At 26.2% G+C, this 72089-nt stretch overlaps 3 protein-coding genes across 3 annotated transcripts; 2 read left to right on the top strand and 1 right to left on the bottom strand.

Annotated features, from left to right (window-relative positions):
* Window positions 1-8154: 8154 nt before the first annotated feature.
* On the bottom strand, window positions 8155-9982 carry LOC113559739 (zinc finger MYM-type protein 1-like). The gene is made up of 3 exons (XM_026965482.1): window positions 9923-9982; window positions 8352-9670; window positions 8155-8233 (listed from the first exon to the last, which is right to left on the bottom strand). Exons 1-3 carry the CDS (start codon window positions 9980-9982, stop codon window positions 8155-8157), a joined length of 1458 nt encoding a protein of 485 aa, XP_026821283.1.
* Window positions 9983-23384: 13402 nt separating this feature from the next.
* Window positions 23385-23909, top strand: LOC113560233. The gene has a single exon (XM_026965995.1). The coding sequence runs from the start codon at window positions 23385-23387 to the stop codon at window positions 23907-23909; it is 525 nt and encodes a 174-aa protein (XP_026821796.1).
* A 12116-nt stretch (window positions 23910-36025) lies between these two features.
* On the top strand, window positions 36026-65721 carry LOC113559779 (annulin). Its single transcript, XM_026965531.1, has 14 exons — window positions 36026-36536; window positions 47440-47670; window positions 56305-56441; window positions 56568-56697; window positions 57241-57470; window positions 57595-57769; window positions 58929-59067; window positions 59168-59437; window positions 59949-60028; window positions 60639-60783; window positions 61792-61934; window positions 62620-62789; window positions 62905-63041; window positions 65049-65721. Exons 1-14 carry the CDS (start codon window positions 36419-36421, stop codon window positions 65182-65184), a joined length of 2241 nt encoding a protein of 746 aa, XP_026821332.1. The 5' UTR covers window positions 36026-36418; the 3' UTR covers window positions 65185-65721.
* The last annotated feature ends 6368 nt before the right edge of the window (window positions 65722-72089 follow it).

Here is a 72089-nt window from a genome sequence, read left to right as displayed (position 1 = left end):
TTTCAACTTTTAACTGAAAACAATTTAATTGAATTAACTTGTTGCAGTTAATTATTTTTATTAACTTGCTCTACTTTGGATAATAATAATGGGTTATTAAAATAGCAATTATATATATATATATATATATTTAGTGATAGTATTGATGAAATGATAAAAAAGGAATGTAACCAAACTGCAGAATCATTATCAACTAATACTAGTGTAGTGTATCCTGTTTCCCAGCCAGAATAAAAATCCATGTCATTAAATTGTAATACAAAGCCTAAAGTCCAATCTACACTTAGAGTGTTACGGTCCCTAGACAAACAAACAGAAGAAAAATTTAAAAATGCTATAGCAACTTGGGTGTGTATGGATATGCAACCCTATAGGTCTGTTGAGAAGCCGGGTTTTGAACAACTTTTATTGGTTTGACAGCACATACAATTTCTAACGAGTGGAAATTAGAAACTTTTTGTTTAGCCTGTACTTCATTAGATATTGACCACACAGCCCAGAATCTTCAACGAGTTATTAAAAATATATTATGTAAATGGCAAATTGGCAATGAAAAAATTACAGCAATTACAACAGATTGCAGTGCAAATATTATAAAAGCAGTTAGTTATATGAATTTTAATTATGTTGCTTGCTTTGGTCATGCGTTAAATACAGGAGTGACTGGTGCATTTAATATTCGACCTGTAAAAATTTGTATTACAAATGCAACAAGAATACGTTTAATTTTTCATTATAGTAATAAAATGAAAAGATCCTTATTAGAAGCACAAAATCAGTTGAAACTTCCCACATTTATTGCACAATCGTCGTCAGAAACTAGGTGGTGGAGTGTTATGCCTTGCCTTTATTTATCAAGACTCAATTTTCAGCTCTTTTACACATTTTTACTATACCAAAGCATTATAATTTATTACCTACTCGTAATCATATAAACCGTTTATTAAAAGTGATTGGACCATTAAAAATATTAGGTGAATCGATGGCATCTAAAATAATATTACAATATCTGATTTATGGTCCATATATCAAAAGTTGAACTTAATGTATAAGCCAATTAGTCAAAGAAAATATGTTGATTGTAATGATGAATACTCGGATCCATTATTTCCGAATAGTGATGACAATGACTAAACCGAAATATTCACACAACCAAGCAATCAAGAAGATTCAGGTGGTGAAGATGATGAAGAAGACATTTCAGAAACAAATTCATTATTTCAAGCCCTCAAACATGTTGAACAATTAGTTGTTTCTGAAATTTTAGAAACATTGTCAAAAAGATATTCCATGTAATGAACATACCATGAAATTGTTACAAAAAGCTTCATTTTTAGGTCCTTGGTACAGAAATAATTATCTTGGAGACAAAAACCAAATAGATGTTATTCGTGACGAAATCAAAATAGAAATGGAGCTACTTTGTAATTCTGAATCTGTAAATAACCAAACCTTAAAAAATCACCAATAAACAGGTAAAAATTATTGAAAGGAGTTAACATTTTTAAAACATTAAAATTGAATGTTATATAAAAATAAATAATATTATGAAAAATTTAAATTTTACTTATAATTATATTTATTTTAACAAAATAGATATCAATAATTTTGTAATTAATTTAATTTTTGTATTATTATATTTGTTAACAGGCATAGCAGCATTTTTAGATACCTCAACTCCTTTCTCAGTGGCACATGAAGTTTCAAGTTCAGAATCTGAATCAGAAAAAATAAATGAAGAAATACAAGGATACTTGTAGATGCCTGTTGTAAATTTGTCTACAAATCCAACAAATTGGTGGGAAAAATTTGGTGCTGAAATCTCAAAACTTGAAACTCTGGCCAAAAAATATTTATGTAGACCTGGAACTAGCGTACTTTGTGAAAGACTCTTTAGTACTGGTAGCAATATTTGTACAGATAATCGTGCATCACTCACTCCAGGTCATCCAGAACAATTAATTTTTCTTTCAAACAAATCTCAGCTTTTTAAACCTTAAGTTAAATAGTTAATTAGTTTAAATTAAGAGGATGTTATACCCGCATGTGTTGTCTCTGTCTTACTAATGTAGATCATAGCAAATTTACGTTCAGTAGAATACATTTTGTGATATTAGCTTTAATATTAGAGTAAATTTACCTATTATCAAATTTAAAGACAAGAATATTATCAATGTTAATATTAATATTATTAATATGACATTTTCTAGATAATATTTTTTATTGGAATTTAAACATGAAAATAAGATCCACACTATAAATGCAAAAAAAAATTGTCAATTAATATTTATAATGGCGTGCAATTCCATTCAAAAACAGTATACTTTAAAATTGAGATTAATCATATATCTTGTCTAAAATTTAAATAAACCTATCAAAAACATAAGATTATATTATAATCATAAAAATCATTACAATTTAAAAATATTTTGGAAAAATAAAAATAGAGTATTAAATTTCATATTACTCTATATGTCACATCAAAATGCACTTCATTAAAAATGCACACCCTTATATTTTTGTTTTTCTATACATTTGGAGATTTGGTTATGCTATCTACCGTCACTATAGTTTGTACTCTAATATCTGATACGGAGCTTTTACTTAAAAATGTTCAAAATATTTGCATGAACATTAAATTAAAGTGTATACTGATATACAGTATAAATCTATCGTGGTTATCTGTGTATTAACCATTCTGTTTATAAGTTTATCAATAAATGATGATATAAATAATTATCAAATTTGTGGTCTTACTTTTGGAAACACCACCTATATAAATGGAAATTGAATTAATTATTTAATAATAATTATTAATAAAATATTAATATTAATATTAATGCTTATAAATTTAGCGTAAAATTGAATTTTAATGACAAATGTATGATAAAATTCAATAATTTAATTATTTATAAAAATTAGTTAATGTAAATGTCTTATAATCAATTAGGTCGAAATAATATAATATAATATCAATAGTATGTATTCAATATAACTCCAGAGAATGTATTCAAAAATGTTCATTCTTATATTATACAGTAAAATCCCATTACACCGAATTTCAGGGGACCGAATTTTTTTTCGCTATTACGGAAATTTCGTTGTAACTAAAATTCGAATAAGTTTTTTAAAAGCCCTGACTTTCGGCAGGGGACTTCTATAACTTTCTTTATAACGAGATTTTTCGTTGTATTGGCTATTGGTATTCATTGTAACGGGAATTTTCTGTATATATTTTCCCTAGTCATACTTGACATGACATTATTTAAATGGTATTATAAAATGCTTTACTATATATCTATAGTTAATATTTAAAGATTCATTGTAATAATTATAATAAATCTATTAAAACTATACCTAAAAAATTGAATCTTTTTTTATCTAAAAATTAATAAATAAAAATATTTGATTTTTAATTATAATCTAGTGATTTGTAATAAATACAAGCAATCAAGTTCAATATTCCTAATAAATAAATTCCTAGTTATTTTTTAAGAAATATTTATTATTAAAATATTATTATATACTATATCTAAACTTATAGTGCACATTAATTATAATGCTTTTCATTATAATACTGTATTCACATGACAGCTAGTTATATTAATTTATAAAAATATTAAGTAGCCACTACTTAAAGATTTAGTCTAGTGACGCAACCAGGATTGATTTTTGGTTAAAGTTAAAATACAATAAAAAGAAATCAATAACATATTACAAACCAATAGTTAAAAAAGTTTATTTTTTAAAAGAAGGGATTGAATCTATTTAATAAAGCCTCAAACAAATTTTTTTTTGACATTGTGCTACATATACTATAGAAAATCTACAATTTAAGACAATCCTAGTAGATAATTTTTTAATTATACGGTAATCATCGTATTTTATTCATAACCGACCTTTAAACCCAAAATGTATCAACATTAAAATAATAAACCATAAATAAGCCATAATCAATGATCACCTCCTTGTCTATATGATTAAATCTTTAAAGTTTATTTTGAATAATCCAATAGGTATTTTTCACAAATTATCCGTTCAATAAAATGCCAATTTTTTTATTCTACAGTTATATGATATAACAAGATTACTTAAATTAGTGAAAAAATATTGGCTCTTGAATTATTTTACTTATATAAATAGTTATAATTGTAAAGTATAAATTAAAATTTTAATTTAAAGCCGATTTTCAGGCTTACAGTTGTCCACTTATAATATAAGAAAATGTAATATTTTATTATTATAGTAGATACTAGTTAACGCCTTTTAAGGAAAATTATTCATATTTTTAATGCTGAATAGAAATATGAATTTTTTTAATTACAATATTATATTTCTTTTATTATAAGTATACACCAATAATCAACAGTGAAGCTGTTTCTCGTTCAAAAAGAAATTTAATAGGAAGTTAATCATGAGTTACACACACAAAAAAAAATAACAATTTTATGAAATTGGATATATTCAGATGAATTAAAAAAAAAATTTTTTCTAATTATATTTTTTTAGATATTGTAATTTAGAAAGTATTATAATAATATGATATCGGTATAGGTACATTTACTTTAAAAACTTGTGTTTACGGTTGTATAACAGTCTATTGATATACAACAATAGGGATTCAACTCATATATAAAGTAGGTCTCCGGAATCAACTCACTCCGTTTAAATTGATCTAATTCAAATGTATATAATCATACTTTTACTAACAGCGAACTGTGCAAAATTGTTCAGGATTCATTGGAATTTCTGTAGATGAATAAAAATAAACATTGTATTGATAAAATAACATATTATTATACAAATACACACAGATATTATAATACAATAACTAAAGTGAATACTATAAACAGTTTATTAAGAATATTCAATGAAGAATATTTTACTTTTTACTTACCGCCATCAACATCACATTGAATTGATTTGTTTTTTTTGAAAAATGAATATGTATTTTCTAAAACATATTGTTCATAAAATGAATCAATAATATTGTTAATTATAATATTTTTTTCCAATTTTTCAGGTTAACACAATATGCAAAATATCATTACAAGAAACGGCCTAAAAGATTTCATTACTATTGAAATAAACACACATTATTGACAAAAAAAAAAAAACGATTTATCAATTTTAAAGTCCGTTTTGTCAAAAAAACGTAATAATAATACGTGAATGTATTGCAAGGTCCTGTCAAACGAGTATACGGATTGCAAAGGAATGAAATTTCCGCCGAAGAAAAAGATTATTCTAAAAAATTCCGATCTCTACAGTTACTTATCCTTACTAATTTTTTACCTGTTCATTTTTATTCTACTTCAATAAGTTAGTGATAACCATCGATACTCATATCTTCTTCCATCATCAACAAACTTATCCTAGTCATCAATACATACAATAATTTGAAAATTAACGAAGTATATGTATTATGTATACATTACCATACATAAACTTATTTGATGATATAATATTCGTAATATACTTGCAATTGACTTAAGGTGAAAAGGATAAAAATTAAAATTTTTAGCACACCTGGAACGAAAAGCCATATTTTATATTAACGAAATACGTGAGAACTTACCCCCAAATTTGAACCGACTATTAACACTATTCGTATGAATTTTAAATGCTTCAACATTTTCTGCGATAGGTAGATAATTTTTATGACAATCATTTACACAAATTAATTATCGCATGATGCATGCAATGTAGGTAAATTACATACCATATTCCTTTGTAATACAGTAGTTTATAAATGCTCTCTGATCTATTCAAATAATATATCACACGTCAATGTTATTCTAAATTCAATTCTGCTTAGTGTATAGTGTATAATGTTGGTAAATTAGATACAACTATTATTTAATAGTTTTTACTTATTTTATTAGAAGAAAGATATTTTTTAACTCAATTGGCAATATTGGCTTAATAACCAACATACTTACCCGAAAACCCAGCTTCATTTAATTCCTCTGTTAGTTATAAAAAAAAAAATGTGTAATCAAACAAATAGTAAGCTATAAATATTTATAGATTGTAGTTAATTTTAACTCATGTAATTTTGTAATTTAATTACTACGTCGAAAAATAGTATGTAGGTTTTTAGTGGTTTTGTTTAAAAATCAAAACTAAAAAAAAGGTTTAACACCTTGAATAAATTTCAATTGATGTATAAAACGCAATTCGATTTGTCATGGCCATGTTCTATTAATAAAATATAACATAATATATTATTTAATAATTTTACGTCTCTTACCCCAGCAACGCAAATGATCTGTAAACAATTAATAAATTATATTTATAAGTAATTATTGTCATTCAATAACTGTCACCTATATAATATATAATAATTATACTTTATAGTATAATATATTAAAATATCAATACTTCTATTTTATATAACTATTAATTCAGTAACCTAAATAAGAGTCATATCCTTTTAAACATAATGACTATGGTTGAACAATTTACAGTTGTTGGGTAAAATATATCTTGTAGAGACATTTACAGAAAATGCTACGGTTCACAAATTGAAATATACGTGCCAATTGTCTGGATATTATTGGCCAACATTTATGTAATCAAGTTTTTGTAATATTTCAAAAAATAAGTTAAATACATTTTAACATGTGTAAAATACCATTTTGAATTTCTGAATATTATTGATTATTAATAAGTATATATATTTTATACCCACATTAGTATTGATTAATGATTATTTTGATTCAAATTACATTGTATTATAACTCATAACATTGTAACTTGACACCAATTCATATGAATAGTATTTATGCTTAAAAATAACTTCTGATATAACTTAGTTCAATCTTTTTATAATCGAAACAGTTGATAAAGGAAAATAACATTTTTATTTACAAATTTATCTTAAAAATATTAACTAACACTATCCACTACCATACCATATATTAGTATTAGTTAAAATATTCAATATAATTCTCATATTTCAATTTAAATTAAAAAAATTATTGTTAGTTATTACTTTCAATATCATTTCCAATACTGCTTTTAATAAATACCACAATTAATATTATTACGACTTTGTAAGTCAGTGGCGTAAATTGGGCTAAATTGTTAGGGTTGCAATCAGTTTCTAGGTTAGACAGACTTGTGGGGGGCTTTGCCCCCCACACCCCCCTAAAATATTTTATTTTATTCTAGATTTAACATTACAAGTACATAAATTCAACAAAACTATTTTAACCTTAAACACATATTGTATCTATTGGCAATTAGTATTATGAATATACGCTATAAATAGGGTATATAATTACTTACTGTCAATAAAATATTTATAATTTTCTTAAACAATATATGAGTACATTAAAAAAAAACAATTTTTTTATTTTATAAAATTTATATTTTAATAACAGCTGCCATTTATATTTTTTGTGTAATATAATACCTAATACAATATAATATATATATATACATTATAGGTAGATTTAAAATATTAGTTGGTTTTTTACTGAGGGAATAATATCATTTACTGCAGTAGTAATCGGCGGCCTCTACATTCTGCGGCAGCACTGAATTTTTCTATTACTAAATCTTTATCTATAAGAGATGATCTTTCACGTTCAATTTGCAAGATTCCAAGACTGTTTAATCTTGATTGTCCCATTGTGGTTCTTAAATATGTTTTTAACCTACGTAAACAAGAAAAACTTCTTTCGCATGATGCGGAGTTAGTTGGTATAGTAATAAATAATTGTATCAAACTTGTTAATGTTGGAAATCCAGCTTTATAATTTTCTGATGCAACGAAATTGATTTTTGATTGCACATTACTTTGATTATGTACAGCTTTATACATCCTATTTAAAATTTTTGTTTCTGCTTTAAGATTATCCTCATCAAAACCATACATTTTATTTATTTCTTTAAAAGAATTATTATTTGGAGTATCATTTAAGAGTATGTCTTGCATACAGTTTAAAATATATAAATTATTTTCTTCAAACCTTTCACTCATGTCATTTATAATATTATCCAGAACAGCAAAATATATATTTATTTTATAATGTTTATTTATGGTAGTATTTTCAACCTCCTTCAATCCACCGCCAAGTTTAGCTGGTATTTTTTGCTTTCTGGGAAGTATAGGAGAAGAAACATTATATTGTTTTCTTAAAATGTCTACTTCATTCCAAGTGTTATTAAAACTTTCTTCACACCGCATATTGCATAATTCTTGTATTGTTTCTTTTGCCATTGACTGTACATTACTATAAATTATTGAACTTGATTGTAAATACTTTGATAAAATATTAGTTAACAACAGTATCTTTTTAAGAAAGTATATACAAAATAAAAATTCAAAAGTATTTATTGACTTTAGTAATGCATTAGCATCAGATCCATAAACAGCATCATTTTCCGAAATATCTTCTAAAGTACTAACCACAGTTTGAAAATTGAATAAAACCGCCTTGAGGGCATCTAGTCGGCAACTCCACCTAGTATCACTGAGACTTTTTAAAGTTTTAGGTTCTTCACATGTACTTATATTTAAAACTGAATACATTTTTTCAAAAATCGCATGCCTCTTGGATGATGCACCAATAAAATTATGTAATGTATTTAATGTTCCAAATACATTTCTTACATAAGATACTTGTTTAGCCAAATCTATAAGGCATAAATTTAAAATATGTGCATTACAGTGAATGTACATTGCTAAATGATTTTCTTCTTTAATTCTTGCTTGTACCCCTTTATACGACCCTCTCATTGACGCTGCACCGTCGTAACACTGCCCTCTCAAGTTTTCTATTTTTAAACCATGAGATACAAGAGTTGATTTTATTAACATTGAAAGTGTTTCTCCATCTGTATTTTCTGTTTTATAAAAACCAAGAAAAACTTCTGCTGGAGATAAATCTTTTGTTGCGTATCTTATAATAATTGCGACTTGTTCATGTCGAGACAAATCTTGAGTTTCGTCAACTATTATACTGAAAATACCCGCAGCTATTACATTATCAATTATATTTTCAATAACAATATTAGCTAAATACTCAAGAAATGTATTTGTGTAATCACCACTGACATAACGAAATGTCTTTTCTTTTTCAATAAAATATCGTTGAATAATATCATTATCTTTAGCACGAAGTGTTAATAGTTCTAGAAAGTTTCCTTTGTTTGAAGAGTCTTCGTCTACTCTATGACCTCTGATAGCTATTCCTTGACGAGCACAAAAAAGTAAACTGTCTAAAATACATTTTAAATAGGCTCGATTATCAGCTACTATCTGCTGATGGTGTGTATTAACTTTGCTAATTATACTCCCAGATTTCTTAGAATTTTTATAACCAGCTAATTTGGCACTAGCTTCTTTGTGTCCAAATGATTTTTCATGCTGAGGAAAAGACTTGAAACTAGCTTTTGACCATTGCTTGAATCCAACACTAACAAAAGTTGGATCTGATGTTTTAGATGGAAAAACACGACAGTAAAAACAATATGCAGAGTTACTGCTAGGACTATATTCTATCCAAGGAAAAGAAGTATACCACTCTGTTCGAAATTTTCTTCCTAAATGCTGTGGAAATATAATGTTATTTGGTTGATACGGTCCAAACCCACTTGAAAATAAAATTAAAGCATTTGTATTCTTATGACCAGGATCTCGATTAAGATTGTCACTTATCTAGATAAATATATATACTTGAAATTAAAATAAATTTTAACAAATACCATATACAATTATTCAATTTATTAAAGAGTATAAAAATGAGTGAATATTGACTATTTTGTACAACATTTAAAATTCTACAAATTGAAATTATAATTATTTCAATACTTGTTTTATGTTTTGTGATTGCATGTACATACTATTTAAAATTCAAAACTTTTATCATTGGTTTAAAGATTAAAATTGAATGCAATATTTTATATTTACCAATAGTGTATTTGTAGTTTGATCTGACTTTGATGTACCTACATGGCTAGATAATAGCATTCTGAATTTGATTTATGTCCTTGGTATTTGGTAGAATATCCTAAAATGATCAATGAAATTAATACAAACATGATTTATATACATATTTATCACTTTTATACTACACAAAATAACCAATACATTTACTATTATTTATTTAACGTAAGTAACTAGTTACAGAATTTTCACTTTAAATTTATTAAGGTAAAGTGTTTACTGTTAACCAAAATATCCTTAAATATTAAATGATATTAAATTAATATAAATTTAATTTCAATAAATTGTAAATTAATACTAAAGATATGATATGAAATTAAGTATTAACTGTATTTACCATTTTTGATCTTTTTTCTGGGGAAAGGTGGTTTTCTTCAGGTAAGTTAACATTTTTCTCAGCATTAGTATTTTTCTAATAAGCAGGTACAACAATTTATTAGAATCAAAATAATAAAAAATTATATAGCAAAATAAATTTAATTTTCCCAATAATATAATATTACCTTAATAATTAATATAAAAATTAAATTACAGATCAAAAATAAACTGTTTTATTCATCAAAATTGTAGTTTTAATATAATATAAATCAGTAATATATTTTAATGGCTACTCTTAACTTAATGTATACTAAATATGTGTACTAAAGACTAAACAATTATATGAATTTAAAGTAAAAATAGACACTTACTTTTGACTTCGATACTTTTATAAGAAATTTGTCCATTGTAGTAAGTACTTAATTTTAAGTCGATCACGAATAAGAAATAACAAGTGTAAAAATTAAATTCATGAATAAAACAAACAAATAGTAATTTTAAACTATGAAACACGTTTTCATTATCAGCTACCATTGAGACTCGAGTCGGCCGATCACAATAAATATACATATTGGTATAATAATAGAAAATTATTAATAACAAAACTATAAATAAATGTGGAAAGGATATAGTATAATAATAATTCCAGTGCTTCAAGACAACGTTAAACATTGGTTCTCAAAATATAAATTAGTTAGTTTATTATTATATTGATATTTCAATTTTTTGATAATTGAAATCGTAATTTTTTGGAGTCGCAAAAAGATACTCTTGCGACCCTATGATATTTTCAGGGGTTGCAAGTGCGACCCCGTGCGACCCCCAGTTTACGCCACTGTTGTAAGTAATCATTGTTATTAATTAGATAGTTAAAAATAACGAGCGTAAACTTGCCGAGAATAAAACTTAATAGTTATCCGGATATGTAAAATCTAAAACATTGGTGTTTATTTGTTATCATCCAAGTTATTCAGGTACGGTGACCTACTATTAAAATAGTAAAATTATATCATTGTTTGTTCTCAGACCCATATGAACAAATAATTAATAAAGTACACGTACATAATATAATGGTTCAGTGAAATAGACACGAACTAGACCGCATTTAATTTGAGCATCGCACCTGCGCCATAATATCGTATATCGTTTGCGCACCATAGAAGCCTCCTACTATCGTTTGCGCGTTGTCCGGTTTACCTGCAGCAAATTATCACACATCAAATGTGCATCAATATTCTGAACAATAGAAATAAAAGGGTAAAAAAAATAATTTTTGATTGAAAATCCAATGATTGTCACAAATCATATATAATAATAATTATAATAAATAGATATAAAATCAAAAATCAATTGATTTAATGACGTATTACAATAATATTTACAATCGTACGTCATGACAGGTCTCCGTTTCGGAACAAACAAGAACAAACGAAGAACAATCGAAACTTTAATCACTATATACTTATTCTGTATCCAAATACAATATATATATATATATTTAAATTGGTTATTTAATTCAAACTAGTTTCATAAATGAAACATAACTGTAATAAATGTTTGTTATCAATAAGCGGAAATAGGACCAATAGGAACTAATGTGCAATGTATTAGGTAAAATAATGAATCATTAGTCGTAACGGTTATCATTCTATGAAAAGTACCAATGTAACGAGGTATTTGTATTCTTTACTTTTATGTACATGTAAAGATAGTAACGATTCCAGGAAAGGGCGAGAAAGTAGGCAAGTGTTAAAATCAATAATATACATTAATCAATTACTAAAATTTGTAATTATGTTTATCTGTTGTATATAATCGTGGCATTGTGATTTCTTTTATTGTTTTATGTGTTGCTTGCTGTTAATTGATCTTCAAGTCAAGTCGTTGGTGTTTATGGAATAGTTCTATTCTAATGTTAAATATTCATTATTTCGTTTTCAACAAAGAAACTTAGATTAAAAATATCTGAGGAACAGCGATTAAACAAACCAATTTTAAATGTAAGACAGCAAATAATAGATGACTTAAATGACAAAGAAGAGTCTCCTTACGTCCACATAGATCCATATTTTGACCATGTATATGAACAATAAGTTCATATACATTTATTTTTAATTAATTGTAAATTAAATAAAGACAATAATGTAATATAATAATATGTTACATCATATTTTCATAGTTTTTCAAACTGTATTATTCGATACTTCCAACAGTTTTTCATTGTAATCGATAAAATATGTTATTATAATATTTATAATATTTATAATTTACTGACTTTATTGAAGGAATATAGGGTATTCGTTTAGTATGTGACCTACCGATCGAAAATCGGGTTTAGTATGTGACCTACCAAAACTATTACCACAAAATAACGAAACTAATTTACAGTGGCGTATATAAAAGGGTTTTAGGGGTACAATAACCCCCACTCCCTAAAATGTATGGTTAGTACGGGCATTGATTTTGATAATTTGAGAATAGGAATTTTTTTTTTTTTTAATTCCCCCCTAAAATTAATTTCTATATACGCCTCTGTAATTTATGCCATAAATGTCATGGTGAAACAAAGATGTAGGTACACGAGGAAAACAAGATTGGCCACGGGTGAAATTCGAGAAATCAGCACTACGTATACTATGTTTCACATGTTCATGGGGGGTATAAAAAACTAAAATCCTACGAAAAATGCATAGAACATCAGCTGAAATGTTGCCACGTCATTTTATTGAGGCATGGTATCGATCTATTAACAGGCAAAATACAATTTTTTTTAAATTTTTAAGTGATGTACAAAAAGTGCATTGCCAAAAATAATTTAATATTTAAAATAAAATAATTCTATGACATTTTTTTTTATACAAATATTTAGTTGATTAATATTGAACGTAATCTGTAATAATTAGATAACCAAATTTTTGATTTTTAATTTGACTATTTATTATTTAATTTTCGGTCTGGTAGGTCACATACTAAACGAATATTGAACATAGTATGTAATAAGGAGTAGTGTTTAGGCATTTTATATTACATATTTACATATACATTTTTGCTGCGTCAATGTGTTGAGTAGTAAATAAACATTAATGTGTTTAATTTGTAAAATGTGTTATCTCTTATTTCACTATAAAATATGAATTTTCCTAAACTGGAACTAAGATAGTAATAAAAATAAACTACGCTGCAAAAGAATTTATCTGGAAAATATTTAATTTTTTTGCTATATACGCCAAGGGTGTCAAATTATTTGAACGTCACATGCCAAAAATTAAATTATTTTTTTTTGCTATGAAAAATATTATATCTTCATTATACGAGTATTCAATATTATAAGAAAACAAATTATCGTAATTTTATTGTTTAATGAATGTATTAATATAAAAAAAGGTTAGTTTAGGTTCATAATTTAATAACATTACTCTGTTAATTATTTCTTTTTTTAATGTGATTTTTTTTGTTAAATATTTAATGCCAATTCTTTGATATTTTGTTTATAAAAACATTTTAATTTTCGTGTGTCAGGGATTTAGACCAAAACCAAAGTATTCAGTGTATAATACCTTCAAAGAATCCAAACATTGAAGTATCTAATATATTAAACTCCACTCAGGGTGCTTTAATAATTGATTATTATAAGATACATAACAGTATAAATGACAATATAAGAACATTTTTAGTCGAAATAATAATTCAAGAGTAAATCACAAAAAAAATATTAATGTCTGTGTCATTGGCAGAAAAAATTGCTGACCAAATACACCAACTATTTCCCTCCGAATTGAAGGTTTGATTTGAATAAATATAGTACCTATTAAAATACTCGTATAACTAATAATTTAATTTATCATACCATTTTATAGGAAAATTATTTCATTAAAGACTATTCAAGACAACCCAAAGGGAAGTTATATTGCAAATACTATAATATAATGAGAACATTGAAATCAAGTGGGTTAATTTAAAAAAAAAAAATCAATAAATAAAATAACTAAAATTAGGAATTTTAGTTGCTGGACTAGTAATACTTTTGGTAAATATATTTTTAAAAATCATATATTGTATCATACATATTATACATAATACATTAATTAATTTAAAACAGAACCTGAAGAAGATGTACAATTAATTTTAAATCAAATTAAACAGGACAATTGTAGTCTTCCAGAACTTGAACGATATTGGAGTTCAACTGTCAATTATAGACTAAATGAAATTCAAAAGGCCACATCAACTCAGGAAATAATAAAATAATAGAGGAGTTATAAGTTACCAATGGGTTATAAATTAGTGAGTAAAAATATATTTTTTTAAATTAAATTTGAATCAACATTAAACAATAAGTTGTTTGAAACAATTATATGCTGCACATTACATGCAAATATTAAGTTTAAATAAACTTGATCTATATCATAAGTAGGTAAATAATACCAAAAAGGGTATATATATACAACTATAATCAATTGTGTGTTCATCTATCTATTTCGTTTTATTTATTACATCTGTTACTTGTTCCAACTACTAAGAAAGTAAGCAGGGATGATAAGGGAAAAAAGAATATTATTAAATTCTCAATAAAAGATTCCCAAAATACATTTGTGGTATTTGGCAGTACTGTTTCCCAAACAGAAGAATTAATATCTAATAAATATAGCCTCAATATGCCAATTCAGCCTTTTATTTTGATTGTTGGTACACCACTACAACCAAAAGAAATAATAGTATATTTTGATACAATAAAGTATAAAGTTTTCACTATACTAAGAGCTATAGATGTATGTTTCAAAATAATACATTTTTTAATTTAAAGTACCCAGTAGAATCATGTGCTGTATGGCTATTTATTCAAAAATATTTGTATAATATTAAAATCAAGTTCGATAAATCCCACCCTAATCTAAATCAATTGATATTTGATTTAGAAAATAATGTTGAATGTTACATAATTGTTGAGCTTTATTAGTTATTACTAGAACCTAATAAAAAAAATAAGAACCTAATAAAAAAAATAGAAATAAATAGTTAAATATATATTTTATAAGTTGAATAATAATTTATTTACTTACTTGTAATTAACTACTTTAACTATACAATATTAACATATATTTATAAACCTATGTTTATTTATTTTTTTTTTTTTGTAAATACATCATTAATTTTATTCAATATACCTATAGGTAATATATAAAAAAAAATAATATATGTATAAACATTTTTCATGTAATTTACATATAGTGTTATTTGTATTAGTCTACTTGTTGTATTTATGTTACTTAAAAAATATATGTTATCCTTAGGCTGTTGTGTGGTTTAAATCATATATAAATTTCTTACTTATTCGTTATGATATAATTTAATTTAATATACCTATTATTTATTTGATTTATTTGTTTATAAGTATTCATAGTAGTAGTGTAGTACATGGACATTTTAAACACTACACAGTAAAACAGTATAATGTAATTTATATGTATTTGTATTGTATACTTTATTTATCTAGACTTCATTATGTTATTTAAATATATTTAATACACTGTCTTACTTGTATAATTTATATGAATTTATATTGTATAGGTACATTATTTTCCTAAACTATTAAATTATTTTAATATGTATAATATATCTTTTTATTTTGGCTGTATTATTATATTTATATTTACATTTTGCTCACATTTATGTTAAATAATATTTGAAATTTTCTAAAAAATAAAAAAAAATTTTAATACCTTATATGTATTTGCAATTTGCATATTATATTTTATTTCAACCAATAATAAATTCAGTTAATATGATTAGAATAATTTATTGAAATTATAAATATATTTTGTTGAATGGGAACAGTTTTTTTTTATCAGTAACAAAAACATTTTATCGAAAGGATAAAATTAATAATCTTGACAACAAATTTCTTAAGATGTGTTAATCAAATAATTTATTGTATTAATTAATTATTTTATTGTATTGATTAGATATTTTATGAAAAAAATTTCACCATTACAGTATAATATAATCAAAATAATAATATAAGTTAAATCAAAATGATAAAATGTTTGTCATTTTTGAAGATCGTTAGGAACTGACATTTTAATTTTGTTGATTGGATAAATTTGTTTGTAAGCTGTATAGTGACAAATATTTTATTGATCCAATCCATATTTTTATCAATGTTACCAAGGTTTTTGTTCAGTGCCTGCTATATACTTTAAGAGCCTTACACACTACGCGTTTTGATGGGTCCTGGTAAAACACATCTGGTCTATCGGAAAAACAAATCACATTGGTTCTAATTCAGTGGCAATATTCTAAAGCAGGGGTCACCAACTAATTTCTAAGGGGTTCCTTTTTGAAACTTACTGGCCGCGGTCCTTGGAACTCCCTGCACTACTGCTATTGATGAAAATTTGTCAAGACGTTTTATCTAATAATATATTCAACGTTTACTAATTCTTGTTTTATTTTAAAATCAGACCAAAGAATATCTCAAAACGAACTATTTCCGTTATTATTTTTAAAATTTGCTATATTTATTCAAAAATTAAAATACGTATTTACGTAATATATGTTAAAATGGAGGTTTAGTATATTGTTTATATTCAAGACCTACTATGTCTATATATTACAAAAGTACAAATTAAGTTTATTTTAAATTATAATTTTATTATTTTAAGTTCACTGTAACTGTGCGTATTTAAACATGTAAATATATATATATATATATATATATATATAGTGATTAAAACAACTACAGTTAAAAAAAAAAATTTCAATTTCAAACTAATATTATTATATTTGCTTTAAAACTTTGAAAAATTTTTCACTCAGAAAACTTATTTCGTATAAAATAAATATGACTTCTCAAAGCCATATTATAAATTTGATCAAGAATGCTTAAGTAATGGTAAGGCAATTAAAATTTGTAAAAGATAGTATCTATAGGTTTATGATAAAACTACAACAATCATAATTGTCATTATTAAACCTAAAATTAGGTTATGTTATATTAAACTATGTATTAAATTTATTAAATACACAGTTCTGTCTTCATAACTCATTAAATTAATAAGCATGCCAATTCGCAAAAGTGTATAAATTCTTTTTTATAAAAAAATTTTATAGAAATACTATAAATGGTTAATGATTAATATTAAGTATTTAATTATATTAACAGGTTGCTGCTAAAAAGGCTAATAAGTTCTAATAACACAATTCGCCAACCATAGGATATTGCGTTTGCATATTACATATCAAAATAATATAATTATATTATTATTTTGATAAGAATATTCAAATTATTTAATAGTTACAAGAGGTTGATACTTGATATAATAAAATTATATTATTATTTTTATTTCATTAAACTTAAACTTATTAATAAATATCTTAGACACTGAGTTAATATTATGATTATAATAATGTAATTCATTTTAAACCATACAACTATAAATTATAAAAATAAAATACTTACATAAATAATGTTGCTAATGATTAGCCACAAAAAAATGTACATAATATAATATTGATGAATTTAGTAAGCAATTGAATAATAAAAATATTTATTTATATTTTAATAATAATATTATCACTAAATTATCTTGATGTGAAAGTTTTTCTAAATTTTTAAATAATATTTTGAATAAGAAGAAATATTAATAAATAATAATAAGATGTACAATTAAAATATTATCATAGTTAGATTTCTATACTAATATGTTTTATGATAATAATATTATTTTTAATAGAACGAAGAATTAGCACATAAAGCTTCCAGTAGTGAAGATAAGCCAAATGTGCACGATAGTAACAAAGATCTGGAATACTTGCCCATCAACTGTGATGATAGTGTACAAAATGAAACAAATAGTTTGACACCTGATGATATATTTCCAACTTTGATAGTCACACCCAATATATTGGTTGTAAGTTCATAATAATAAAACCTTTTTTTCAATAAATGTATTATGTTTTGTTTTATACAAGTAGAGAATACATTAGTAAGATGTCAGTTGATTAATAAAGATTATTTAACAAGGAAACGTATTAAGAATAATACTGAATGGAATGATGTAAAATCAAAAAGAAAATTGAATCTAGGAGAAGAGCATATCAACAGAGGAGGTAAAATTATAATGGCAAAGAAGATGGGACCACCATGTATGGAAAAGTGTCGAATGAAGTGCAGAGAAAAATTGAATGATGAAGATAGGAAAATAATTTTTGATTCATATTGGAGCTTAGGTAGCCATATGAGACAGCGAGACTTTATTTCAAGCAATATACAAATGATGAGTAGCACAACTTATGGTACTTCTGAGGGTACATCTCAACCTCATAGAAACTGTTCTTGTAAATATTATTTTACTATTAAATTAGAAACATTTAGAAACAGGAAGCTTCCTGTTTGAAAATCTTAAGAATTATCTAATTATGCAATGCAATAATATGTGTACAAGTGAAAAAAAATATGATATATTTTTTATTTAATTATTTTAATATATGATTTTATTAATTTTTCAGAATAATTATACCAGGAATCAGATACACTCACAAGTAAACTCAAATTTGGATATATTTGTTTAATTTACTTCTCAAAACAAATTTTTATCTATTTTGTGTAATATAAAATATGAATAAATAATAATTAATAACTAATAAAAATTATTATTTTAAAATTAAATCTCTTTCGCTCATCTAAGTATATTTTTAGTCATTTTTTAAGTTAATTTTAAAACTTGAGTTTTTAGGTAATTTTTGTGTATTTTTTAGGTCATTAAAATTCTAGCTCTACTTATAATATATATTTTTTAAGGATAAAAATAAGTATATTATGTTCCTAAAGTATTATGTTGTTCTATACGCTCTTCAACAATTAATTGATAAATTCCAACGTGTTCAATACCTACCAAATTTTTCTAAAATTTATATCAATACTACGTTGTGTTGTATTCGTGTAGATAATATTATTTTCGTTATTGTAATAAATAGACCAAAATGAAGGAGGACATAATTGTGATGATCGCGATACTAATCCATTTCTTAGTGTTTTTATTTTTTATTTTTCTATGAATATAGTTTTCTTAAAAATACGTTTTTATATACTAAGTAATAAGCTGATAAATTATTAAATTCATTTGGAGTTTCTTCTGGAGTTAAAAAATGATAAGAACGATAAGCAACGTAATTTTAAAAACAATACTCTTTATCGTTTCCGTATTGGGTTGCCCACTCGGTTGAATTTTCTGCCAAATGCTTTGACCTAAATGAAAAAAAAAAATATTTTTTTCACACTCGGGAAGTATATTAGCAAGTGCATTAATCGCAGCCTTTTCAAAGTAATTTATAATGCTTTTTGGTAAGAAATCATGACCATAAAAATTATCACAAATTGAATCTTCAAATAACCGCTCATAACACTTAACTTTAAGATGTCATTAAAACGTAAATAAGAGGTAAAATTTTGTTATTTATATTAGTTCCCACTGGAGCGTTTATCGTGTATAATTGTAAAAATAATATTTGAAACCATTTTGAATGTTTATCATAGTTTGTAAAAATATTTGTCCATACGTGTTGTCATTGTTATCTTAATAGTGTTAGTTGCCACTAAATCCCAATGAAGTAATTAGTTTTAAAATAAAGTATTTGCCAATATATTTTTTATTATTTATTTATTTTATATTTATTATTTTAAATATTTTTTAACGATGATAATCAGTCTATTAAATATATTTCAAATTATAGTTTCTTGATTTTAATTTAAAAAATTATTATTTTGTAGATTAACTGTTAGTTGAAGGATTAAAAGTTAAAAATTAAATTTATGAAAAATTATTGCTTAGTATATACTTTTAATTTGTATTGCCTATTCATGCCCCTTAAAACGGACATGTTGGGTTAAGGTGTATATAGTAAAAAATCGAAATATACGGAACACGGGGTCCACATTTTTACGCTTCAGCTTTGTACCAATTAGATTCGAAGTATGTATTAGTACCCATTATAGGTTAGATATGTGTTTAAATTATAAATTTTTCATTGAAACAAGAATAGATTAGCTGAATACTACTCAATACACAGTACACATCATGTGATGCACTCCAAAATTAATGTTAAATGCAAACATATAAATTATATGAAACATCATATTATTTAAAAAAAATTTTAATACAAGTTTATTTTATACGAAACATAGGCGTGCGCAGGGGGGATGCCGGGTATGCCATGGCATCCCCTGCGGGTTTGCGGAGTTAGCTTTTATTTTTTATTTTTTAGTTAGGAGTTCATAAACGTTTTTATAAACAGAAATCAGTTTAGTAATTTTTGACAGTTCAGGCTACGTATTTTACTTTTTTTTTTTATCAAGTACATTTCCATTGATAATAGAAGTTGGGATAATCTAACGATATCACCGCGACGCCAGTCACGTAACCGTCGTAACCATGAAGTAAGCTAACCAATAACCATAAAGCAGTCTGATAACTACATCGTTCGAGCGAAAACTATCAATATTATCAATTATCATAATTGTTATCACAACCGTTTTGTTTGAACCACGGATACAAAATATAAACTACTGACTACTGTCTAGACTCTAGATGAATAGAGTTGTTTAATTGTTTTATATTCGCCATCATTCGGCCATTCGGTGTTATTTTTCTTTTACAGTTTTAAATATTTCAAATTTCAATAATATTAATTATTTATACTTAATTGCGTTGTAAATTATAATATTAGAATACGAATATGAATAGAAACCAAAACAAAAAAATGAAAACTATGCATGATTTTTTCAAACCAAAATCATTAAAACTGTATTCTGGTAAGTTGATATTTTATATTGTGTGAGCTGTTTCTTTGTTTTAGTTTAAGCTTGTAAACTATGAACTAATATCTATAATTTAAATTAATTTAGTCAACATTGATCCAGATGATCCGGTACCATTTGCACAGAATAATAAAGTTATTGTTGAGCAACCCAAAACGGATCATGATAATTGGTCAAATACTGTTAATGTACCAGTACCACTAGGTATTTTAGTATTAATACAACATCAAACAATATTGCCTGTGATCTGTGTTGGATATTTGTGTTGAATATTTCAGTGTCATAATGTGATTGTATAAATGAAATATATTTTATAAATATGTTCATATTATAAATATTTAGTTAATAACTGTTGTATGAATTGTAATAATATTAATTAGTAGGTAATTATAATTAGCATTGAGTGTATTAATTGTATATTAAGTGTTCACTGTTAGATTGTTACATAAATATTTATTTGCATTAATAATTAATTCTAACATTTATGTCTAAACATTGTATAATAATAATAATTATTATAACGCTATGTGTACTAACAGTAATAACTAATAAATACATATTGTGAGTATTTTAATCTTTGAATTCACATTTACAATGTATTTTCTTCTAATCTAATTAGATTCACTATGTGACCCTGATGATCCTGTAAACCCAATACCATCTCTTCAGTTAGAACGAAAAGAGCGAATACTTAAAGGGGCATTCCAACCAAAATTAAAAATGTATCCCAGGACACAGTTTGGAAATAGAGCACGGAGTTTCCAAAGTTCCTGGTATGATGATTTTAGCTGGTTAGAATATAGTGTGAAACTTGACAGAGCATTTTGTTTCGTATGTCGGATGTTTAATACAGCTCCAGGGTTAAATGCCGGACAAGTAGACTTTGCTTTTTCACAAAAAGGTTTTAAAAATTGGAGTACTTCTACTATAAAATTTAAAAAACACCAAAATTCAATCTCCCATAATTTTAGCATGACAGCGTATCATAACTTTTCAAATTGTAAACCAATTGATGTTACCTTGGATGAATCTAGATTAGTATCTATTAGTGAAAGAGAAAAGCAGCGTTTGCACAATCGTAACATCATGCATCGATTGATAGATATTACTTTGTGTTTAGCTAAAAGTGGCAAACCATTTAGAGGGCACTTAGAAAAAAGTTCAGATGTGTGTAAGGGTTTATTTTTAGATATTGTGGACATTTAAAAAAAATATGATTTAACTTTGCAAAAACATTTGGAAAAAGGGCCGCAAAATGCTAAGTACTTGAACAACCATATACAAAATGATTTATTGACTTCTATCAACAATGTAATGAAACGAAGTATTGAAAAAAAAATAAACAATCGCCTCGTCACGATAATGGCCGACGAAACTAGTGACGTGGGACACCATGAACAGATGGCTGTGGCTGTACGCTACTTTGATGAAGATTTATGTAAGCCCGTTGAGCAATTTATTGGTATTCAACGTTTGACTGCAGTAGATGCTAATACAATATTTAATAGCTTAACAAACAAAATTGCGCAGTTAAATATCAATTGGACATCGGTTATAGCTGTATGTTTTGATGGAGCTTCAGCTATGAGTGGAAAATTTAATAGTGTACAGTCTAAAGTCAAAGAAATCAATCCATCTGCAATGTATGTTCACTGCTATGGCCATTGCCTAAATCTGGTATTGGTTGATAGCTTAGGGAATAAAAACCGGGTTGTTTTTGATTTTTTTGGATGTGTCCAGCTAATTTACAGTTTCATTGAAGGGAGTCCAGTGAGGCATGCTGTTTTTGAAAAAATTGTTAATGAAACAAATTCCAGATTGAAAACTCTCAAAACACTTTCAACAACTAGATGGGCATGTCGTGCGGAAGCTGTTACAGCTGTAGAAAAAAACTTTTCTTCTGTTATTCAGTGTCTTGAAGAAATTTCTGAAAACACTAAATATTCAGAGGTGAGGGCTAAAGCAAATGGTCTTATCTGTCAAATGAAAAATTTCAACTTTATTTTTGCATTATATATGTTAAAACCTATATTAATACAAATCCAAATTGTCAGTGCTCAATTACAAGCACCCAACTTGAATTTATTAGATGCAGTATCTATTGTAAATGCATTGAAAAAATCTATTAGTGAGTTAAGAAACGACGAAGATAACTATTCTAAACTTTATGAAAAAGTTCTTACTGTTTGTAATGGATTTAATATTGAGATACCACCTGTGAAAAATAGGAAGATTGCTACAAAAATTGATGATATGAAAACACAACATACCATCTTGGATAAAAAAAGTGAGATGAAATGTCATGTTTACTTCACTGTATTAGATGATTTGTTTAACGGTCTTGAAAATCGATTTAATCAGGAAACATTAAATTTAATTGGTGCAATTGGTCGTTTAGTAGAACTAAAAACTGAAGAATTTGACATTGAATTAATTTCACGGAAGTTTGTACTTAATAGTGACGAATTAGAAGGTGAATTAAGACTTCTACGTTCTTTGCCCGATTTTGTAGCAGGACCATCAAACAAAACAATTCATCAGTGGTTAGAAAAATTATCAATTAGTAAAAATTTTGTTAATGTAAATAAAGCGTTGAAACTTTTTACTACCATTCCTGTGACAAGTTGCTCTTGCGAAAGAGCTTTTTCCAAATTAAGTTTGGTAAAAACAAAATTAAGAAGCCGCATGTCGCAAGAAAGATTAGATGCAATGATGTTGATATTTGTAGAACAAGAACTAGCATCAGAAATAAATTATGACGAAGTAATTGATGAATTTAAACATTTGCATCCTTTTGACCGAAGATTAGAATTATAATAAAGTATTAATTAAATTAGTTATGAAATGCAAAGTTTAAATTATATTTTTACTTATATTGACTATAATATATATATAATATACTATAATATATATTTAATATTATTATTTTACTATTATACTATTATTTTGAGAACTTTGTAGTTATGTAAATGTAATACAATAAAAAAAAATTCTGATTTGTGTGTTTTTGAAGGGAGATAATAAAAATTGAGTTATTTTTAAATATATTGGCATCCCCTGCGCAAAAAGTCTGCGCACGCCTATGATACGAAACTATTAAGTATTAAATATTGCCCTTTAATAAATTTTATATTTAATAACGAATAACTAAATTAAATCTAATTAAAATACACTCAACCAATAATAATATAATAAAAAAATATATTGAATAAATTAAATAAATATAAAATCCTATATTGAAGCTATATTCAAGTGATTACTACCGATAATTTAAGTTAAAAAATTTAAAAAATATATACATAGGTAGGTATTTTAAATTTACTGATATCTATTGGATCAATTTATATTAAATCTATACAATGTATTTAAAAATAATAGGTTATTAAGAGTTTTCAAAATTCACATTAATGTGAGAAACCCGTTTTTAAGAGGCCTCGCAACGGTTATTATTTAAGGGATAACATGTAGGCTATTCATAATCTCGTCTTAGCCGCCCGTGTTAGTTGCAAATATTTATTAGTGTAAGTGAAATGCAATGCGAGTACCGACTAAAGTCACCGACAGTTGCCATTCTCGTACGCGCATGCACATGTCAAAAACTTGATAACAATACAAATTCACTAAACGAAATTTACGAAAACTTACTTATTGATTTCACAAAATTAAAGTTGTCCGATCATAATTCTGAAAAAATATTTAAATTCAGCAGAAAAATGTCTGTAGATCGTACAAAACATTCAGGTTTTAATTTTAATTTTAAATTTAATATTATGATTTGAAAAAATTCATATTTTCAAGTTTTTATTACCACTTTATTAGAATATAAGATTTAATTGTTACAAAGTATTTTGTACGATTTATAGACAATTTTCTGTCGAGTTCAGAATTTTTTTCAGAATCAAAATCGGACATCTTAAACTAATTTAAATTTTGTCAAAACTTGACGTCTTTTTAGTTCAAATTAATTTCCTAGTCCCCTTAAGTAAACTTCATGACAAATTTAAATTAGGTTTCAGTGGTGTATTAGATCTAGGATATGTTGTTAAAAATAAAATAATATAAGAATTATAATATTGTTTAAATACCTACAAATTTAAATTTAAATAATATAATTAAGTACTTTGAATGGAATATAGGACAAATAACCAATTTTGTAGTTTTAAATACTGATCGGAGTGATGCATATAATAAACTTGTAAAAGATACTTTTTATAAGTATTCTAGTACAGATTAAAATGTTACACAAATTTGTTTTTGTTTTATAAAATATAACTAAAATTTTCCAGAATTTTCATGTCTTATATTAATTTTATACATAAGATTTTAGACTCTATCATGAGATACGAGTATATTCTGTATACTCAGTATATAACTGTAAATTTCTCATCTGTTTTTTCTGTAATGTGTATGAATAGCTATTTCAAAACATATTGCAAGGCGAAGGTTTGTATGTATAAATAGGCATTCTAAACAATAAATTCTAATAATTAAATGGAATACAAATAATAATCAAACTCAAACACTAAAATACAAATTACCTATTACTTATTTTTATAATATTTATTATTGCATTAGTTTATTTTTAATCCAGCATAATAATTCACTACACATTATAGTCAAACACTCGCGCTAGTGCCATTGCTGAAATTCCACCTAGGCCAACTAAACAGCTGCCTAGCGGCTTTTACCTTCCCGGGATCCAGGCCGCCGGCCAAGTACCATAAAAGGGCCCTTCTTTAGTAACTGTATTGAGGCCCCGAGACCCTTAAGTTCAGAGTACTAGCTAATGCATTATTTTTTACTGTTTTCGTCCTACATAATATATATTTGTATATTTATCAATAGGTACTACTATGGTATTCTTATGATTTTCTCCATTTAATAAAAAATTTACTATGAATAATATCTTCAAAACAAAAGAATACAGTTTTATATATTTATGTGTAGGTACTTATTTATAATAAATTTAAATAATATAAATTTTCATCATTTTTGAGAAACGGTGGTGATGGTAAGTGTAGCTCCCCCCTTGACAAAATTGCCACTGCAAGACTGTGAATGTATTAACCCAAAAAGTTAAACCATTTCCGCTCAGAATCGTTTTTCATCGTATAAACAATGATTAATCAATGAATTCAATTTTAACACGGTGACCTACTCAATGACGAGGTTATCTTGATACAAAGTTATAGTATACAACAAACGGTTACCTAATTTTTAAATTATTAAGTTTTTCTATCTCCTAATTGTCCCAACTAAAGTCATCTGAAATTAGTGATAGGTACTTACTATGCTACTAACGAAAAATATATTTTTTTTTAATGACGGAAAAAAGATAACAAATTATATAATGATGATAAAATATTAATATTAATAGTATAGTATAGTACAATTAATATAATAGTACTTAGTGTTATACTATGTCCATAGGTAACATAAATAACAATTAACTTTATATTATATGTTTCACCTATATATCTTTAATCTTTTGCTAAACTTTAATAATCATTAATCATTGATCGACGATGCGAATAAATGTACATACTGTCTAGTGTTCAAATACTGTTGTGACGTCTATTATGTTACGTCTATTTGCAGGTTAAATTAATTAAAAATTCGATACTCATCAATGGGTACCGACATAATATTTCTAATAATTTTTTTTTATTCATTAAAACACACATTATTTTAAAATCTGTACAAAATGTATCGTTTCGTTCAAAATATAAAATTAACTAAGCTAATTTTCTATTAACAAAAATAATTTTTCAAAACATAGGACTATATGCAGCTATTCTGCTCCGTTATGCAAAGCGTTGTAATTATTGAATATGATTTACTTATAGTAAATATAAATAATAATAGTAGAATTAAATGTAAGTTTATGCACGTAAATAAAGAATGGTAATAATATATACAATTCAATGCTAATCTAAAAATTCAGTATTTTTGTGGTTTGCGTGCTACAAATAAATATATCATTATTAATTTTTGAAGTAAAATGTATAAATACTTTAATATTATTAAGTTATTAACAATTAATTGTAGCAGCAGTTTGGTACCCACAACTAATAATTAATAATTATAAAATTGTAATAAGTTTCACATTAAAATACTTAAGGTATTTCACATATCACATATCACATACGTTCCACCTATGTTGCATTTTTTTATTTGCATATTATAATTCATTATATTATGAATAAACTTTTATCAAATATTTTGACCTTCTACACTTCCGTTAGCAAAACAATCTATGCAATATTTCGCCGCCGACTATGTGAATACATAACTTGTCCCTGAATTATATGAAGAGGTGTACGGTATATTATGGTGACACGAGTCACTCCTGATGCAATTATACTAGATGCACTTTTTCGTACCACTCAGTTTAAATAATGCATTGTGCATTGAATAATCAATGGTAGGTAGTCCATTTTTGGTAAAGACCTTCCATGAATAGTGTCAATGGGTGTGTCATGTTGCACGTCAAAATCGAGAATAACTACTAATAATTACAGAATAGTTATAATTATAGATTGTATAACCTAAATATAAAAACAATATATAACAAACAGACAAAATTACAATATTATAAATTTCTATGAGAACAAATTTTGACCAACCTTGTATTATATTTAAAGAAAAAATTAAGGATTTTTCATCAACATTTATCTACATCGAAAAAACAGTAAACAAAGTTAAAAATGTCAAATGTTTATAAATAAGTATAACTGTGTATAAATAGCTCAATGCTCAAAATTAGTCTAAATATTTTGAAAATTTCACTGTGTAGAGTGGTAATATAATTCGCAGCAGTAAAATATTTCGAATTTTTGCAATTCATTTTTTTTTTAATCACAAAAAATTAATTCGTTTGAAGAAAAATAATTATTTTACATTTAAATATCCAATTTTAATTTAAAACGCGTATAAAAAGAAATGTGACAACATATTTTGATGATTTTGAATTGATGAATTGTAAGAAAAACTTATAAGAAACCTTGTATTAGTTGTATTTAAATTGAAAATATTATGCATTTTTAACTAAAAAATAATATTACTTTTTCGTGATATTTTGTATAATGTTTATTATTCTTAAAAAGTTCAAGTCTTACAGCAGAGTATGTCGTAAATATTCCCGTTTCCCGTTCATTTTTTGGTTATTTTTCCTTCTTCCTCCTCACCATAAATTAAAATAATAACTAAATAAAATTTGCTACCAGTAGTTTTTTTCTTCTAAAAAGTGCATCTAACAAAAAAAAACTCGTATCCTTATCACATTATTAATTCATCTAAAATGTAAAAATTCAATGTAATATTGATTATTTAAATTTTGGATTTTGATACTTTAGACGTAAACTATAAAAATTAACTAATTTAAACTTATAAAATAATAATTATTTTATTCCATTTTCAAATAAACCAATACTAGCTACACGCACAGCACACAAACACACTGTCTAATCTGTCGATCTAGTCGTTCGATTACACATCTGCGTAACACATTCAATAAAATAATTATATTAATATATAATTCATAGACTAGTATTGCCTATTTTCTACAATACATTTAAAATGGATTTGATATTCTATTCAAAGCGATCTTGAACTAGTTTTATCGGGTACCTAGTTAGTCATAAGTACTTATGGATCATTAATATTTATATAAAAGGTTTAATCGAACATGAATTTGAAAAGTTTACACATACTCATTGGTGAGTACTAATAATTTTAAATTTGTATTCGCCAAAAATATATAAATAGTTTACGATATGTATACTATACAACACGATTTTATCATTTGAAAAATTAAAATAACCAATATGTAAACAAAATCTAATTTATACATAGTTGTTATCGGATAATTTCAATAATAGTAAAATATTATTCTAATGATATCAAAGTGTTCAGTAGTAATACTAGAAATACATCATAACTCATAAAATATGATTTTTAGACTGTATTAGAATTATTTTAATTAAATTAATTATTTAAATGGCATTTTGCCAATATGTGAAACCCTAAATTAAATACGTCTTGTTAAAACATAAATAATGTTATCCGGTTCAAAGAATAATTCAAAAAATGGCTTCTACAGTTGAACAAAATCATACATGATTTGAAAAATGTTAGAAACATTATAAAAATATAAAAACAAAGATATTTATTATTATGTAATTAATTGATATCATTATTCTTTGTGGAAAAAATACAAAAACAATAAGAAATAACGATTTAGTTTTATTAAATGTAGTGTGAGTAAATTGATATATTTTCCGAAATATAGTTTTTTTTTTTTTTTGTATGCAATTTGTACTTCAACAGCATTATATAACAGTAGATATTGTTTTTAATAATTTTTTTAACAAAATTTTTTAGTTGATGTTATATAATATTAAGCAAGTACCTACGTCATTTTGACGTATTTATATATGCACGCTGAAAAAATATGTTTTCCCTTCTATTTATTTTATTTTCTGTTCACACTTACGTGCAAATTGATAAGTATCTACATTTATATTTTATGTTGCTGCAGCATTAAATAGATAATTAGTCATCGAGTTAAAAACTCATAATTCGATTTGTTTTTATCTGTTATGATAATACAAACACGGTGGCATATTGTAAGCAATAAATGGTAATAAAAAAGTTAACTACAAGCCTACATACTTACACTATACATAGTTAAAATAGAAACCCTGGTAACCTAGTGTACATTGAATGATATTTTCAAAAAGTTCAAAAAGTGCAGTAGTGTATTACGTGATATATTAAGTATATATGTGTTTTGAATTGTGGCCAACGTCCGGCTTATATTTTGATAAAAGTCCAAAAGAAAAGAAAAATGATTCATAGGCGTCTACTGTTGAAATGCAATATAACTGAAAGCTGTCATCACTGTCGACACGTATGTTTGTAGTAAGCCGTATATATGTGTAAAAACAAGTAACAACCAAATCTAAATCACAAAATCGATAATACTAAGTTTTCTAACTCACGGATGAAGATCGAATATTTTTATTTTTAATTGCATAAGATGATTTGAAGCACAAAGTTATATTAAAATAATAAATCGATAAATTAATAAATTACTCTATAATTTCAAGTACCTAATATTATAACTAAAAAACAAAATGTTTAAAATAAATGAATTTGCATATATTTTGTGCAGAGACCGATAGTTTGTTGAAAAAACGACCAATTTGTTTTGTTTGAAACTGATCAAAATATTTTATCAAAAAAACATTTATCGTTTATATAGTTGAATATTTAATACTTATATAATATTTTATTTTAACACAGCAAGGTATAGACGCGTCTCTATATGGAATTTTATTTTATGAATACATAAATGACGCAGTATCCATAATAGAAGTTAATAAGCACACTGTATACACTAGAACTTAATAAAAAAAAACTAAGAATTAGGCATAACATTCAACATGTTGTGCCTATATAATTTAAAATATCGATTTGAAAAAACATTAATTACAACATCGAAATTAATATTACATCTATGGAGTTGAAAATCATATAAAATATATATTAACTTATTGTATTATAAATTTAATTTACTTTATTAAATTTTTATTTTCAAATATAGAATGTTCATGCTTTAAACTATATAATAGATTTAGTTTATACTCAATATAAATCATCATTTTTTTAATAATAAACCTCCATTAAATTAAATCGTGGTTATGTGTTAGTGAGTACATTTTGTACATAAAAAAAAAAAAAATCAAGAATAATAAAATATTACATATTAACAAAGCAAATTATAAGTTTGTTAAAGAAAATATTATAGTATTATAAATCAATTAATGTAATGTATTCTAAAACAGAAAGATTTAGAAATATATTAAATATTAAAATGTATAATGATGAAGGATGATCTAAATACAACTTTTAAAAATAAGTAAACTTACAAACTATATGTATTTTTAAATTATTATTTTTAATATAAGTATTAGGTATTGAGTATCTATTTCTAAAATCCTTGTTGGTGATGAATGAAAAAATAAATAAATATATAAAACAAAAACAACATTCTCGTTTGTATTAAAGTGTTGATGTAGTAATTATAATGTTTGTGCGCAGGACGCTGAAGGTATATATGTATAAGTAATTTGGCCTTCTACTATTTGAAGGAAACGTTTTTTTCTAGTCTTATAAAATTTATAGGAAAAGCTATCTATGAGGTTATATTTATCCTCAAAAATATTTCATACATTAAACTATTAAAATATGTATTATAATAGATTATAAATAATTTAAAATTGTTTGTAATCATTCATTTTACATTTTTAAAATACATTTTTAAATTTTTAAAGTACTTATAAAAAAGTGGTCTACGTACATAAAATGCAAAATCTTCGGTTTTTATAGATATTTAATTTTTGATTTATTATAAACATACTTAAAGCTTATTTAATATAAAAATAAATATTGTTGACTTGATGAGTACCTATATCATAGAAATGTGAAACATATAGTAACTTTTGTCAGTCTAATAATAATATTTTTATACATACAATAAAATGTAATGTGTTAATATAGGTATTTATATTTTATTAACAACTTGATTCAATTTAAAATGTTTTATTTATTAGGTATAAAACAATTCTTTTGATTAAGATATTTTTCCAGGTACTTTTATTTAACTGATTGCCGATAAGGTATAATGGGAAACAATCTTCACGGAAACGGAAACTAAAGGTATCATGTACGTCGTCATATGAGTCCCACGCGTTCGATCCCATACTCGATTTAGCAATAACGCCACATCAGTTGAGCTGTAGAGAAAATGTACGACCATATAAGTGACGTAAATCTTAGAAATCATTGTAAACTATAAAATTACAATTAGTCACTACTATAGGTACTGTCACTTTTTCCTTTAGTAGTTTAATATAAACTTATTTTTTTGTGTACTGTTGAATTCTTCAATGTACAAATCAAGGGCGGGCATTATCAAGAATTTGAGAAATTTAACTTGATTAAAAAGTAAAAGTATAGGTAATATTTATCATTAAGTTTTTGTATCTTCATGGTATGAAGCATAAAAAATGGTTTTAAATATTGATCGCGATTTCCGGTAGTTTATTTTATATAGCTGATAATTTGGGTAGGAGAAGGTTCAAAACTCAAAAGTAGAAAATTATCAAAAATCAGTTGGAAAACGGAATTATTTCCACAATATCAATTTTATAAAATCGATTAGAATTTTTTTTTGTAATTCAGAAAGAAATAACTTAAAATTCTTGAAATTTAATAAAAATCATTAAATATTATAGAATTTTATAATATTTTAGATATTTTAGTTAATTTTAGATTCTATGTTAGTAGGAATTTTAAGTCTTCTAACGTTTTTAGCCTATTAAAGATTTATTTTGATAAAATCGTTGTATAATAAATATATAAAATAATTACATAAATTGTTTTTACATCAGTTTAAAAATATCGATAACATTTTTTACATGCATTTGAGTTAAATAATACCTAACAATTTTTCCTCAAACGATTTTAGTTATTTTTATTTTAACAAAGAACTTATTAATTCTAGTCTAAAGAGACAGGGGTATTTGGCATTGCATATTTATTTATTTACTTTCTATAGGTAGCTACAAATTGACATTTTCAAACTAATTTTAAGTTATATCTACCATGAACCTATTCATACCGTTATAGATATACATAGTAAGACAATATGTACATATTGTACATGAACTTACAAGTTTTTTTAGCTATTATTTACAGGACCGTATTCAGATTTTCCGGGCGCCCTTTTTTAGGGTTAGGCCTGTTTTAATTTTAGACTCGAGTCCTTTAAAAATAGGCTTAGAGTCGGGCCCCGGACATATGACCTGAAAAAACCGTCCCTATAGTACATCCCTGATTAATTATTAACAATACTATATCAGGATCGCAATTATAGGGGTCCGATACCAATTAAAATATCAATGTTAAAAAATGTCATACCATTAAAAAAAGTCCATTAAAGTACTATTTAAGTCTTGTACACAAATTAAGTATATATTATGTATATCAAATGATATTAATATTATAGAATAAATATATTATTTAAAATGCTCATTACTAATTTAAAAACTAAAATATCAAAAAAATTCATGTGATAACGCATAGAACTAATTTAGCCAGTCATCCTAGTTATTTTTGAAGTTGAGCGTCAATATGACAATATGTAACATGATTTTATTGCAATCTAAACGCCATTTTATCGATTCGTTTTTTGTCTATAAACTCAAAATTGTATAAACTGTCTTGATTAATTGCAAAAAATATAATATATAGCAGATTATTATTACTATAATTTAACGAAACATTTTGATATTGAACACAAAAATTATTATTTGACATTTTTATGTACCTAGGTTAGGTCATAGCTTTTTGGCCTATATATAATCTGTTTATAAAGTAATCTGTTATACTTATGAAGCTAACTATATACTTACATGGATATCAAACTAAAATGTACCAACTTAATGATTGCCAAATATTATTAAATCTCTCTCCTCCTTGAACAATTTCTGGGTTCGAAATTATAATGAATAGGTATGTGATCATTAATAGATGCATGTTTAAAACAACTATAGAGATAGGCGTTATGAGTACACGATATCATTGAAGTTTAATAGCGATATACCTAAACATTATACGTATATAAAGAACTGCAATATTTACAAAATATTCAACTGATAATAGATTAAAATAACAATTTAATCTTAAGCCTAAGGATTTAAACGGATTTTGTATTTTTGTAATCTTGCCAATTACTACTATAACTTATCAGTTGTAATACCTTATAAACATTTTCCTGCGGAAATATGGCTGCCGACTTCAACGCGCTGACTATAAAAACGAAACGTAGTATAAGCTATCTACCTAATTGTTTTTAAATGTCTATGTATATATTGTTATAATTTATAGGTAGTAGGTTTATGAAATAATGCATCCATTGTAGACTATAGTAACTTACTTAGTGATGTAGGTATACTTGAAACCTATGCTGCAATTAAAGCGAGTTCCCAAGATTTATTTTATTTTGTAGCAATGAAAATTACATCTACAAAAGGGCTCAGTTACCAAATTAAACTAACTAACATTTTTGTAATATACATTTTTTTATTTCGCATTTGCTTAAACTAATAAAATTTTTATTACAACCTACATAATGATGCAATATTGCTGAGTACTGATAATATGATCATATTATTTAGTCACGTCTCATTTTTTTTTCATTGTGTAGGATTCTCGATTAAATTTTAGATTAGGAAATTTTAGTTGGGAATACTAATAAATAATAATATTTATGATATTAGGTATATCTTTAGTAAAAAAATTTATGTATAACAACCATAAAAATACATAAAAGAAATAATTAATATAAGTACGTGTGGTAGTATAGCATAAATATATTGTTCCAGAACAATTATCTATATCCCTATTATTGTTGCTCTACATCTATGTGAGATACATTTAACTAATAAATATTAATTAATTAATTAATCATAATATTTATTATTTTTTGTTTTATAAGACTAGAACCTTGATACAATTGATCGCTGAATGTTAATTTTTCATAAATAACTTATCAAATCGCTTGAATAATTACTATATTTTTATAATTTATTCATATTTGTTTATAATTAGAACATCCGTAGTCCAGCAATGATATTATGTGTCTCGTTCGCAACACAATTAAATTTATAAAACAATTTAATATGATGTCTTAAAAAATTGTATTGAAAATAATTTAGAACTTATCGTCTTATCGCGTTGACATTTTAAACGAAAATAGAAGGTGTATTATAATATTTTTATGTATATAATTTTTTTGAATAAGAATAAAATTGATAAATTACGTGTAAAAAGTATTAATTATTCTGTATTGCTGATAGGTAGTACCTAAACAAATGTAATCGATTGTTCTTCAACAGCTTTGAAAAAACTAATTAAAAAATAATTGACAAATATGATTTTTTTTTTTTGTATTATTTAAACAGGTACTTATAGTGTATGTAGCAAATAACCAATAAAGATTTTTTCATACCTGTCTATTTGAATATTCTATAAATAGCAACTCAAACGTGGGGTTTATGTTTGAAATCGCGGACATCATTAGTATAAAATCTTCACATCGGGATTCTGTTTTCATATCTTATGGTTAGAAAATGTTTTTTACAACATTACAAGTATACATTACAGTATTATAGATGTTTATAGAAAAATATAATCTTCACTATAAGACATATAGTTTAAGGTTGTCATAAATCTTGCTGTACTATAAAAGTTCGTACTTTTTTCCACCGGCGCATTTTGATATATTTGTTAAGCAATATTATATATGGTTATAACTTTATAAGCTGTGACTGTACGAGTTACCTAGAATATAATAACAGGACCGGTCTCGCACGCACTCTTATTATCATTTTTTTTATACATTATCAATGGTGTGATTAGCAGCTGTTGTAATAGTAAAAATAATGTATTATTCACATCACGCTCCAGCTGAACGAATAACTCGACCGGCCCGCGCGATTAATGAAAATTCTTGTGTACGTCGTCGTCGTCGTCGTCGTTGTCGTCGTCATCGCGCGAGACGACCCACGAAGGCACGAACACACGGCGAACGTTTTCCGTAGCCGTGTAGCGGTGGCAGTCGTACGGAATTATTATTGGCGACCGTATGTGTGTGTTCGTACGCACGTGCGTGTGAGTGTGTTCGTGTAAGTACTAACACTATTTAAATGCACACACGTGCGCATGCGCGCGTAATAGTGCATAATACAAACCTGCAGTCTTATAGAGTACATGTGTTGTGTGTGTGTGTGTGTGTGAGTGGTTTATATTTATATAGAAAAATATAGAAAAATGTATACAAACATAGTGTGCACCAAGTAGGTAGCTTGCGTAGATGGCGGCTGTGGACAATCATTCGTCTATGAACCGCCGATAGTGAACGTTTCGTTTTATTGGATTTCCGATAAAGGATTATCATAAATACATTCAAACACTTATTATACATAGTATACATTATATACATATACATATAATTGTATAAACGTTTATGTTATATTTTTACACGCACACACACACGTATATATATATATATATATATATATATATAATTTATACATATAGACGCGCGCGCGTGTGTTAGTCCGTTTATCGCACCGCACACAACGGGGGTCGATTTGTATATATAATACAATACTTAAAAATCATTCAGATAAGGTCGAGACGAAAGAGAGAAAAAAAAAATTCCGCTGCCATTTTGAAACGCCCGATGACCGAGTACTATGACAGATTGTTTCGGACTATGCCGGTTATTCGAACGGGAACACTCGAGCGGCAAGATGGGTAACGATCTGTCCAAACCAAACGAAAACTACGTAGTGGTACCGACCGGTGACAACAGTAAGTGATCTCAAACACATCGTGTTATTTTATTTATTTATTTATTTATTTATTTATTTATTTATTTATTTATTCTAGTAACCGTACAACGTTTTTTCTCTATTTTTTTTTTTTTTTATCATATTATTGTTCTAATAATGCGTACATCGCCAACCTATACGGACATTTGTACGTTACGCGCACTCCAACTGCCGCGGTCATTGATTAATTATTGATTTGATTAATGAATTCAGATTAACATAATGTTATGTACATAACGTTATTATATTTCATATAATGAACCATCATCAACATATAATCATAATTTTTTTACATATAAACACGACGAGTTCATTTGAAAAAAAAAATTATTTGCTTTACTTAACATTTTATAAGACCGTATATAACCAAATATATTTTAATTTAAAATATACATACAAATGTATCACTTTTATAAATGTAAATAAAATTATGAGACAACATTGACAAATATTACCTATTTAGTAATATAAAAATAATGTCTATTTGTATTATTTAAAAACATTTATCATAACTATCTATATAATGATGTTTGACTACATAATTTTTATTTAGTTATGTTGTTAACACATCTAGTGGACTTTGTTTTTAATATTTGGAACAATTACAGTATTTACAATCAATGGGTTTTAATTTACATCAATGCAATGATCACATCTAGTTACATTAGATGCTAGTAAATCAGTAAATGCTACCTATACAGCCATTATATACGTACTTAAGTAAAATAACAATTTGAATAAACTTAATTATTTATATAAGTACTTACTATAATATTAAAATATAATATGTACCTATATAGTAATTGTATAAGTAATGGATACTGTATTATTATAATAATATTTTAATAGGTATACTTAACCATTATAATACTATCCATATAGTAATATTACAATAAAAGCAGTAGAGTTTATTTAAAACATGATTTAAATTACACAACATTTTATATTTTATACTTCATTTCAGTAATATTTCATTAGAATTTACTAAACAACTTTACTTTCATACTAAACAATAATATAATACGATTATTATTGTAATACCTTATTTCATATTTGTCTTTAATATTTTATTGAACAAGTAAAATATATATTCTGTAAATGATCTATATATATATATATATATATATTATATAAAGTGACTGTATACTATATAGTACCTAATATCTAGTTAATATTAAGAATTTTAAAAAATCGTAGACGAATAATTTAACATTAATTACATAATTATCATGAATAATATATTATTTTAGAATTGTATTTTACTAAAAAAAAAAAGCCATAGCGATCGTTATCATATTTTAATATTATTTTCAATTATATACGTACAACTATGAAATAAATCATTTTTATTAAAAAAAAAAAATCAATACCGAAACATACAATTTACGAACATCACTAGGTAATCGTGGGATGAAAATAACAACCGGTTTCGATTTAAAAACGGTATAAATTGTCATCGTCGAGGAGTACCTTGTCAACCTTGTCTTACTATGAGGATTTCTATAACTTGCATGGATGAAACAAGTCGTAAACCACTTCTCTATACAAAATGTCTATGCTGTAACTATTTTGAAAATTTTGTTAATGACAATCATTATCATATTAATATAATTAACGGATAGTATAATAATATACTTAACATCTCTTATTACTTTCTAATATCTTAAAAGAAATTCTGATATTTTTTTTCTAACAATAATTATTGTAATATAGAATATTACAATAATTGTTACAAAGTTAAATTAATTTGTAGAGTTTTTAGTTTTTACTTATCTAATACGACTAAAAATCATCAACATGAACGATTAAATAATAATTATTTTTTCGTATGCTTTATAATAGAAATTACATTTATTATATTTTCAAATTCTCAATTAACCTTTATTAATCAATTTATATGCCAGACATAAAGTAAAAAGTGTTTTACTAATACAAATTATTTTATAGTGAATAAAAAAATACTCGAAACAGATAGAAACCAATAATTACTAACCTATATTACTGCAGTCCCTATTTATGTACAAATAGTAAGTATCTACAGAAATTTCATGCATCTTACTAAAGATTGTATACCATGTTAATTTAACAAAAAAAATTAAAATATGAATATTAATTAAATATTAAAATATTTGTAATATTAAAAAATAATTTTATAAGCATTAGGTAGATGTACACGATGAAACATTAGGTATCAGTTTTCATCAAATGGTTTGGTTCATTTGTTGGACTTTCAATTTTATAGTTGTAAAGACAAGATAATAATATATTTACCTCGCTATTGAAGTATAGTCACTATTTATTTAAATAATAATACATACTTTAACCCATTGTTGGTTTCTATAGTTTGTAAACATCATTCCATGAATACGATGCGTCGAATCTATACTGACGTGTTATTTACAATCGTACATGAAATACTATATAGGGGTAACTTTATTCAAATGTAAATGTTATTAATTATTTTTATGGCATTCTCTCAATTAATATGTTCGAGTCGATTAACCATAGGTACATTTTGATCATGATAGCGTAGACCATGTGTGGGGGACTTGAGTTTTCTAAAAAATATTTTATCCAACATACTAAAACATAACGCATTGTTTCCTATCGATTTATTCATATTTATCTTTTTATAAATAGATGGGTACACATACACAAATCATAACACATTACGTATAAGTATGCACCGGTGCACAGTTACTACTAAGTACTAGCAACATCGAAAACTTAGTTACATTTTTTCAATACATGACACAACTTTTTTTCAATACTTCATATTATCCAATTTACAGAATGTAACGTTTCTCTTATTACCTTGTTGAAAAACTAAATAACAAATACAATCAAAGTCCTAGCGTAGGCGCCGACTTCATAGGACCAACAAGGCAATCGTTCTTATATTCGATTATTTAAGGTGTATTACGTAAAAATAGCATTTAAGTATTTCGCTTTTGTGTATACAAATTGTTTGGTTATTAATTATTATTAATGAATAATGAGTTTCTTTCATCAAAATAACTAAAAAACAAATCATATTTGGTCAATTATATAACCGAACTTAGGAAATGCGTGAAATTGATATTAGCATTACCAGTCCAACATGCGCTACTGAAACATGAAAGACACTTTTCCATGTTAAGAAGATTGATAAATTGTACAAGAAATACTATGGCACAGAACCGGTTAAATAATTTGACAATTTTAAATTGTTATAAGACAATAGTAGAATCTTTGGATTAATGCATGATAGGAAATAAGTTTATTATTAAGTGCTAGGCAAGAAAAAATACTTTTTGTGTTAAAATGAATACGTTTTTAGACAATATTTTCATAAATAAATAAATTTGGTTAAAAAAAATTATATTTTCATGTAGATTGTTTTTTTAATTTATAACTGTCGTAGTCAATATAAAAAATCGGAATAATATCCACGAACAGTAGTTTTTTAAAATTTTATATGCCTCCGTGTTGAAATTTGAAAGTTGGTGCCTATAAATCCCAAAACCAAGTAACTAAAACTTTAGTTACATTTATAACACAAACTCTTTTAGTATAATATTATAATTTGTTCTTCCAAAATGAACGATAATCTATGATTGTACATTAAATAAAAAAAAAAACTCTTTAGGTCAACCCAAAACTTGTTGTAATTTCGGATGAATTAATACATTATTATTATTGCACAAATCGGCTCCAGCTCTGATTAATAATTATTATTTATTTTTAACTCGTACACTGTATTGTTATGAACTACGTAATATAAATATATATATTATATAAACAGTTTAAAACAATTATTAATTACGATTCAAAAATTAATTAATTGTTATAATATGACAATACGTCAAAGTTCTATATGTATTATTAAAATTGTATGTGATGAGAAAATGTCAAAAGATTAATGTAGCTATTTACAACGTCATGTACCATAACATAATTATTATAGTATTTAACTTAATTAGAAATAATTATTTTATTTTAATAGTAATGCGCTGTCATAGTTATGAAGTTTTCTCTAATTGTTATCGTCAAAACACTCAAAGCCATTAATTTAATTTTGCAATAAAATGTATAATACTATATAAACGTTTTGAACTAACGAAAGATATAAAATAAAATGTGTTCAACATAATATTCAAATAATAATATACACAGTACACACATAATAATATGTTGTGCGAATAAAACTATAATGATCTCTTATTATTGAGATATTTGATTTGTCCGAAGAAATGACGATGCCGCGATCATTGCAGCGGTGTTTGTAAATTATTAATTATTATTCTTAGAACAAAAAAAACGAATAAAGGAAAATTTATTATGTTACGACTAATTATGTCAAACGTATTTCGTACATTTTTTATGGGGTGAAAGATAATCGAAAGAGATATTTTCACCACTTCAAGAGTGATCGTGACCCGTAGTGGGTTCGATAATATAACATAGCTATTGGCCATTACCTATATTACCTATAGGCAATAGCCGTGCTGGGTTCTCTAGTTTGAAGAAAAACACCATGTTGTTCGGAAATATTATAGAGAAAATTTACCGATTGGAATCGAAATGAGTAAATAACTCATAAATAATTGGGTAAGTATAAAAATGTCGAATTGTATTAATTTCCAAGATGTTATAGGTAATACACACGTACGTGACAATAAGACAAAAACTACGGCTTTATTGTCGTTGTATGACGTGACGGTGAAATCGGCTGAAAAATAACAAATAGAATTTAAGGGAGAACACTTAAAATAAATATGTTGTTCGTTTGGAGGGTAAAGGGATAAAATCCATGACTGCTGTGGCTATTCATACAACCTTGAACGTGATTCACACTAAACCCTATTTTATGGTATAATACAGTGACATTTCTCCAAATATATATATAGAATACATGAATATATATACTTATCCCGTGTATAGGTTATTTAAAGGCCTTACAGAAAAAACGAAAAAATAAAATCGGTAACATTAACCGTAAGAAAAAATGAAGTATATAAACACGTTTGATTTCGATGAGACAAATGAAATCATATGTAATTTTATAGATTCAGATTTTGTAGAGATGAGTTTTATGTATCACTTTATTAAAACACGCACTGACGCCCTTAATATTTATAAGTACCTGTTTATTGTTTTGTAATCGACATAACACAGAGAAAAAGTAATTTGGTTAAGTACGTTTTGTCGTTTTAAAACATTGCATTTGTAATTCATATAAATAATACTCGTGTCGCACAGGCTCGTTTTTTATATTTTACGTTATTATTTCATCAAATTTAAATCAAATATTATGATATAGGTATCAAATCTAGCCTACTTTAATGATGATTTAATTAAAGAATTTCTCTTTTTTTTCAATCCATATTAATTTTGGCACGTGTTTTTAATAAATACTATACATATAATATCAATCCTCTTTGAAATTTTGTAATATTGGTTTGGTTTTCGCCCTGACGGCTCCAAATTTTTCTATCTTTTAGACATTTTGGGATATCGATATATTGATTTATATTGAAAATATTTTCGTAAGTCAAATGCAATATACAAGGTTTCTTAAAAGTTATAAGTTGTGGTTTTAAAAATTAAAAACATTTTAGAAATACATAGTTTAAAATTGTTTTAAGTCTAATATTAATGATTCAATTAAAATCACGAACATCAAACTTGTAAATTATTTTCTGTAGGGAGTTAAAATTCAAATTTTTCTGTTATAAGATTTGAAAATTTAATATAATATTCCTCATAATAAGTTGTTTCCCAACTTGATTATAAGTATAACCATTATCCATTCATAATCCATTTTTATCAACAACTGAAGTCTGTGTAATAATAATTTATAAAACCGAATTTTTATTTTTATATATGTGTAAAAAAAAAATACAAGAAGGAATATGACACATTGACATCCATACCAGATTCCATGATATGCTCTTGAGTTAATAGCTATAATGTTAGGTATAACAAGTATTCTATAATAATATAATAGACGCGATGTTTTGGAAATTAGTTCAATCTTCATCTTGCCGTTTATAGTAATATTAAAAATAAATTATAAAATATCCTTAGAAATAGAGGTTGACACATCGTTTCCACTTAGATTCGTTTTTAATATGCAATAATCTATAATTTAATTCATATGCACAATGTACTACGTTAAATATACAGTGGTTAGTGACCTGCTCAATGACGAGATACACTAAAACCCACTTAACAGTAGAACAACATCCCCGGTTTAAAAAAACAAAAAAATATTTTACGTCGTGTCGTCATAAAATATTATATGGTTGCATTTTTTGAAAACAAGTCGAGCATTATTATCAATAGAATCTCATCTCTCGATCCCACACAGTTACTTTAATTATACATTTAAGTTGTGTTCTCAATGTCGCTGACCGCTATACTTTTTGTAGGTACTTATTAATTTTTCCTGTACTTATTATATAATAATATTTGCAATAATAACACGGTATATTATTACTGTACTTATATATGCCTAAAACGTTAAGAGCATATTATTATTTTGTTACATTTCACGTGGGTGACAACTAAAAATTACAAGAAACAGACATTTTGTTTCATTTTTATAACCATGATTTGCTTATAAAAGCTGTACAATATTTAAGAAGAAGTATTTTATATAATCAAATTCAAAGTATATACTACAGTTATGTATTATTACTATGACTTATGCTATATCTATCCAGTAAATTGTGAACGTTATTTAAAAACGAAATTATTGTTATTATTAGTAGGTAACACAATACGTATTAGTTTGTATAATACGTACATGCAAGCCCGGATTAACGAATGACAAGGATGGGGAGCACAGTTTCTGGGCCCATTGATTTTGGGGAATCATTTTTATTTCTATATATTTGTCAAAAATCTTTGCAGGAAGTATTTCCAAATATTTGAATTGCTCTTAGATTATATTAACTATCCTAGTGGCCAATTGTTCGGCCGAAAGAGCATTTTCTAAGTTAACAAGAATAAAAAATAAATATTGAACAAGCCAGCCTCAAGAAAATTTAACATAATTGATGAAATTGTACTCAGAAAATGATATTTTACTATTAATCGATTGATGAAATTATACAACAATTTGCAAAAGAAAAATATTTAAGTTGTAATTCTTTAGTAAAAATACAGTGTTATATATATATATATATATATTGTGTTGTACAAAATTATATAATAATATACTGTCTTTAAAATGTAGTCATACAATTGTTTTTAAGTTAAAGTTGAAAGGGGACCGCACAATAATGGTGTCCTGGGACCCAATTGATCCTTAATCTGGACTTGCGTATATATATAATTTATATATGATATATTGATATATATTTAGATGAATAACGTTTTAGATCAAAATAAAATTAATTTCTAGTGAACCATCGATAATTAGTAGAAATTTTATTATATAATTAGAAATTATCGTTGTATATAATTTTAGGGCTTTGTTTCTATTAATTTCAACAGGGAATGGAAAATGTTGCTGTAAGTTTGTAACAATACAGAACCTATAACCGTGGTTGATGAGCTTGTAGTGAAACGTGCTTGTGTACGAATCGCGTGCATATTCTATATTTATAATATATAATGCATTTATACATCTAAAGAAAGTTGATCATTTTCGTTACACGTACCAGAAAATATTGTAAATAGAAATGCGTAGATAATATTTGTCATTTGTATAAGTCTTTATAGACGATCTTGAAATTGAAATCAAATTTAACTATATTATATCTGATACGATAAAATAAGACTTATGGGCATATAATGCAAATATTGAAATCAGTAAATTATACAATCCGAAATGCCACTCTTTCTTGACATAAAATAATACGATAGTCAATAATAATCGTGTTATACTTATTATTAGTTATTACCAAAGTCCCCACAATCAGCATTGTATGAAATATTATAACAAATATAATTTTTCATTTTGAGTACAAAATTATAAATTATTAATACCCATTATATATTTGTATAACAATAATAAATAATAATATATCATAATAAAATCGAAATATCAATATCATTAACTAATATTTTTTGGAATAAACGTATGTTTTTAGTAAATAACACTATTTAATTTTTTAACATGTTTTATTGTAACATTTGTAATACATACATTTAATAAAACAAGTGGACAGTGAAACATTTTTACTCATTATGTATTAAGTACGTGGCTAATTTTTGTTGTATATACGTATAAATTAGGACTGAAAAGTACAGACAATATTAGTTGGTATTTATAGGTAGTACTAGTGCGAAAAAATTCGTGCAGCCGACATGTCATAGTATTATATCATTATTAATAATGATGTCTTGTTATCGAGTGTTACGAAACGTTAGGCACAAACGCGCTTCGCGCGAACTCGTATTTTTAGACTTCAAGTACTTCTATAATAACATATAGTACGCTAATTTTATACACAAAAATAAACCTACCGTGAACAGTATAAAGAACCACCCACTCACTGCGGTATTAGGTACACGTGAGCGTGGTCCATACGCCGACAACGATCGTTTGGTGTATTTTTAGCGTATCCAAACTGTATTGCGCTACAGTAATAATAATTATCATAATATTATGCGATTTCAAAACGGAACGTTGAGATTTTATCCTACTTTATTAGTTGAAATATGTGTCACACGTGTGCATAATACATTAGTCCCTAAAATATATATTTCAAATAGTTTTGTAGTACCAATATTTTAACGACCCCGCAGTCGTGTGTTTCGATATTTTTATCTCTCACCCACACCAAGTCAAGCAGCACAATATAGTGTATACGTTGTACAACACAATTTTCCGGTTTACATGGTATAGTAACAACTAACACGATAACGAAAGCGCATAATAAAAACTTTCCTATCATAGTTCACGGACGGTACAGTCTAAGCTGCAGTTAAACATAGACACTGTTTTGTTTAAAATTAAATACCGTTGCCCCTCAGCAGCCGACAGAATATTATTAAAAATAGGCACTTTAAAACAACTGTTGGTTATATAGTATAATATACATGTATGTATTATTAACGGAAAAATGATATAAACAGTGTAACAATAAACAGTTTTTTTTTGACAAAAAATATTAATACTTCTAAAACACTATAAACAATTTGGAGGCTAAATCTGCACGACTTAGATGACAAGTTGAAAAGTTGTAAATGTGTAAAATATAATAAAGTATTACATTTATTTAAATTAAGTTACAGATGATTATTTACCTTAAAAAATAAAAAAAAAAACCACATAACATTGCTAAAAATAAAATGTTTTATGCTATATCATTAGTATTTGTTTGTGCAGTGTTACGGGTACAATAACGGTCTTAAATCAATATTTTTCTATCATACAGAATAAGAGAACGTATTTTTGTTTTACCATCAGTATACTTATTTTATAGGTAACTATGGTACCTCTACTAAAAGATAATCTTCCTACATATTAATATTGTTTTACATCCTGTATAATTTATACTAAAAAAAATCTTAACATCGCTGATTAAAAGTAAAAGTTAGTAGATTGTATAAATAACGTGTATAATCTACATAGAACGATAACGTTAATATCTTTTTAAAAATATTTTTTTTTTACGACCACTATGCACAAGATAAGAATTTATACGGGTCTTAACTGTAACTGTAACTCAATTTAACTATTGGATTCTACATTCATTATACTTGTATACAATTATTATAAAAAAAAAATTCTAATCATTGGAATTTTTTCATTGAATTGTATCCTTAATAGTATGAATAGTATGATATATTAAAATATTATGTGATATTTGTAGCGGGGATAGGGGCAACAGAGTGATAGGTGGACGGGACTCTTTTTGGAATTTTTCATTTTTTCTATTTTAGGGACACCGAGTTCTATGTCTTGTGTATAAAGCTCTCGAGACGATTTCGAGATGAATGCGTGAAAAATGTACTTTTTATTTACACACGCGCGCAATTGTGTGGATACGCCCACGCCGGCCCACTAACCGCGTGCCCTCCGGAGCATAACATATCATCGTCATTGTGTACAACGGCGGCGATTAAATATAGGTAATGTTGTAATCGTCATCATCATCGCCGTCGTCGTTGCCGTGGTGATTGTTGTTGTTTACATACGTCTTATGTAATTTCGTCCTACTCAGTGTACGAGTATCATAATATCCGCTGGTTAGTGCATGTGACGTACATTTATGCACGTGTCGTACAAGGATACTATAATATTATATTGTAAACGTTGTACCTTGTACGGCCCACGAAAAATCCGGACAAGAGAAAAAAAGATTTTCATTAAAAAATTGTCTTTTCTTATTCCGTTGCGCGTGGACAAAAAAAAAAAAAGAATCTATTTATTAAATAACAATCAATGATGCATTATCGATATATTGAAACGTGATTATACTTGTAACCTTTACCTACATTTAATCATATTACAATTTACTGTAAAGATTGGATTATTTTTATGCAAGATAAAAACGTAACGTTTTTACATTAAAAACATATAATACTCTCAAATAAATATTTTATTACAGAATATTTAAATTATATGTGAAAAACTAAGAAAACTGTAGTGAATAATATATATATAATATATATATTATAATAAAATAATATATGGTGCATTGTTTCAATTGCTTTTTAAAACATAAATTTCTATAAAAACGCGTTTGGTTTTTAAATATGCATTTAAAATAGGTTAAATAAAAATAAAAATACACTTATTATGCATTATGTATAACTAGATATTATTATTATATATTTTAAATAAAAATTCTGTCCGAGAATTTTTACTCAGATTGGGTAATGAATCATAATATAAATTTTTTACTGTATAAATGTTAAATTCAAATGTTGGTTTTATTTTTCAGTGATTCGCCGATCGACAAACACGGCTGGTATGGGTCCACTTAATCTAGAATGGATTAATTACTGTTTCGTAAAGAACGGACAAAAACACAGGACCGATAAGTATTATTGTATGTACGAAAGAAATCCAACTTTGGTGGTACGCAGAGGACTTCCTATTTGTTTTCACTTGAAATTCGACAGAGAGTTTGACATGGCTAACGACAGTGTGTCGTTTATGTTCAAATTGGCTGGTAATAAATTTTGACTTTATTAAATCTAATATATAATATAATAATAAGTTTGGCACAAGCATTTTTGTTTGGTGAAGTTAGTGCACATGGTTGTAAAATGCAAGAATAAATGTGACCATCACGCTAAAAAACAATAATTATATCAAAATAATGTTGTGTGGTTTAATTGGTTAAAAGACAATGAGTCTTATAAGTGGAAAACTAAAAACAATAGAAAATTGACAAATAATCGAAATAATACAATCGAATGTATTATCCCCGTCCGATATCACGATACATGCATTATGCATAGGGATTATGTTAACCAATTCTGAATCAGGCTCGAATAGTTTTCTGCATAATTTTTAAAACTATTAAATGCAAACAAAAAAAAAAAAAAAAAAATCTCAGTAAATCGTTGTGTCAATGATTGATAATATTAAGGTGCGATTTCGTAATAAAAAATATATGCATTTGATAAAAATAAATGAACAATGGTTAGTCGCCACACACACAACATCTGCATTATACCTAGTTGGCAATACGTGTTAAACAAAAACACGGCGATAGTCATTAAAACCATTCATAATGTATTATTATTATTTATTGTCGATTGTACATTTAGGAAATGCATCCAATCCATCGAGTAGGTGTTTTTGACCTAACACAACACACGCTACACACCTGTATCGGTGTTATGATTGCATAAATATTAATTTAATATTGTATTAACGACAATTGAACCTCACGTGACGTAGACACCGTGTTACAGTAAAAATTAACATGCACATATATGTGCAGTACGTATTGCACATTATGCATTAAAAATATAGTAGGTGCTCACAATGCACGCGGACATGCATAGTCATTAAAAAATACAAGTAGACGATTATTTGAAATAGTTTTTTTTTCTTTTGTTTCATCCTTGTCCTAGTTGAATTATTTCTAAATTTTTCTCGGCCACCTAATCGACGGGCCTCACTCGTCTGTTATAAAATAATATTCTTCGAAAAAAAATTGTTCATTCGACCTAGTTTTTAAAACATATTATATTTATGACTGAAGTACGTTATACAAATAAATAATAATCATGTATTTCAACTTCATTCCTGGGAGTGTGATACACATTTAAATTATAGATTCATTTGTTATATGTAATGATACTTTGTTGTCTAAAATATTCCATTTATATAATATATGTATATAAATATATTATCGAAAGAAAAATGTACAAACTATATTTTTTATGGAATGTCTGAAATTTCTTAAGTGTTTAGTGAATGGCTAAAATGAATAATTCATTACAATATTAAAGTCCAGTGTCGTACTGATAATATTAAATTAGTTACTCAAAATCCCATAGTAGTTTGCCTTTGCCATATAAAAATAAATCTGAACGATGATTAATTTAGTTCTATAACAAAAATATTATTGTGCTTTATTATCATATCACCTTGATAATAATACGTAATGCCTAATCAATATTCAGTTTTTTTGAAATCATAGTAACATTTCTCACATTTACTTTAGGCATTGTCGAAAAAAAATCGGAAAAAATTATCAATTTCTACACAAGACAGACAGACAATTTCATAATTTTCTAGTCATTCTTAAGTTCTTGACAGTGCCTAATAATCATCATTGCTGGTAACATATACATCAAACTGCTATACAAGGCGTATGCTTACATTATAATAAATAAGTACCTTTAACTTTTTATAGTTATTGAATTTAAACTAACACAGTTCAATTAAATAAATAGATAACTAACCAATAGAAATCGTAACTACATGTCCATCGACTCATTTTATCATCTTACTGTGACAGATACATTTTGATATTTTTTCTAATATTTTTCTTTATGTAAAAAAATAACATTTATATTATGTATTTTACTTTTACTTTTGAGTAATCCCACATGGTTCCTGTAGTCAGTGAATAATGGTTAATAGCTAGTTACCTATAAGTACATGTTTCGTAATACTACATTAATAATTTCGCCTCTGCTAATTTATACATTTTTTTCTTCATTTAATTTACCTAAGAATTCTTATCGTATTATACCCATTTCGTACATGACCAACTGTTAGATTCTCGTTGTCTGCGTTTATTATTAACAATATTATCCAATATACTTGAATTTGAATATTGTTGTGTTCCGTTTTTTTTTTGTCTGCCACGTACTTAATTTAAACCATATTTTGATTTACAGACTACTTTGTGTTATAATGGAATAAATACCTACAATATAAATTATAATAAATTGATTCAATGTTTGTCATAAAAGTGACACGTGTATGTATTATAATATGATTAATATGATATATGCGTATATATGTATAGGTACTTTTGTTTAAGTGTGCATTATATTTTTAAAATATAAAATGTATTAGGTCTCTTATAAAAAAAAAAAAAATATATATTATGTTCTTATATTTAGTTTACAAAATATAAAATGAAAATAGTGTATTTAGGCAGGGTATACAAGCTATAAAAAACACAGCTATACATACATTGTGTAAAATAAAAATATTTTTTTATGTGTGTAAAAAAAATAAATTGATTGAAGATGTTAAAAAATACTATAAAATGTAATGGAAAAAAAATGTGGAATGAAAAAATATGAAAAAAAAAATGGAAAGTAATAGTTTCAAAATTTAATTTATTGGTTTATTGTTACATAATTCAAACTCTGGGCTAGGAAAACTATTTCTTACAATGAATTTAAAAAAGTAATTATCTAAAGTCACAGTTATGTCTATTGGTTATTGCCTATTTCTATAAACATATCGTTTAACTTGTAATATTTACCGTTCGTTTTTTTTTATAATTGTACATCTCAGTTTAAATTTAATTTATCCAATTATTTTAAAGACTATTTGAGTGTTTGACCTAAAAATATCACTAAAAAAATGATATTAAGTTAGGCATTGAGGTATTTGGCATGCTACAATTCTGTTGCATTAATTTCATAATACGTAATAGCAATGAAGTTCATTATACCTTTGATTTTTTTTTTTCATAATTTATCTTATCCCAAAACCTTCATTATCAATCGTATTGGTAGTAGTATATAACTAATTACATTAAACTTTTAGTATATACCTATGAATTGTTATCTGAACATCTATAAAATATGTGTATAAATATTATACATAATATATGTGTGTGTACTGTTGTATAAGTTTATTGAATAAATACGTAGTGAAGCGTATTCAGCAATTCAAGACTTTTTAGTTTCTCAGCTGAATATTCTATTAAATTCATCTTATATATTTACAATATAATAGAAGATTTATAGTTATAAAATAATCATTAATTACACGTCAACTCGTAGACTTAGGTTTAGCATTCTGATTTTGTATTTAAAACCAAACTCTTACACGCATTTATTATAACAATTATAATTACTAATTTGTATATTAAATCAGTCTTAACCATCGATAACGTTAAAATAATAAATCCCGATTAAGTTTAAAATAATATTTAAATATATATAGTATCAATTTACGACAAAACGCAAAATTATTCTTATCATATACTTGCTAAAAAAAAAAAAAAAAAACAAATAAATAAAAATACTTAGTGTTACGACCTCTAAATAAACAGACTTGAAGTTGGCTCAAGATTTTGTTTAAATAATAATTATTTTATTACGAATAAGCTTGTTTCTATTTGTATCGCTATTTATCATTCAAGTTTAGTAATAATTAATTTTAAATAAATAAATTATTAATTGGTTAACATATAATAAGAATTAAGAACTATACTTTACAATATATTATTAAAAAATATTGTATTTATTAATTATATTTTGTAAAAGTAAATAAAGAATAGACTTTTCATATTATAATACATTAATTGACGAAAATATAAATATTTGAAACTTATAATGTAATCTCAGTCCATTTTATACTGAATAAAATTCGTAGATACTTTTTTTCTCTAAAAATTAATTATTTGATAATATACCTATATAGTGACAACAATAAAATAAATACTCAAATTAGAACAATAAAATAATAATTCAAATTTAAATTCCATAAAATTCGAGATCTTGTGTAATTTCTAGGCTCATTACACACAAAGTATATAACACTCCTAAGTATACTTAAATAGTTATATTATATACGTTGAATATATACGTGGATCATGTCACACTACTCACGTTAAAAATAAACAAAATGTTTATAATAGATCTACAATTAACTTGTAATGTAAAATTACAAATTGTAGTCGCGAAAAATAATAAACTCACGGTTAAAAAAATAAATGTATTGTCAAAAATATTGAAATTTTTTTTAACTTGAATGTGTTGTATCTTTTATAATAGATCTGTACATTATCAAGTAATGACAAATTTTCAGTGTAAAATATATTGTATATTTAACACTAGTAGTTTAAATTGAACTTTAAATATTACAGTTTACACATATGATAATATTATTAATATTATTAGTTATTTGATATAGAGCATTTTACTCATTAGTTATTTAATTTCTAAAATAATATTCCAACATATTTCATTTAATTTTTAATAATTAATGATTGTTACGTCCAATGTTTATATGTCATTATATTATAGCTAAATAGTTGTTGTATAAATCAATACAATTATTACATAAGCCTTTTCGTAATTATCAATAAAAATTATAATCGTATTCGTGTACATTATATACAGTTATACACTAAGAATAAATATAAAATCATATGATATTTCGAGAACAATTCACTTAAACAATTCTTCGTTTAGTTGGAAATATTAATTGAAGTATACACAATTTATTAAAAAAAAAACACATAAATAATAAAGAATTTTATTGATATAAAATAACAATTACAATTTCCCTAAAATTCCTATTTAGAAATACATAATTATCGTTATATTGTAGAGTTAATATTTTATGATATGATTTTATAAAATGTTGTTTTCCTTTTATCTATTCAACACATTATACATAGTATTCAGATGCGTAGCCAGGATTTTTTATGGAGGGGGGACTAAATAATTTTAACTTTAATTATTGAAAATCAAAAACAAAATAAAAATACTGATCAACATAATATTAACGTTGATTTGCTGTTAACGTATTTACTATTTTAAATAATTAAAATTTGTAAGACAATTTCCATATTTGAATTTAAATATTTCAAAACAATAGAAAAATATGGCCAATTGGGAAGGCTATAGCCCCTTTCGCCCCCCCCCTACTGATAGTATTATTGATTACAAATCTACATAAAATTCCGCAAATATAATTGAAAAAATTGTAGTATTTTTTTTTTCAAAATATTTTCCCACTTTTCTTGACACATTTACAATTTAATAATGTAAAACAAATTGTTTTCAAATAGACTTGATACGAAATTATATACCGTTCTGAATTAATTGCATCATATATATATAAATAAATGATTTAAAAGAATGAGACACTTTATTTGTCTATATGGGACCCCTAAAACAGTCTGTTTAGGATTCACATACATGTAATTTTTAGGGAGTTTTGTATAGGCAATTAATTAATATTTCATGTCTATAAAATGCTAAATTAAATATTAAAATATCAAAATGTCAAGCATTCACAATTATTTGTATTGGAATAGCAATAAAAAAACCATTTTGGATTTTTAAAAACTTGTGTTGTGTAAATATTTATTAATATCTTTTATATTTTTGACGCCTTAAAGTCCCAGTTAGATTTAATTTTTGGATCGTAATGATTAATTAATAATACCTACATATGATATAATAGTATTATATTATATATATATATATATATATATTTAAATATAATTTAAGCAAACTTAGGAAACTTGGGAAATAAAGAGTTAAAAAGTTAAATAAGTTAAGTTTTATTAACTTAGCTTTTAACTTAACACCAACGTCATAGACAAGATAGTAGGTCAATATTACTGGTACAGCAGTAATGTAAAAACGACTAAATAATGACAGTACTGCTATAGGAGTGATATTTTCTATGGTCTCAGATGGAAAAACAGATTGTTTTGACCCAGTAAATTACATGGAGACGTCGAGCACTGTCGATCTTAATAATAATAATAGAACTTGATGATTTATAATATTCTATTTTTAATAATGCTGTGTTTTTCTAAAAATTGGCGAACAACGTTATCATCCGATAAGCATTAGTATATGGCAGATAATAACGATACAGTAATGAGAAAACATTCAAACATGCATATGCGATACCAGAACTAATACTGACAATTAGTGTGTTTAGCGACTTCTTTGAAAGATGTGTGTTTCATATTATATAGTACGGAATACGTTCAAAATGTCACGACGCAAAAAATTAATCTCGAACAATATTTATCCGATGAATCAATAGATAATAATTACCTATTAATTATGCTGATTCAGATATCGATACCAATTTAGTTATTATATATCAGAAAATAAGTGTGGTCAATAAAAATTAAAACTTCTAGAAATCCTTAAAATAACATTGAATTTATGAGTATTGAGTGGTGTTGATCATACTGACCAGATTATAAGATTATATTCTTGTCCTAGAAAATGTGTGTAATGGTACAAAAAAATATTGTTTTGTTTATAGACATCACAGTAAAGAATACTTACGTATTTTGTTTATCTAAACAATTTTGATTGCCGCAATTTGAAGTTCAAAGATTTTAGAGATAGACTCATGAAAAGTTTGGTTATAATTCCATCATTAAATGCAACTGCTTATTCGCTCACAATCAACAAAAACCAAGAACATATATTGCGCATGAAACAAGAAACTCGCACTTTAAAAAAATATTCTACCCCCATCTAAGAGAAAATAATAGGTATTTAAAAAACTTTGTTATAAAATAAATTAGAGGATGGAAATAAACATTTTTTCAGAGAAACTATTATACAACTATAATAGTTTCTCTTTATACAAAATAAAGATTTGAAACACACAAATAAAAACAAGAATAAAATTTATACTTAAATTTATACAACATGTTTTTACTTTGTTAAAAACTTAATAAAACGGACTTTGATTAAAAATATAGCAGTGATATTAGGAAGTTTTTAAGATACGTACTTCATATTTTTATGTACTGGGACATTGGGTACTGCTACATAAATAATGAAAAAAATGACATGTTTTTGATGGTTTTGTAGAAAAATAATAAAATTAAGTGTTCATCAACACATCAAATGATTTTTATTGATAAGCCACGAGTTAATTTCTATCTAATATAAGTTGCGTTTATTTATAAATAATCAAAAAATAAATGTAATAAAATTATTATTGAAAATTCATAGACATTTCATAATATCATTATACTATAGTACAAAATTAAAAATTCAAATAATTCTTTTCGTTTTTTTTTCCATTAGCCAGAATTGTTCAATATTAATCACTTGTTGTAATAACACACGCGGTATACAGTATACATACATATTTTAAGAATGACTAAGAATATTAAGATACTAAAAAAGTTAAAAGTGCAATCCTCAAAAGAATTTAAATTATAAAATATTTTCGTTGTAATGGTATAAAATGACAGTAAGTTATTGCTGTTTTTAAATTTAAATTATTATCGGGTTGTAGTCATATCTAAGGCTGTGAATTTGTAGCAAAGTGCATTTTTTTTTTTTTTTTGGTGATTGTGATACGTAACTTTGTTAGTACTTATATAATTTGAACTATGTTATAACAAATCTGTTTATAAAACTTTTATTTTGCATTTTTTGACGTTTTTATTTTTTAAAGAGAGATGCCTTTAGTCAGTATAGATACAGAATAATCAGAAGGCTCAGAGTAATGAAAATTCGAAAATGGGTAAAACGTTCGATCTATCAGTGTAACCAGAAAAAAATGTTTAGGCTATGCTGATAAACCAACAGGTATAGGACATATATCCCTCATAAGAATCTATGCTATAGGTACTCTATTTTAAATAAGAAATACTCGCGGTGCCACGGTGACCGACTTGTGCACTACGCAGAAAGTATACAGTTAGTTGACTCAGTGGAATGAATCATCGGGTGGTGCCTGACCGCCGCCGTGGGTGTTTCTAATTTGGAATAGAGTACAGAAAAGTGAGCTTTCTGATTATTCTGACATTCTGTGCTACAGACATAATTAAAAGACGGACCTCACTTCTTGCTTTCGCCTCTGACAGAGTGCGGTTATCCCAAACACTAAAACTTGTTTAATTTTTGTAAAATTTAAAATAATCTTTGAAGTATGTAATTTCTTTTATTTATTACTAAAGTCAAAAGTACAATAATAGTGTTCACAATACCTGACGATTGTGTCAAGCCTATACTATAGTTAGCTATTTGAATATAAGTTTTTAATATACTTATTGTATATACTTAATAGTTGATATTTCAAGCACAATCATTTTCATCTATACCGACTATATCTTTATTTTATAAATTTAGTTTTGTTTATACCTACTAAATGACCAATCTGTATTACCCGTGTTTAATGGTAATATTTTAAATTATCTGTTGGCTTTTTATATATTAAAACTTGCGTTGATCTGGTAGGTAACTAACTTAATAGTAGGTATTACGTAAAACACAAAATTATTTTGGTGGACACTTATTGGAATTAAAAATAGTGTAACATACATGGCGCGAATAATGGAATATTTATCTACAGTTCGGCTATAAATATATTTCAGAAGCGGGAGATGCAAATTTTGGAAATAATACTATGGCTGCTGTGCCCTTAAAGGGAAATCCAAGTAATGGCAATGGCCATTGGTCAGCGTACGTGATGTCTACTGACGACGTGGACACAAATGTACTCAGCGTTAGGGTAAACATTTTTAAGACAATATATTTAATCAATGCATACATATTATATTTTTATATGAAATAATTAGATAACGTTTATTAGGTTTTATAGCTAATTTATGGTTTAAATATTAACAACGGTTTATAGATTACTCCTCCGAATAACTGTATTGTGGGACAATGGATATTTGACGTAGACACCCGATCAGGACAAGAAGCGGCCATGTTCTCAGCTCAGGGAAATCCGATTTACATACTGTTCAATCCATGGTGTCCAAGTAAGTCCTTAAGAATTATTGATGTATTGCGTACTTTAAACCAATGTATATATCAGGGATGACCAACTTGTGGTTCACGAGCCACATGTGGCTCTTGTCATTGTCAGATGCGGCTTGCGTCTTAGTTATAAAATAAAAAATGTAGGTATTTATCATATTATTATTACTATGAATTTAAATTTTTTAGATTTAACTCATAAAAAAAATATCAAATTATACAAAACGTATCTATAAAGATTTTGACTCTTGCTATTTTTGTATTTATCCATGTGGCTCACGAATGTATTTGTGTTGGTAACCCCTGGTATAAATGGAAATATGGTATTAACTAGTTAAGATAATGCTTTATGTGTACATATATTTATGTTTGTAACCATAGCTTATAAATTATAAATTCACGGTTTTTATGTTAACTTATCTAAATGAATTGAAGTAAATTTTATTAATAAAATAGTCAATCTTTTAACGCGTATGTAATTTATGTAAATATGTGTTGGTGTTTTTAATTCAAATATGTATAATCGAAAATATGTTTTTCTGAAGCGGATGAGGTTTACATTAAGGATGATGCACTACGTGACGAGTACGTGTTGAGCGAGGAAGGACTCATGTGGCGTGGAAGTCACAGCAGGCAAAAAGAAGTGATGTGGAAATATGGTCAATTTCAAAAGAACATGTTGGAAAGCAGTTTTTTGTTATTATTAAAAATCAGAAGATTAGCACTCATACACTGCAGTGACCCAATAAAAGTATCAAGAAACCTATCAGCCGCGGTTAGTAGAAACTATTCGTTTTGGAAACTTTTCCAAACCGTGTAAAGTAAAAACGAGAGAATCTTATCATATACTTTGGTAATTCACAACCATTGTTTATATGTCCGTAATTTTTTGTACATAGGTAAATGCTCCTGATGAGTTAGGAGTTGTTCAAGGCAATTGGACCGAAGATTTTTCTGGCGGCACCCCACCCATCAATTGGCTAGGAAGCGAAGATATTTTAAATCAATTCATTAAAACAAAAAAACCTGTCAAATACGGGCAGTGTTGGGTGTACGCCGGAGTACTAACTACAGGTTGTTAAAAGTTATTACTTATCTAAAAGAACTTTAAGGTAATATAAGAGTATCGCCTACTTCAAATTATCTTATTACATCGTTGGATATATAATTTTGTCTGACCAAACAATACATAGCAATTTGAAATCAGTGCCGCAACTATTAACTCTGAGGCCCACGTGCAAAATTTATTTGGAGGCCCCAAATTAATATTATTGTTTTTTACTTGTTTTTTGTATTACTACGGCAATTAATCAGTACTTTTTTAGTATTTTAGCTTGTATGAAATAATTTCTATTATACGTACATTATACTAATTAGACAAGAAGTTTACCCTACATTATATTATTTGATTATTAATTTGAAACTTTTTTCAAACCAAAACCAATTTAAATAATGTTATGTCTAAATTAAGCACATGAATGATATTTTGTAGACTTCATAATATAGTATTTATAATTAATAATTAACAGAATAAAATAACTAATAGTATAAAAAAAAAACATTTCTATTTAATTTTCATTTAGTCATTTTAACAAAATATAATAACTAATAAATCACAAGTAGTTTCATAAAATATAAGTTAGTAGTTTAAAATTAAAGCAATATAAATAAAGTAGTTATTAGATTATATTAAATTAAAATTATTTCAAAAAAATTTTTTTTCTAGCTTTTACGTTTGAAAAGTCTATTGTTATTTTATCAATATTGAGTTCGACGGTACGTTTACTTTTAATATTCAAAACACTTATATTTTTCAGTCGATCTTGACTAGAAGAATTTCGAATATAATTTTTAAAGTTTAAATTAATAAAAAGCTTTGAAAAACTGCGTTCTGCAGACGCGAATGTTATTGGTAGAGTTAAAAATATAAGACATGCTGATAATATGAGTACTCTTTCAAGTTGAAATAATACTCGTAAATATCTTATACCCTATAAATATTGACTATTTAGTTCGATTTAATTAATATTTTTAACGAAAAATTTAGTTTTATTAAATGTTTAATATTGTTTAGTACATTATTATATTTGCTTTAATGGTTTTCAACAAATGAGTTTTATTGAGAGGATATATATTTAATATTGCCTATACAGACAAATTTGAAATTTAATCATTATCTATGCACCTATAACTTACGAATTTCATATAATATAATTCGCAAATATATTTATAGTGTGCAGAGCTATCGGAATACCTTGCCGTCCAGTGACTGCATATTGCGCAGCTCACGATACACAAAATAGTTTGACGATTGATTACTTAGTCGATGACGAAGGAAAAATAATAGAAGAACTACAAACCGACTCAATTTGGTAAGTACTAATTGTGTAAATAATATTACAAAAATCAATAGTTAGGTAGGTATTACTCACGTTTTAAGTATACCATATCTTGTACTATTATTAATCGCAGGAACTACCATGTTTGGAACGAGGTTTGGATGGCTAGACCCGATCTGAACGTCTTGGACCGGAGCTGGCAAGTGATCGATGCCACACCGCAGGAGCTGAGCGAAGGCCAGTTCAAATGTGGTCCAGCCAGCGTTACAGCTGTAAAAAATGGTGACATAAGAGCGCCGTACGACACGGCTTTCGTGTATTCCGAAGTGAACGCCGACAAGGTGTACTGGAGATACTATGGTATATCTCAGCCGATGAAGCTGTTGAGAAAAGATACGGAAGCGTAAGTCATTTCTTTACTGTTCGAATACAACAATTGCGTAATCGTGCCGTATGTCAAAATCAGTGTCGGATTTGATGGCAATGCGAGAGATTTATTGCTCAAGGCTGCGTTTTTTAAAGACCTTTGATATATTTCCTAGATTTTTTTTTTATTTATGCATAATTATTTTTATGTCACTTGAACCTTTTTTTTTTAATGAGAATACAAAATATACCACTTTCTATTAGAAAGTTATGTAGGCGTTTATATTTGGTACTCTTAGTTCTCAGGTCATTTAACCAATATTGTTCTATGTAGCTATGTATCGAAGAAATATACAAGAGTAAATTAAGAGTATAAAAAACCCATTGATCCATTGTTTTCAATAGAGGTCTCCAATTAGTAATTGCATAAATTGCATTTTCTACTAGCCTTTTGAGGTGTCATAAATCCGGTATTGGTAGAAGACCGAAATACGTCATATTAGGTATAACCGTTTTCTTATTTACGTGTATTTGTGTTTAAACATTAGAATCGGCAAATTAATCTGTACGAAAGCGGCTGGAAAATGGGAACAGGAAAACATTACAAACAACTACAAATATCCTGAAAGTAGGTTTTAATATATTTGTAAGGGTTTAACATTTAATATATCAATATTTTATTTATTAATAATTAAGTATTAAACAATAGATTAGAATGATTAAAGTCATCGACATAACTAAGAAACTAAAATAATGAACGATAAAACAGTCAAAATTAATCCAAAAAAATAACTAACCTTCAAAAAAGCCAAAAATTATTTGACAGATAGACTTGTGAATATTCTGCATCCACGAAGTGAAATCAATCTCTTCATAAATTGGATCATTAATTAGTAAAATTACATAAATATTGAATTATAATATAATGTAGAAACGTAAACTTTTAATAATTAATGTGAGTTATTTAAACCATATATACCTATATTATTTTATAATCAAAAATATTTTAATATAATATTTTATTTTTAATCTATTTATTATTATTAATAAAATGGATAAAAAATTATAATTTTTTTTTATGAAGTCGACTTTTACATTAATCACATTTATTAATTCATCATTTAAGACAAGCATGTTGGTAAACCTTTTATTGAAAAAATGAATGCATTGATGGATTTGAGTATAAATATAATTTTTCTATGAAGTTAATTCTGTGTCCTTTTAAATGTTTTTTTCAGAGACAACTGAAGAGAGGATCACTATGCATAAAGCATTAAAGCAAAATAACAGCATATTTAGCCGATATTATTTGAATGAAGATTTTAATGAAATTAAATTTGATTTTGAATTAGTTGATGATATTATTGTGGGAGAAAATTTCAGGTTTGAATTGAATTATTTTACTTTAACATTAGTCTGTATAATTCTACCAACTATTCAAAGTTTTTATTTTATATTTTTATAGATTTTAAACGTAAACACTACTTAAATAAAAAAGTAAAATTATTTAAATAATTTTTCTTCTTAATGTTTAATTTAGAAATTGTGTATAATATTAACTATAAAAAATTACCATACTAATTTATATACAACCTACATACTTGAAGTGTTGAAAGTAATTTGATTTATTTCTAAAAATGAAAAGTTTTCTGTTACTGAATTTATTAATTTATCATACATCTCTGGAGACATATTGTTACTTGAAACTGGTTCTCATTACTTGTGAAAAATAAAGTATTTTTTGCTGTAGAATATCATGCGTAGATAAGACAGCGGTTCTCCATCCTTTTTTTCTTTCGTATTCCTAAGATTAATATTTTCTCCCTTCATTAAACTTTTAAATGTTTTCACATAACTACTCTTAAAATGTTTTTCCAATTGTTTTTTTCTTAGGGTTCGGAAAAGTTTTTTTTTAATGATAATTTTGACCCTTTTAGATATTCAATTATGATTTAGTCTATAAATATACGCTTACCCTGGACAAAGTTCAATATACACCATCACCACCGCCTACCATATTATATTATTATTAATATGATATTCTATAATCTACATCCCATACGCTCTATTTCAATAAAGCATGTTGATGGTTAAGTTTTTATTTGTGTGATATGAGTTTTCCTTTTTATATTTCCGTAACACGGATCATTTTAAATAAAACAAATTTAACATTTTCCCACTATTAGATTAATTATTAAATTAAAATTCTGTTTATTTATCATTATTATTTTGTTAACAAAGAGATTAATTTTTATACGTTAAAAATTGTAATGGGGGAGGAGCGAGGTCCTCTTTGCCATTCCACACTTAGGAACGTGCCTGACTTAATAGTTATATGTATATCATATAATTATAATGAAGTTTCAAGATGATTTATTTTTATCGACATAGGGTTGCGGTGAGGATCACGAACAAAGGTCATAAAGATTACACAGTAAAAGTGATATTGCGAGTTGACACGGTTGACTACACCGGTAAAAATGGATCTCTCGTCACCAAAGTCGAGCAAGAAAAAGTAGTGCTTCACGATCCAGGTAAAACTCTCCGTATATAAAAATAAAGGAAATAATTTCTTAGTAGTAATTATTACTACTGCAGATGCAAGCTTATGTAAACAGTGAAGCGAATGTATTATTGTGACTTGTAAATTGCATCACTAGTAGATTCGATGTTTGACTTAGCAAAATTAGAATAAACATACCTATGCTAATAGTCAAAATATGAAAATTATTTCATATGGTTACAACATAGGTAATAATAGTGGCAGAAGGAAGACTTGCTTACTGAGAATTTATAATAAATTTATATAATTATTTTAAATTAAAATTAAAAATTCTATTTTGGACTATTTTTGAAATAAATTTGTTGACTTACCTTTTTCTATGAACAATGTCAATAAAACAAACAAACAATAAACATACAATTTTTTCAAAATTGAATTATTAAAAACGTATAAACCTCAAGTACTTATTTAAATTAAAAATTGTTTGAATATTAAATAATTTGCAAATGTTTTAGATTAGAATATCTATAGATATTAACAAAATTTAAATAATTATAAAATTGTACAAAACAAACCGAGTACATTTTTTATTGTTAAATTTATATTAAGTTGTTAACCCACTTTCCAATAATTGTACTAGAATTCTGCTACATGTTTTGAAATACAATGTTGAATATAAATGTAAATCTTAGTAATAAAACTTCACTGTTTGATAGGATCGAACGTCGAGTTTGTCCAAACTGCATTGACATATTTTGATTACGGTAATGACGTAAAAAGCCAAAATGTTTTCAACATTTCATGTTTGGCAAGTGTGGTAGACACGGACTACGAGTATTTCGGGCAGGACGACTTCCGGGTCAGAAAACCAGATATTGTGTTTGAAGTGAGTGTTGTTCACTTAACACTAATTTAATACATTATCAAGTTTAATAAATTTCTGTTATATAAAATTAATCGTTTTAAAAAAACTAAATTTTATCTAAATACATTTCCAATAGATGCTTGATAAACCTGCCATTTCACGTGAAGTACGGGCTACAATAAAGTTCAGAAATCCGTTACCCCTGTCATTAAAAGATGGAAAATTCTTCATCACTGGTTCATCATTGCCTAAAACTTTGGAAATCAAAGTTGGGTAAGTATATTCCTTTAATGTATTTTTTTTACGAACTAACTTAACTAACGAACTACGAACTAACCTATCTTATCAAACTGATTTTTTTTAATGCTCACCTAATATTATTTTAAGTAATCTGTATTTACGCAATTGCAGTGCACGGGGTGGTTTTGGGGGTTTAAACTACCCAAACTCCCAAATTAACTTTCTTAATTTGTAATCTTATTTTTCTAAAAAAAAAAAAAACATAAATTATAATATATTACACTATAACAGTGACATATAATTTTGCTCATCTATATTTGATTAACTATTTGTAGCTTTTATATTGTTTTTTTTACGTGGTTTTGAGTGAAATGAAGACATGACAGGTCTGGATTGGTTCGAAGGATCGGTGTAATCTAGATACGATAATAATGTATTTTCCTTGTAAAGATAAAAAATGAAAGAATATCAAATGCTCTACAAGTCTTTTCTGATTGTGATGATACATTTTATCCAAATACAAAAATTTCTTGATATCTTATTTGCTCTTCCAGTGTCAACTGCAACACTAGAACAAACTTTTTCAAGTTTACATCGCATAAAAACATAATAAGTTAACTATCGACGAAAGCCGACTAACAGAATAAGCTCTTCTATCAATCCATATTCTGTAATGACATACCATTATCTACAAATAAAGTAGTTTCAAAATTTGCTTCATCTTCAAACAAGGTGGACTTTTTTTAACTAATTAAGTTTTTATAATTATTTTAAACATAATACATATTAGTATAAACTATAAAGTTATAACTTTATCAGGTTAACTCTTAAAGTGTGTTTATAATATTTAACAGTAGCATAAAAACATTACGGTTTTTTATGTATACAATTATACAGGTTATACCTATTTATTTTAATATATTAGTTATAATTTGTATATCAACGTTAACAAATCAAAACCACCCTCGACATAAAATCTTGCACACGGCCCTGTTGCAGTTATATTTGTATCATATAAACATGCGAAAATCGTTTATTATACAATGTTAATTATATAGTATATTTGTATTGATGGATTATAGCTGAATACATCAATACATGGATGGGCAAGTTACATTAAATAATGTAACAAAATACACGTTTATTACTATAAAATAATCCTTTTGAATAGCAAATACAAATGTAACTTTTATTCAATGTTTTTTTATATTCGTTAATTTCAAATATGTATAAGTGCACAAGTTGTACTAAGTAGCAATTGAAACAATATAAATATCATGTTTTAATTATAAATTCACACTAATTTTGAACTCCAATGTAAGAATTAAAAAAAAAAACTAAAAAAGACGTGTAAAATCTATTACCAAGACAATAAATATGACATTTTAGCGATCTGTATAATATTTACATAATACGTATAAATATAATATATAAGTTACACTATCGCTATGCTAATATCAATATCAATATCCAATTTATGAGGTATATTTCGAAAAGCATATTGATTTTTCCCTAAAAAAGATGTTCAATATCTGCTATAACTTAAAAATATTTTACTATGTTAAAAGAATACAGCATATTTAATATACTCTAATTTATTATAAGGATAAGGCATTAGGAAAGATGATTTTTTTTATTTTAATTTTAGTTTTAATGTATAAAGAACATTTAAGGTAATTATTTTGGTTTAAGACATGTATCAATCTAGTTTATTATTTTTTTAATTAGATTTCGAGAGCTAGGTGAATGAAAATAATACATTGAGTTGGCTTTTTTTTGCGGGTGGTTCTTGTTTATACGTGTAACGAATGTATGTGAGATGTAAAACAAAAATTGTAGCTTTAATCGGTTTCATGTAATTAATATTAAAATTTTTCACCACCGGACATGCCACTGATGTCTGATTTCACACAAAAAAAAAAATAAATTTTTATACAATACTCCTTTAAAATTAATGACTAAAACCACATCTGTGATTTTTTAAATTCTTATCATTGACATTTATCTAATGATATGATTATTTTATTCTGTATTCCATAGTAAAGTTAGTGCAAAAAAAACAATCAGTGTGCCATTCAAATTTACTCCACAATTTACTGGAAAGCAAGTAATTTCTGCGAAGTTTACGTCCAAGCAATTGCAAGACGTCGATGGTTATTTGCAATTTATGGTGTAAGATGGATGGTCAATACCCTATTCTCATGTAGGCATGCTATTGATTAAGAGTCCATCCCTAAAAATATTTGTATCGTGTGAATTGTTTTTTTTTTTTTATTATTATTATAATCACTTTAAGTTAAATAATATACATGACATTTTTATTTTCTTCGACATACAGCTAATATGCCATTTACTTAGTTTTAGTGCTACTAATAAGTTAGGGAAAAAAACAGAACTAGACTGAATTTATAATATTTATATTAGAAATCTGGTCAAAATTCGATTTATTTTACTATAAAATGTTTGATGTATTTTAATCAAAATAAAGCATCGATATGGAATAGCTGCATAACTTAAGAATTATTTATATAAAAATTATGTAGTCACGAAGCCGTGATTATCTAAGGTATTAAGATGTACTGTCTATAATTTAAGAATACATATGTGATATGTCTTTAGAATATAACATTCATATGCTTATTTTATTGTAAATTGTTTGAAATCAGCACAAAATTAACTTTATATAATCAATTTTATACACGAGGATTTGTATAATATGTAATGTTACATATATTTTTTCATCAAATCTAATTATCAATTAACAACTTACTACCTAGTATGTATACATTTACTATAGATAAATTTATCTGTATATAATATATTATATTTAAATAAAAATAATTACAATTTTTTTATTGTATTTACAAAATGATTTGTTTATATTATACTATATAATTTATAGTTTATATACATTATACATATTTAATGATACTGTTAATACTATTTTTGGACTCTATAGTGGTATGTGTTCAAATAGCACAACAAAGTTAGTATTTATTTTATATATATATATTTTTTATATTATTAAATATTTTTCTCCATCTTACACACGTACGACCTAGACAAAACAAATTTGCGCAGTGTGAGTAGAACTCGCTCAATTATGGTTCTAAAGTAAATAAACTCATTATAAAATTAAAAGATGATAACATTTTGGAGGGTAAGACGATGAGTTTTTTGAGTTTCTTACATTATTTCAAGTATAAAGTTCATTTTATCGTTAAGAAATAGCGAACATTTCAAAAATCTTTAACTTTTCAAAATTTTAATGTTTTTAAAAACTCATCGTCTTGTTTTTGGAATCAGTGGAGTCGACTGACATTTTTCATTGTCTGGTGTTCTCAAAAATGTTACAAGACCACCACCGGTACCACGCCAATTTCATTCACCATATTATCATGGGGGGGGGGCATTGCCCAGTGCTCACCAATCACACTATAATAAAAAAAAATATTTATATTCATACTTCTTTTATTTGATAGTTTATTATAATAAGTTTAAAATATATATGTCTTACAAAGCTTTATTATAATTTTACTACTGTACCTATAGAAAATAATAATAATAATAATTGTACTACAATTTACAATATATTAGGATAATTAATAAGTTAAGGCTTAAGTTATTGCTGGCGATCTACTTGCAAAATTGTCGATTACTTTTTCCGTGTCAACAACTATATCCTCTAAAGTACTTTAATTCGAGCATTATGCATTTCTTGTATAAGTTATATAGTTATTACTTATTTTCATAACTTTAGGTTATTACTTCATGATATACAATAAAACTATAAAAGTATACTATGAGGTAAAGTGTATACAATATTTAGTTTTTTTTATTAATTATTAATTAATGCATAAATTTGAAAAAACTTACTGCAAGCTTTTTTTCTTTGTCTGATGATGTATCCCAATTATTAAATACTATGCTGACTACATTAATACACGAGTTTTGTTTAGCATTTTTGTCCACGTAATTACTACTATTAGTTTTCCACAGGCACTTTTCTTTTTTAATTTCATGAATAAGTAAATCGATGTCAACCATTTTGAAAACTTGAACTTGAATTTTTTAAAAATAATTTTGTAAAACGAAACTGCGCGTTGTAACCGCTGTAGTGTGTGGCGTATCGATGAAAATAGTGTGTTTCAATAGCAAGCGGTTGAAGCGACAGAAACGCAAAACCGTAGCATAAAGCGGTGGCACGCGGTGACGCGCATTAAAATCGCTCTAGTTTGGCCCGCTCTATACGCGGAGCGGTTTGACCACGCGCGGTCGCGGTTTTTATCCGCGGCAGAAAACCGCTTATAATTAAACACGGGTTAATAAAATGGCATATTCATACGGGCTAAACCGCGCCGCTGTCCGCCGCGGATGACCGCTCATGTTCAATTTTCGGGCGGTCGACCGCTTCCGCTCACTAAAATTAAACAATGATTTTCCAATAGACCTGTTCACACGAGCGGTTTGATGCCCGCGGTTCTTTCGCGGCAGTCTTATAAAAAAAATTTAAAAAATCATGATTTAAATGTGAACTTGATAAATTTATTGCTTCAATCCTGTAATCCTTACAGGTCGAGTATTTATTAATAGTTAAAAAATATTCAATATTGATCGAGTGTACCAGTGGCGCCTAGGTTCATTTCAAAATATGTTGCGAAATTATAATTTTTTATTATATAGACACCCAGCACCTTAATTTGTTTTATGACCCACACACACACACATATATATATATATATATTCTATAATCTATAATATTAAACGAGTAGGTATTATCTTTAAGTCTAACATTTGAAATAAGCCTACGAGCACCATCAACCCCCCCCCCCCCGAAAAAAAAGCATATCATGTAAATTTTAAATTAATATATTTATTAAAAATATAGTTTTTATATTAGTTCTAGTTTTAATAAATAAATACAGTATCATATAATAACAAAAATGATCAACTATAGACGACCACTTAAAATACTTATAATAAAATAATATAATAATATAAGATCCCCGATTTTTTTATTCACCAATAACTTTATTCTGCTAGCTAAGTGCGTGTTTCGAGTCGTTCAACTACGTCACGAAGTATTCCCTTACATCTTTTGCGTTGGTCTGTGAATTTCCAACCCTTCTCCTTTCCATTATACTTTCCATAGGATTGTTTTGTGTATCTTTATAAATATTTTCACCATCTAGTCCCCGTCTCTGCGTCATACAAAGTTATGTAAGACACAGCAGGCTTTTGTTATTGTAATCACAACATTTGGGTCAACCAACATGCTCGTTTGAAATACTTGCCATTTATTTGACAAAATTCCAAACGAACATTCTATGTATTGACAAGCCCTTGATAAGCGATAGTTAAAAATTCTCCTTTTGTTATTTAATTTCCTGCCTGGAAATAATTAAAAATAATTCAAACTTTTTAATTATGTCAAAAAAAAAAAAATAATATACAGCTACAATTTAATTATGAATATGCAATGCCTCAACAATATTTTAATAACAAATTACCAAAGATCCCGCCCCCAACAGATTTTAATCTAAACAACATCCTTTTATTCATCCGCAACATTCAATCAATCGATAATTTAAGATCAAACACAATTCTTTATAATAACTTACGGCAAATTGTTGATGAGTAAGTAAAATAGTGTAACATAACTTATTAATGAGTAATAACTAATCTTAATATTTCAATTTTCAGTGTCCAAATATGTGAAAAAAATTTAATTACAGTTTTATACGACCAAAAAATCTATTTAATTAAATTATATATGATCCTTATATTTACAAACACATTAAAAAATCTGACTTATGGTATTATCGATAGTAACAATAGTCAAATTATAAATTTCATAGAATTCATTAATATAAATAATATTTATTCATTGGACAAATTATTTGTTCAATTTGTGGATGAATTGGATTCCTGGTGGCTGCACAATGCAATTGATATGTCATATGAACCTACAGGTTAAATATTTATTCCAACATCACTTACATAATTAAAATAAATAATGTAAAATATGAATTTAAAAATAAATAGAATTCATTCATCCACAAATACTCACAATATTATAATTGATGACGTCTCATTGGTACAAATATCCATACCGACCGACAAGTGTAATAGTGTATTGATTTTGGCTTGCCTCTTGACTATGAAAACCAAACGCACAGTATGCCTTACTTCCTATTAAATATTTAAAACTCATTACATATAATTATTTAAAATTTATTAATGGCATTTAATTTGTCGATAAGACCGATTTATCAATAGTTATTATAGTTCGAACTTAACATAATCTAAGTATATAGGTGTTATGTACGCATTAGCTATTAGTATATAGTATAAGTCTATTGCATATTAATTATATGAGTATATTATTGTAGTCTGTCGATAACGCATAATGTGTAGGCGACTCGCAGAATATTGTACGCGGATTTCGTGAGCGAGCCAGAGAGTCAGTCGATCCAGCACTCTTAAAACTGTATGTCGTCCCGAGACCATTAACGAATTGTACATTGAATTAAATATTTCGACTCACATTAAAATTATATTAGTATAAAAATTCTTATAACTATACAGGATTACGGCATGTAAAATGCTCGTTTAGCTGCCACTATAAATCAAAATCGTTCACCCAGTGACCAAAAACACAATAATTTTCCGAGGCAATGAAAACAATGAGGAAGTCGCCAAAAATTTTTTAGAAAGTATCGTTGACGTTGCTAAAAAAATTGAAAAAATTCTAAAGACTAACATCCCAATGGTTATGACTGAAGAGGATAGGTGAAAACATAAGATGAGTGTTCACTGTAATTTATGTAAGTGTGTCGTTGATAAAGAAAGAAAGATCCGAGACCATAACCACTCAAATGGAAAATTCAGGCAAACATTATCCCAGAGATGTAACTTGAGCCTCAAACAACCAAAATTTGTACTATGTTCTTTTCATAATCTTTCGAACTAAGACGCTTATTTCATAGTTACCGAGCTTAGTTGGGATTCAAAATCAATTACTGTTACTCGTATACCGAATAGCAAAGAAAAATATATTTTGTTTTCGAAATATATTAGCAATGACTTCGCTATTAGGTTTTTAGACACATATAGATTCATGGGAGGCGGTTTTGAAAGTGATTCATCTGACACATAACCACTATTTCCATATCATTTCATTCAATTCATAATCTCATAACGAAAAGATATTTGAAGCCACTGTAGTCACTGATCTCATTTCACAAATATCATTATGATATCATAAACTCACTTTATTTGGAGAAATAAATAAATAGATTTCTCCACCATGAATTATATAAATTTGATAACAAATAAAAATGACAGTATCTAAAAATAACTCATTTGTACAAATAATAATATTATACATTATTATTTATAACAAAATATAATTATAAATTAATTAATTAAACTTCAAACTGGCACGTATTAGTGAAAACCAGAAAAATGTTATGGCAGATTTTTTTATTCTCAGTCGTAAACTTATTGAAAAGAAGTTTAGTGATTCATTCACATTTAAAAATGGCGAAACACTGTGGATTGAGTTAAGTGAACTTTTAAATGCCAATGGAAAAGCTCAAAAAGATGCCAAGAAGTGGAAAAAAGTAAGTTATTAAAATGTGTTATAAAATTGGTATTTGGATACTTGTATTTGAATACTTTCTAAAGTATTTTTTAACCATATTGAAATACTATAAAGTCTGTTTTATTAATTCTTTTTCACATCATTTGACTATGAATAAAAATATTATTCCTTGAAAAATATAAATAACTTCACTTATTACAACTCCCATAAGCAATATGTTGTATTCATAATGATGGACTATTTAAATATTAAAATTTTCTAGACATGGGATGACCTTAAAAGGACTATAAAAGACAAAGCTGCTACAATAAAAAGAGAATCCTCGAAGACTGGAAATCAACCAGCAACTGTAATTCTTTCACCATTGGAAAGCAAAATCGCTGACATCATTGGGGAAGTATTAATTAGTGGAGATCCAGTACATGAGGTAGGTATGAATCAAACTGAAATTATTGTAGACATTAACTCGGTACCTCCTCATGAAAATCAATCATTGTCTATCTGGGATACATTGAATGAAAGTAATAATTGTATCAATATTGATTCAATTGTTACTGAAAATGTTCCTTTAAAACAAAATATTGCTCCCAAAAAAAAATTCCACGCTCATACAATGATGCTTTTGGGAATGAACCGCGTTATAAAGAAATGATAAAGCATCAGAAAAATTTAGCTGATGCTATTGAAAATCAAGCTGCGTAAATGAAACGCATAGCATTAGCTTTGGAAGACAGAAATGAAATTGAACGGGAAAGCAATATTATTTTAAAGCAGAAATACTCTAAAAAATTCCAGGAAACCCACAACTCCTTAAATATAGATTATGAAGATGTCAGTGTGATAGGCATAAACGATTTAGAGTAGATTTTGATCAAGGGAAAACTACTTTTTTAAATTAATTATATTTGTAAGTACTGTGAAAAGATCTTGAATTATTTTTTTTTTAATTTTAAAAATTATGTATATAACAATTGATACTTATAAATTATTTTTATGAATACAAAATATAATTTTTGTTAGTACATACTGTTACTTATATATTATGCGTTAACTGTAAAACAAATAGGTTATTAGTAAAAAAGAAAATTATTACGTATAAATATAAATTATAATACCTATATTATGACCTTATGTGATAAAAAAAGCATTTCCAAAAAATATATTTATTGAAAGTTGATATAAATATATACATCATTGTTTATTATTGTGTAAAATATTGATTTAATAGTTCTTAACGTGTCTGTCGACCAGTATTTAACAGCTCATCAACTTCTTGTCCATGAGTTTCTTCGTCCTTATCCTCTTCTTCATTGTTATATTCAGGTAGATCAATATTATTATGTAAAACAACACACGTTATTATAATCTTGGAAGCTCTTGTGGGTTTATATTATAAAGTAAGATCCTTCAATAGGCATCTCCAATGTTGTTTCAAAACCCCTATGCACCTGTACTGTACAGCGTGCACGTTAATG

The sequence above is a fragment of the Rhopalosiphum maidis genome, chromosome 3 (assembly GCF_003676215.2).
Source record: "Rhopalosiphum maidis isolate BTI-1 chromosome 3, ASM367621v3, whole genome shotgun sequence".
In the NCBI taxonomy this organism is placed as follows: domain Eukaryota; kingdom Metazoa; phylum Arthropoda; class Insecta; order Hemiptera; family Aphididae; genus Rhopalosiphum; species Rhopalosiphum maidis.
This window is presented reverse-complemented; position numbering and strand designations above follow the sequence as displayed.

Coding starts and splice junctions, on each gene's coding strand:
- LOC113559739 (XM_026965482.1), bottom strand. CDS start 9,982: ATGCTATTATCTAGCCATGTAGGTACATCAAAGTCAGATCAAACTACA. Junction 9,671..9,922: donor AAACTACAAATACACTATTG/GTAAATATAAAA, acceptor ATATTTATCTAG/ATAAGTGACAATCTTAATCG. Junction 8,234..8,351: donor GATGCTAATGCATTACTAAA/GTCAATAAATAC, acceptor AGTAATGTACAG/TCAATGGCAAAAGAAACAAT.
- LOC113560233 (XM_026965995.1), top strand. CDS start 23,385: ATGAAATGTCATGTTTACTTCACTGTATTAGATGATTTGTTTAACGGT.
- LOC113559779 (XM_026965531.1), top strand. CDS start 36,419: ATGACAGATTGTTTCGGACTATGCCGGTTATTCGAACGGGAACACTCG. Junction 57,471..57,594: donor CAAGAAACCTATCAGCCGCG/GTTAGTAGAAAC, acceptor TTTTGTACATAG/GTAAATGCTCCTGATGAGTT. Junction 61,935..62,619: donor AGTAGTGCTTCACGATCCAG/GTAAAACTCTCC, acceptor ACTGTTTGATAG/GATCGAACGTCGAGTTTGTC.